Source organism: Quercus suber, unplaced genomic scaffold (genome assembly GCF_002906115.3).
Source record: "Quercus suber isolate HL8 unplaced genomic scaffold, Cork oak 2.0 scaffold_167A, whole genome shotgun sequence".
NCBI classification, from domain to species: domain Eukaryota; kingdom Viridiplantae; phylum Streptophyta; class Magnoliopsida; order Fagales; family Fagaceae; genus Quercus; species Quercus suber.
In genome coordinates, this window is record NW_027071807.1 from 148853 (window position 1) to 220941 (window position 72089).

At 34.0% G+C, this 72089-nt stretch overlaps 3 protein-coding genes across 3 annotated transcripts; 1 reads left to right on the forward strand and 2 right to left on the reverse strand.

The window, feature by feature from the left end:
* The first annotated feature begins 15482 nt into the window (after positions 1–15482).
* LOC112032744 (late embryogenesis abundant protein Lea5) lies at positions 15483–17247 on the forward strand. The gene is made up of 2 exons (XM_065770220.1): positions 15483–15556; positions 16992–17247. Exons 1-2 carry the CDS (start codon positions 15483–15485, stop codon positions 17245–17247), a joined length of 330 nt encoding a protein of 109 aa, XP_065626292.1.
* A 9609-nt stretch (positions 17248–26856) lies between these two features.
* LOC112032724 (uncharacterized) lies at positions 26857–28782 on the reverse strand. The gene is made up of 2 exons (XM_024065485.2): positions 27412–28782; positions 26857–27324 (listed from the first exon to the last, which is right to left on the reverse strand). The coding sequence occupies exons 1-2, from the start codon at positions 28436–28438 to the stop codon at positions 27122–27124; spliced, it is 1230 nt and encodes a 409-aa protein (XP_023921253.2). The 5' UTR covers positions 28439–28782; the 3' UTR covers positions 26857–27121.
* A 10106-nt stretch (positions 28783–38888) lies between these two features.
* On the reverse strand, positions 38889–51159 carry LOC136066240 (bidirectional sugar transporter SWEET17-like; the record flags this gene model as incomplete). Its single annotated transcript, XM_065770221.1, has 4 exons — positions 38889–39862; positions 48521–48640; positions 50690–50851; positions 50932–51159. Coding segments are annotated over 4 exons (669 nt in total), but the record flags the coding sequence as incomplete, so codon positions are not given.
* Between the last annotated feature and the right edge of the window lie 20930 nt (positions 51160–72089).

Here is a 72089-nt window from a genome sequence, read left to right on the forward strand (position 1 = left end):
AAAACTTTTCAAACCATTACCTTGAAGCCTGCTTGAGACCATAAAGACTTTTGTTCAACTTACATACCAAATTCGGCTCCCCCTTGCTGTGAAAACCAGGTGGCAAACTCATATAAACATCCTCAATCAAGTCACCATGCAAGAATGCATTGTTGACATCCATTTGATGCAGGGACCACCCTTTCGCATCAGCCAAAGAGAGAACAATTCTGACAGAGACAGACTTTGCTACAGGAGAAAAAGTCTCTGAATAGTCTAAGCCAAGTTTTTGTGTAAATCCCTTGGCAACTAAACGAGCCTTATATCTCTCAATGGTACCATCAGGAAGATATTTGATCCTATAGACCCATTTGCAACCTATAGGAGTCTTACCTGGTGGTAAATATGTTAAAGTCCAAGTGTCATTGACTTCCAAAGCTTCAATTTCTTTGTCCATGGTAGCCCTCCATTCAGGAAATTGAACTGCCTGATGAAAAGAGACAGGTTCTGGAGGAGTTGCAATCACTGCCATGACAAAAGAATGAAATTTGGGCCAAGATGAGAGTAATCCAAGCAATCTGAGATATCATATGACAGCCCTGAACTAGGTTTAGTGCAGACAGATTTGCAAGAATAGTCAGAAAGATAGGAAGGAGGATTATGTGNTAATATAATTTAAGTGAATATGTGTAAAACTCTTTTCTGAAAACTTGAACCCCAGCTCTTGTCCCCCACACCCCACAATTCTTATACTTATGCATAAGAATTGACAATTCTTACGCAAATTAAAATTTTAATACTTCATACTTTTTTTTTTTTTTGAGTGAGTGAATAAATGTGATTAATTGAAGGTAGGTGGAAACTTGGTTAATGCCTTCATTTGGCTATGCCCTTAGAGAAGTTCAAGGGAAAATATAAGATCCACCTTTAGGCGGTGAGAATGGCTTTTGGTTGTTGGATGTTTGAGAGAGTGACAATCTTTAGTGACAGGTTTCATGCTGGTTGAGATAATTTAGTTTGATGTCGATTTGGAAAAGTTAATTAACCAAAATTCCCTTGGTTTTCTTTTCTAACTAGTCCCTTCCAAAACAGCTAAATTTAAGATATTTAGTTAGCTGCAAATAAATTATGGCGGCCAACATCTAATCTAATACTATATATAATAGCAAAAACTTTAAGCAAGTGCTGCCACGTTAGGAAAAAAGGCCCCTTAAAATTCTGCCACGTATAAGTTAATTCTTCAAAAAAGACCGTACGGTGCGTTTGAAAGACTAACTTTTAGACACCAACCCACTTATCCAAAAAAAAGAAAAGAAAAAGAAAAATGCAAACCCTTAATAAAAACACCAAGCCGCTTATCCACAAAACAAAAAAACAAAAAAACAAAAAAACAAAAAAAAAACGCAAACCCTAAAACCCAAATCGTATTTCCCAATCAAAATTCAGGCTCAAACTTGTGATTCTTCGCTGCACCTCCATATACACACAGATCGGACTAGCATGTTCCAACCCATAAACAAAAAAAAAAAAAAAAAAAAAAACCCTCTGCAATAGTGAAAACCTCTTTCGTGCTCTGCAACAATAGGCAATTCAGAAGCAATTCAGAATGTAGGCATATTTTTCCCCTCTTTGTGTTTTCTATTCAATTATCATTTCTAGAGTCTTGAAAATTACTGTGGAGTGTAGATTTACTGATGATTTCTCTGAAACTGAAATCGATTTGGTGCTGAAGAACATAGATTTATGTGTTGCCAAAAAAATAAAGTTCTGTCATTTCATTTATGTTGTTTTTAATTTTTTGTTGAAATATTTTCCCCTTTTTATATTTTTGTTTCCCATGTCTCCTCTCTACCATTGTTATTAAGGTTTTTGCAGTACATATTTAAAGTTTTTCGTTTGTATTTGCTCTGTTTTTCATTTGTAGGGATTTTTTCCCCCTTTTTTGGTTTTCTATTCAATTACCGTTTATAGGGTTTTGAAAAGGCTACCTTTTCCCTTAATTTCCAATTTATTTTTACAATTCCTTAAGTTCTGTTTATTCGATTGTTGTATTTCGTTTGGCAGTTTTGTTATGTTTGTGCTTTTTTTGGTTCACCCCTAAAATTTGATTTAATTTATGCTTTGTGCAGATCTATGTTTTGTTGAATTGTTCTTAAGAGAAAAACGAAATTGAAAAAAACACTATTCAAGCCATTTACTCCCTCATCAGATCGCCGAAACTACCACCAGTTATTTTTTTCCCTCTTTCTTGTATTTGGGTATTTAATATGACTTAGTTTTTGGGTATTTTGGTTGGATAGGTATAGATTTAGATATTTTCTTTGATGTTTGGGATTTTCTATTACGGTTTGTAGATTTTAGATTTTGATGTTTGTTTGGTTCTTTCCTTCTTGCCCTAACTCACTTTTTCTCTCTAGCTTTCCATCTCTATTTCTTTCCCAAGAAAGTTATGATTATATATGCTTTGTTATTTGTTATTTTTCTTTAAAGAGGATAACTCAAGGGATTATTTAGTTTGCGTAATTAGAAACAATGAGGTTTTTTATTGGTTGTTGAGAAAATGGAGGATTAAGTGAGGGAATGATGAGGGAAATTGGAATTTGTTTGTGGTTCAATTGGGGACTGATTGAATGAGCAAAGTTTGAGTTTTTGGTTTTGTTAGAAACTAAACAGTAAAAAATGTGTAAAGGTTGTTAATTTAATACTTCATTTGTTGCTGGAATTGTACTGGAAAAGAAATAAATGTGTACAATATTAGGGCCTTTGCTATTGTTCTTATTTTAAATTTTATGCTTGGTATTTGATGCGACCTTTTTTTTTTTTAATTCAAATACTTATCTTAGGAATGTTCTCATCAAAAAAAAAAAAAAAAAAAGGAATGCTAATCTTAGCAATGAAAGGAAGTTTACATTTTTTTCACACATATAAAAATTATAATTTTCTCTGTTGCCTATGACATTCACATCAAATGGTATTTCCTCACCCATCTATCATCCGCTTCTCTCATCTATATCTCCAGTCACGCTTCACTGCTCCTTTATTTTCTCTTTCTTTCTTTTTTCTTTTTATTTTTTGCATAATATTTGCTGCCTCTTATTGCTTGAGCTATAGCTTAAATACAAATATGACAAATTCATTTAAAATTTAATACAATTTCAATTTGTATTTTTGGGTGCAGCACATCATGCTTAGAAATCCTAATTTACTTAGGTTTAGAAACCCTATTCAGTACTGCTAGAAATAATTCTTGCTACTGGCTGGGTCATGTAATTAATTGGACGTGGACATAAAAGAAATCCATTTATGAATGAGGAGTAGGAGGAATACATGTTGCATACACACCTTTTTTTGGGTTTTAATTCATTCAACTGACTGCCTACTATTGTAGTTTACTTTTAATTCTTTTTTCTTCAATCCTTATATGATGGTTGTTGTTGAAAGGTAGAGATAGTTATTTTTTGTTTTGTTTTTTTTTTTTTTTGGTTATTTGTTGGTTTATAAATTCTATTCAGTTCTTTTATGTGTTTCTATATAGTTTTGTAGACTCTATTCAATATTGTTAGCAAAAGCAATTGGACTTGCTCAGTGATTTTGCTAAAGGAGCTTATAGGTATTGATATAAATTATTATTATTTAAAAATTTTCATCAATTATTAATATACAATGAATCAATGGATGCTATTAAAAGAGAATTAGATGTCAAATTATAGAATAAATTTCATGGGTTTGGTTGTGTTGAGGATGTAGGGTTAATTTGAGAGGTATTTTTTGTTTTTGTTTTTTTTTACCCAGCAGATACACATTGCATTAACAGTAAACACAAGGAAAGGTAGGTAACCCATAAACACCACTCCATGGTAAATTATTGCTTAACATACGTGGTGAAGATCTTTTTGGAAAAAAATTATTGCTTTATGCAGATTGGAATTTTAAGCCATGTTTGCTTAACGTCACAAACCTCCTTGGCCAACGCAATCAATCATGAAACCTACATTAGTATCTGTAGGAGCGTTTCTAGGTTGTTTGTTCCAATCATGATTCTAGGCAGTACTTGTACATCCCACTCTTGTAATTTAATATTAATTTAGACCAATTATTAATTTATTATGCGCTTCATAGGTTAAAAGAGAAGAGACAGAAAAGATGATTCAGGGTAGTTTTTGGGATGAATCGGAGGATTGTGACTTTTCACGTCCCTTTGATGTCCATAGATTTACAAGCCATGTATAGTAAGTTTATAATTTATTATTAATGTTATTGAAAGTGTCAAAGTTTATAATTTTTAGTCCAAATTTTCTAGTTTGTTATTGTGATTTTTATGTTATTTTGGTCATTATTTTAATTTATGAAAGGATCTAAGAATATATTATGCTCTCAATAATAGTTTTTTACCCCTATTGTTTTAGGGACTCTATATACTTGAGACTCTTTGATGTTTGAAGCTTTCAAGCAGGGTATGCTTTCAGTTTTTTATATTAATTTTTGGAGTGCATGCTTTCATTTGGATTTTTTACATTGATAATGTTTGCAACCTCTTTAACAAAGAAAAGTTATTCTTAGGGGAAAATGTCAACAAAAACTTAATAGTTGAATAAATTTATTTTTAAAAATTACTGATTTTATCAAAATTTGTTGTAACTTCAGTTATATATATTTTTCCTCGGAGGATTTTAAAAAATAAGCAGATATGGGGCTTCATCGTTTCAGATTAGCTTTTTACTTATCTTAAATTCTTAATCGTGCATAAGGCAATAATCAATGAAGTAGGAGCCTATGTTGCCAAAAATATCTGTAACATGTATCTTTCTATTTTGAAAGAACGACATTCTCTTTATTTAGCCTTCACGACTACCATTTTAGTTTGAGTAAACTTAACCATTTAAAATATGATCATTAGGTTCATATTCTTTTGTATATTAACCTTAACAAATTATATTTACTCTATTTTCAAAAACATGTAATGTAATTGAAAAATGACCCCTTAAAATTCTGCCACTTATGAGTTAAAAAGCAATAAATTATGTTGTTTGGCAATGCTACACACCGTTTAAAATATATTTTCCCCATATTTGCCCACTTTTGCATACCAAGAAGGATGCAAATGAAGCTGACTATTCTGAATGCCTAATGTATTAAAGGGGGAAACCACTATGATTTGGAGCTCAGATTGAGCACAAGATTCTTTCTTCAATATTTGTGCTTAATTTTGGTAGAATCTTACTTTAGTCACTTATAGTAAAGAATTAAGAAATCATTTTTGTAACTGAACATGCATTTGAATAGAAACTGAAGTGTTCATATATAATATCTCAACAAAATCTCAAAATTAGCATTTTCTTTGTCCTTTAACATACAGCTAATAATTTGGTTTATAAACAATATGTTTTGTGTAGTTTTTTGGTTGGTATGTATGTCATGTGTTAAAAAAGAATGCATATATGTTTAGACTTCAATAGGATTTTTCTTTTTTCTTTTTTAGTTAGTATGGTTAAGTAGGAGTTGTGAAATTGAATTAACCATCTATTGAATGGATAGAGTATGGAGAATATGTGTCTTAAATTAATGAGGTTGAGAAAATTTGTGTCCTAAGGTAGCTTTAACAAAATATAGTTTCTTATCAAACTTTGTGGTCTATATGCATTTATGATTTTTTTTTTTTTTTTTTTTAGTTTCTTATCAAGCTTTTGAGATACATTTACTTTGTGTTGTATATAAATGTTGGGGTTGAACGAAATCTACAAAGGTCTATATTCATTCCTCATGAAAGGGACATGATAGGCAAAAAATAAGAAGGGGGTAAAAATTTGGCAGATTGGAAGGTAGCAGGAACAAATCTCACATCATTCAAAATCTTCATTACTCTGTCGACTCTCACTTTGTCTCAAAAGGGGGATATTTATTCATCTACCTTAAAAGAACAACTGAGATATGAAATGAGTACATAGCTACACAAAAAGCAATGTAGAGACACATTGGAATTCAAAAGAAAAAAAAAAATTAGCTGATGTTGAATCAACATCTTCAAGTGCACTTGGTCAGATTTTTTTAGATTTAGATATTTGAATTAGATTTGGTTTTAATTATGGTATTGGGTTTAAAATAAATTCTATATTGGGTATTTGTATTAGATTTGGTTTTGTTTTAAATAATTGGGTTAAATTAGTTTTTGGTATTTGCCTACAGTGTTTGTAATTAAAAAAATTCCCACATAAATGCGGGTTAAAAGCTAGTTTAACTAATTGTCGAAGGCAATTCGACTGAAAATTATGGTAATACAACATGTTTTTATAAGCCCACTTTTGAATTTCCTCTTCGGCCCATAGGTGACTTAGTGGTAAGCAAAACCGAAAACAAATCTCTTTGGTTCTGTCTAAAGTCCAAACCATTAGTTTTTATTTTGTATAACAGTGATCTCTAACGTCACTCTCACATGATGGATTCCACATGTGAATGACTTACTCTTACGTAAGTGAGGTATTACGCATATATCGCGTTATACATAATAACGCCTCCCAAACCACACTCTTCTAGACTTTCCAATGATTTTCCTTGGTGGACCATGTGCCACAGATGTAGACAAAAAAAAATCCAAATATCACATGAAATTGCTAATACCATTTGGGTTGCCCAATATTGGGTTAGAAAAAATGGGCCTGGCAAGTTTTTTTTAGAACTCCAGGCTCCATCACAGCACAGGAAACCGACTGATCCATGAGCCCATGATAGCATGGAGAAAATGAAGCACACCCACCCACCATATATGTGGTATATAATTGGATTTGGATCCTCCATCGTATGTAAATCATATAGATCTCACAAACAATCTATATTCTTTAAAAAAAAAAATGTGTAACTCATATGAAGTTTAATTACGAATTAAAGTATTTTTCATTAAAAAAATGAATCAAAGTATAACTTAAACCCACCTCTAAATAAATATATAAATTATTATAAAACATAACAAGATATATATGACAATCCTAAAACCACATATTAAAGATATTAAAAAACCACACCCCCATACTCCATTTCCATTGTACCCCATGGTATATATCAAACAAAACATTGTTCAACTATATTGTTATGATGCTCTTATAATAATAGTTGCTTGTGCTCTCTCATATTCAAATTTATAAATTTTTTCCCATGATTGTTAACGAGGTGTATTGTGATTTGTATATAATAAAAGTAATGTCATTATTATGTCTAAACAAATTATGCTACACTAATTATAATTTGCCACCTCAGTAAGTTATTATTATTTTTATTTTATTTTTTGTTTATCTATTATTTCTTTTATATTTATTATTATTATTATTATTATTATAGTTGAAAATTCTTCACTAACTTTGCCGATTAACCTACTTGTATTCTCCTTCTATACATACATGAATTGATAATACATTTTGATTTCCGTCAACCATTGTAAGGATATACACACATGCATAAATACATTTACATCTTTATTATTTAGTATTGTATCTCAACATTGATAAATAAATATATAAAATATAACATAAATATGGTAATCCTTTAATTTCTTCTTCTTCTTCTTCTTCTTTTAAGAATGTGATAATCGTAAAACCACCTATTAGGGGTTACAAAACCACATCCTAGTAGACCATGGTTTTAGACAAAACCACTGGTAATCCTTATTTGTAATAGTTGCCCGTGCTTTCTCATATTGTATAAATTGGTCCCAATGCCTAGCATTTTAGCAAGTCAATTGTAAGAGCCCATCAAAAAAAGAAAAAAAAATAAATAAATAAATAAATCAATTGTAAGAGACTAATAGTAAAATAACCGTGGCAATGAAATTAACACTCTTTGTTTCCCTTATGGTTGCTGCTCTAGCAATTCCAATATCTGGAGTCCAAGCCTTGGGCTATGATATTCTCATCTACGGCACTGTGTATTGCCCAAGCAGCAGCAGTATAAGTGCCAATGGTATCAACAAACGGCCCGTTTTCCCATGTAAGTTTGTTCAAGTTAATTATTTTACTTGCATGGTTCTATTTTTATATTCCAAAATTACCTAAGAAATTTTCTTTACCCCACGACTATATATACATTATTATTATTATTATTATTTTTTTTTTTTTTTTTTTTAACAGATGCTAAAATACATGTCATTTTTTTTTTTTTTTTTTTTTTTTTTTTTTTTTTTTTTTTTTTTTTTTAAGAATGTGATAATCGTAAAACCACCTATTAGGGGTTACAAAACCACATCCTAGTAGACCATGGTTTTAGACAAAACCACTGGTAATCCTTATTTGTAATAGTTGCCCGTGCTTCCTCATATTGTATAAATTGGTCCCAATGCCTAGCATTTTAGCAAGTCAATTGTAAGAGCCCATCAAAAAAAAAAAAAAAAAGGTCAATTGTAAGAGACTAATAGTAAAATAACCATGGCAATGAAATTAACTCTCTTTGTTTCCCTTATGGTTGCTGCTCTAGCAATTCCAATATCTGGAGTCCAAGCCTTGGGCTATGATATTCTCATCTACGGCACTGTGTATTGCCCAAGCAGCAGCAGTATAAGTGCCAATGGTATCAACAAACGGCCTGTTTTCCCATGTAAGTTTGTTCAAGTTAATTATTTTACTTGCATGGTTCTATTTTTATATTCCAAAATTACCTAAGAAATTTTCTTTACCCCACGACTATATATACACTATTTTTTTTTTTTTTTTATACAGATGCTAAAATACATGTCATGTGTGGAGGACAAATGGCTTCTTTTGCCGCTACCAATGGCAACGGAAAATTTTTGGCTTCCATGGATCATCAACGTTATACGGTCCCTATAATATTGAAGATTTGCAATTTAGTGGTTATCTCACCCCACTCCCGGTGCCCCAAACCTACTTTAACTACAAAAAAAAGGTTTTATAGTCATGTTTTTAAAACACAGCTATAGGTCAGAAAAACGTGGCTATAGGATGATTTGGCCTATAGTTACATTTTTTTAGGCCGCGTTTTCAAATGTGACCTAAACCCCGTGACTATAGGCCTGAGGGGTCTATGGCCGCACTTTTTCAAACGCAACCTAAGGTGAAAGCTATAGCCGCGTTTAAAACGTGGCTATAAGTGACACATTTAAAACGTGACTACAATGCGTGTGGTGCTAATTAGGCGTGCGTATGGTGCTGCAAGGTGTGCCTAGGCTGCATGGGGTGATGAGGCGTGCATATGGCATAATGCAAGTTATTTGAGATTGAAAATGTACCCATCCCTTCCATGTATAATGTATTTTATGTATTTCCCATGCAGTCATAGTGTTGGCTGCGGGAAGCCAAAAGTGAAGCACAATATAAGATCTCCTTTTATGGGATTCTCAATTTCACAAAGATTAAGAAAAAATGGTTAATGGAGTATTGAATGCAAAAATGTCTTATTTAGTAACCAGATGTGCCATTATTTTGCTCAAAACTCAAAAAGTGTCTTAAAAAGGCCACAGTGATGAGTTCACATAAGTAAAGATATATACCTCTTGCTTCAAGGAACTTTGAATGTTACTGTTAGGTGGTTGTTTCTTCTTGGCTTCAATACAGGCCTTAGGTTGTCCGAATTCCTTTTTTGAAAAAGAAAAACAAAAATGGGTTATAATCATTATGGGAATTATAATAGCAAAACAATTAGACCAAACTTGTAAATGAGCAAGGAATTAATTATGACTTCTGAATGAGTGCTCATGACCTATCTAATATGACTTCTTTCTCTAGTAAATGTCATCAGAAAATTACAACATATATGCAAAAAAAAAAAAACTAGTTTGTACAATGGTTATAAACTCATAATCAAAGCGGACACTGCACCATAATAAGGGTATAATATCTAGGGGGCAGAGTAAAATTAACTTCTGGTTTAGTAGAAGAAGCCCTCACCAAAATGTTCAAGACTTAGGAAAGCAAGTTGCAAAACAGAGAATTTAACCTCTTACCATCTTAACTCGATAAGGAGATTCAAAGATGCTATTTGATTTCCTTGAGTTTTCTATTAATTGGATCACTGTCATTGTAAAGGAACAAAATAAATCACTAGGCAATGCAGCAAAATATGTTATGAAAGGTTAAATGACATTTTGTCTTTGAATGTACTTGCAGGCAAGCAAAAAAGGAAGTACTAGCCTTTTCTGCAGAGTAAAATTAACTTCTGGTTTAGTAGAAGAAGCCCTCACCAAAATGTTCAAGACTTAGGAAAGCAAGTTGCAAAACAGAGAATTTAACCTCTTACCATCTTAACTCGATAAGGAGATTCAAAGATGCTATTTGATTTCCTTGAGTTTTCTATTAATTGGATCACTGTCATTGTAAAGGAACAAAATAAATCACTAGGCAATGCAGCAAAATATGTTATGAAAGGTTAAATGACATTTTGTCTTTGAATGTACTTGCAGGCAAGCAAAAAAGGAAGTACTAGCCTTTTCTTATGAAAGTGATAAGGAGGAGGAGTTAATATTTCTCACCTTGACTGAAACATAAGAATTTCTTTCCTAAGGTTTATTTACATAAGTGCAAATAAAATCAGTTGAATTCTTAAGAGAACCAAAAAGGCAAAGTATCCAACAACTAATGGGGTTTGCTAGTGAAAAATATGTCAAAACTTTTTGAGAGCTATGGTGGCACACTTTCTTAGTTACACTAAGACAAAAGTAGTTGAGCCTGCATTGGTACATAGAATATGAAAATGGACAAGCTAAACAAAAATGATGATAAAGAAATACATGAAGCTACCTCATAGAACGCTTGTGTCTTGAAACTTTCCTGAATGCCTGAGACCCCAAAAATTCAAAACTCTCAATTTATGAGCAAATCCATAAAAACCCACAAATTATATAACTCATTCAATTCTAGTCAAACCAACCCACACAATCAAATTCTATTACCAATCCACACCCTATAGATTTATACCTACACCGTAATCAAAACCCAAAAAAGAAATCTTTTTTTTCAAAAATTTAGTTTAATTAACAAAAAAAGAAAAAGAGAGAGTATCAAATCACCTGAATATGAGTAGTAAAAATTTTCTCAAACACTGATTGAGTTTTTGATGTGTGCAAGTGAAAGATGAAAGCTTTATAAACAAAATGGAATTGAACAGCACCAAAAAAGAGTTTTTTTTTTTTTTTTTTTAAATAAAAAACAATAACTAAAATTTAACTACCAAACAGACCCACTGAGGAGAGAGACCCGGAGGGACCGTGCCGATCGACAAGACTGCAATTCGGATCACTGAGGAGGTCTCGATGCTCGTGTCTGGCTCCATTGGTTTGGGGGGGAAGGGGGGTTGGATGATGGTGGTGAAGAAGGGTGCAACGTTTTGTAACAGGAATGGGTGTATCAGATTGGGGCCATTTTGGAATCCACAGTAGTGTCAGTTCTGAAGCGAGAGACAGGTGAGGAGAATTGATTAGAGGTGGATGATTAGAAGGTAGAGATTGGGCTTGAGAGATGGAGGCTTGGAGGGTGAGGGTTGAGATCGGGCTTGAGAGATGGAGGCTGTTATGCAATGGGAAAGGCTAGGGTTGAAAATGTTTTTAGTTTTCTATTTATACAAAGCCAAAAGTAGCGTTTTTAACCTGCAGCTATAGGCAAAATTTTTAGGTCGCGTTTAAGAAATGCGACCCCATCCCAAACTAAAGCCGCGTTTTAAACACGTGGCTTCAGACCAAATTTAAAGCTGCGTCTATAAAACGCGGCTTTAGGCAAGCTAAAGCTGCATTTTATAAACGTGGCCATAGTTAAAAATTTAAAAAAAAAAAAAAAATTTGAAATAGGAAGGTCCTATAGCCACGTTTTTTAAACGCAACAATAGCTCCACCCCCAAAAATGTGGCCATAACCACTAAAAACGCGGCTATAGACATATTCTATAGCTGCATGTTTAAAACGCGGCTTCTTTTGCCCACTTTAAGCCGCGTTTTTTAAAAACGCAACTTTATCCTGTTTGTAGCCGCGTTTTTACAAATGCAGCCTAAGACTCGCGTGTTTTTTAGTGTTTGGGGCACTTGGAATCATCCTTGAATTACATAGGGGATACTATTTCTGGGGATCTTAAAATTTCAAGCATTATTCCAGTGGGATTTCATATAGTTCCTTAAGCTTGAGCAATAAAAGCATTAGATGCATAATGATAGTTTTCATGAACAAGATCAAAATAATCAATCACTACTATGGTAGCATTTTTCTTTCCAAGTACTCTTAATGATAGTATCTCTTTAATTTATGAATATGAACTTATTTGCAGTACTTTAGGGTTTATCTCTAATAATAATAATAAAGATTTTATCTAAACTTGTTTAAAAAGTATGAATTCATTTTAGGAAAAGGATAAAGTTTGGCATTCTTACTGTAAAAATTAACATGGCTACATATTTTAAAATTTTAATCGTTGGATTGTTTGTTTTTTGTGTTTTTAATACACATGTTAAATTTCATGCCAAATAGATGTTAATTATTATTCCATCCGTACATTTATTTTGTATACATAATTTCAGATTACAAAAACTTGAAATTTAAACATTTTATTGATGACATAGCTGTTAATCTTTGATCTTCTAGAAATTTTACCAACATAAATGATATTAAAAGAAAAAAAAAATGCAATCCAATGGTGAATTTAATCATGTCTAATAAAAAGATATTAAATGTAGTTGTAGCCAAATTTTGCCCTTGAGGAAATAACAAATGTTCACAACAATTTGAAATATTCTTCAATTAGTCTATCTTCTTACACATGCAATTAAAAAAAATTAAATTTCAAATTATAATAGATCTATGTGAGGTTGATATATGTGCAAAGTTATATATTAATTTGAAAATGTCGCAAACTTTTATTATGTCACATAAAATGGTTATTTTATCACCTCCCATTTCAAGGTACTTTAAATACTTTATTTTTATCATGGGTATTTCAAGTCAAACTTTGCACATATATTAATGTGCATTAAATGTTTTATTAAATAATTTTTTTATAATTTGTTTAAAAAAAGAGATTAAATTCTATAAGGATGGGGTAAAACCTATGTTTTACACCATCCAATAAGTGATTGTCACATTAGCATTTTATTTAAAATTTATTAAAATTCAATACATCCTATCATACCTAATAACATCTCAATAGATTCCCAATTTGGTTGAATTTATATATGGGTATTAGAATTGATTGAGTATGATTGTGTTTATTCTTAAATATGTAATAAGATGATGTGGCATGTTAGGATTGGAGGGGTAAAACATGAGTTTTACACCACATCCTTATAGAATTTAATCTCTCAAAAAAAAAAGTCAAACTGTACATTTATATCTATGAAAGCGCACATATCCACCATGAATTTTGGAAAATAACAAGTGCTCTAAGCCCACTTTGTGAACTTCCTCTTGGAGCCCATGGGTGAGCTTAGTGGTAAAAAAGAAAGAATGTAAAAAATTCGCTTTCACCCTCCAAAGTCTACACCATGAATTTCCAATGATTTTCCTTGTTAGACATGTGCCAGATAGATGTAAAAACAAATAAAAACAAACAAACAAAAAAAACTAACAAAAAAAAAAAAAAAACAAAACAAAAAAGAAGTACAAGGTTAACGGATCCAATAACACCTGAAATTGCTAATTCCATTTGGGTTGCCCAATATTGGGTTAAGAGAAAATGGGCCTTGATTTAATTTTTCAACAAAACTTCGAAGCTGCGAAGTTTGCTAGTATTGCGTTTGGTACAAGCAAGTTTGTCTTTAGCTCGAAGGCTCCATCACAGCACAGGGAAGCCAACTGAGCCATGATTGCATGAAGAAAACGAAGCACACCCACCCACCACCATATGCTAGGCGGCAAGGTCGGTGCCAGTGTTCCCAATGTTGTCTCTAGCCCCTATGCTTAATTTTGATCACGTCCACACTGCGTTACTCGATGCCTCCAATCTAATCTAATCACGTCGTTGTGTCCCAAAATTATACAATTTATTATTATTCTGCTGAGTTGTTGAATGACATCCACAATGAAAACTTTCGTGCAAGGTTTATGATTGATGGTGTCTATATTATATATGAGAGCAATTAACAATTAGCAATTTACATATATACACAAGTTTTGACAGCAAATATTAACACAATATGGGCTATGAAGGTATGAATTGCTTCTTCTTCTTTTTTTAATTGCATTTAAATGTAAGGATTATGAAAAGTTGAAGGGTTAGAATTGTGTCCAATATAGTACTAATGCACTAGACACAAACCATGTCTAAAGTTGAAAACCATCATAATCTTGTAGATGCTTTTGGGCCATCACGTTCTTGTTCTCCAATTTATATAATTGCAAATCTACAAATAATTTACTTTGAAGATTTTCTTAACAACTCTTCAAAATTTTCAAATTATGATGCTTTATTCTTTTACTTTGTGTGCATGATTCAAATAGTTGTAAAATGACCCTACAATTTTCCAAGTCAATTAAACTCAATACTCATAGTCAACATTAACACCAAAATTTTTTAAAAAGTAGTGTACAAACAAATAAAGCTTCAAAATTGATTGTCATAAGCTTTTTAAAAAATAATTATAATGCTAAGTATAGTTGTCGATACTAATGACCTATTTGGTTATAGTGTTTAAATAATAAAAACAGTTGTTTAAGCGCCCTAATACGTATTTTTATACAATTTTTTCACTTATATATATTTTTATAAAATTTAAATAATGTTACTATAAATATCTTAATAAAATACCCTAATTTGAGCTTAACTTTCGAGTGAAATTTAACTTGGCACGTTGTTCACATTGATGAACCATCAATAAATCATTTGAAAAGCCATGTTTATATAGCTAACAAACAACTTTGATTTCCAGCAAAAAAAAATAAAAAAAATAAACAAATAAACAAACAAACAACTTTGATTGAGCTTGATTGACTGGTGACAAAGCAAAAATTCAGAGGCCATAATAAAATCAAACCCCGATACTTGTGAATCACATAAAGTTAATTATTGTTCAATTAAGAAGATAAGATTGTAGCCTTGGGGAAGAAAAAATAATAATAATAATAATGAAGAAGATAAGATTATCTTGGTACAGACACGTATAATGGGTATCACCTTTTTGTGACCTTGTACACAGGAAATTTGGGTTAACTTTAGCAGGTTTGTGACTTGTCCAACATGCAAAAACCACGTGTCTGAGCCATAGAAAAACATTTGATAAGACCTTGACACGCTCTTATTTTTCTTTACAAAGTCATTGAATTTGAAAGCACTTTCACTTCTTTCTAGAAAAGCCAACTAATCACCTCGAGCAGTGCCACCCTACTTTTCCTTCTATATAACTAAACACAAAAACCCTAGTTTTTCTTTACGCCACCACACACAGAACAAAGAGAGCGAGCTTCAGAACAAGCTGCTGTGGAAGTCTCTTTTCTCTTCTTGGGAAAGTTTTTCCAAGAAGAAACAGCTTCTACAGCAGCAACACCAACAAAATAAGTTGTTAGTAGCTGTTGGATCAAATAATATTATCAGATGGCTCGCTCTCTCACTCAGGCTAAGCTTCTTGCTGAGTCCATTGCAGATGGTTTTTCTCTCTTTATCAATCGGTAAGTTATACAATGTTCAAAACCCACTTTTTGTTTTCGTTCAAAAAATGAATATACGGTGTATTTTTTTTTTCTTCTTCTTGTTATTTTTGTGTTTGATAATATCGTAGTACTAGGCCATTGATTGGACTTGGAGTGGGATTTTTTGTTTTTACTTTGATTTGTTGTCATTAAAATAAAAGAAAAAAAAGGTACAGTGGATGATAGGATTCTAGCTATTTTGTGTATGATCATATCAGATTGGGCCTTGATTTGAATTTTTTGAAGAAAACAAATCTAATCTAAATAACCTGCATTGAATGAGACTCAGGGTCTCGAGGAATAGCTCCATGATTTGAGGGGACACGAGTGCAGCGTCCCAACATTTGATTTTGACATTTTTCGAATCAAAATATGACTTTCTGTTTTGCCCAAACAAAACAACAAATTTAACTGAATAATAAGTCCACTACTAACTGGAGATGAATAATACCGAGTTTTTTTCTTTTGTCACAGTCTGATAATCTTTTTTTTTTTTTTTTTTTTTTTTCTTGTCACATGGTCTGATAATCGAATCAAATGCCTTCTCTTTTAAGTTGGAATGGGGTAAGTTTAGGAATTTAATTTATATAATTGTTTCCTGCATAAATTTCTCGACTTAGAATGGATTTGGGTAAACATTATTTTATTAGCTTTTTTTTATTAAAAAAATCAGTCTTTATTTAACAAAAAAATAAAAAGATTTTAGAAAACTATAGTCTATAAATAAACCTATAGTTTTATAATTCTTTATTAAGACTTAATTATTCGAGCTAAGTTGAAAAGCTACCATATGTACTCGAATAAAATTGTCATGATTAGTCCCATTTTTGTCACGCTTTTTGAAGGGCAAAGTCCATACTATGGCTAAGTTAGGTGCTGGAGTTCAGAGATTTTACCAAAATAGGTGTGTTAGAGAAATATTAGCCCAATTTGATAAACCCAAGTTGAATCATACTATGTGGCGAATTAATACATCCAAATGTAGTGAGAAAACTATAAACTACAATAGGAGTCCCATTGCCAATTTACTAACAGATTTAGCCTATAATTCTTGTCTTAGAGACACAGATCATTCGCAGGTTAATTGACTCTACATGTTTTCAATGAAAACATCCAAATTCAAATCCCCATCTCTAATGTAACTATTACCGGAGTTGCTCCCTTTATGCATACGCAATATTATAGTTTAATACTAATCAACCTTTTAGTATTGTTCACTTAGTCCAAGAGACAAAAAACAAAAAACAATATGGCCAATCCATCATCTTCAGAATTAGAGTACTCTTTACTTAAAGCATTATCATATTATATTTCATTATTAATAAGTAAATTTTCATCAACGCAATTATTAATGGATAGAATAAATAATTGTTTAGCTTGTAATGATGGTTTATGTCTTGATTGGTGTGGACAGGCGGGGTTATGCGGCTGCATCACATGCCTCAGTGTCGGCAAGCTTAGCTAATGGAGGAGGGTCTAGTAGTGGTAGGAGTAGAATCCTGATGAGTAAAATAGAAGAGAGGGCTTCGATGAAAGAAGATTCTGGGGCCTCTTCAGCATGGGCCCCAGACCCAGTTACTGGGTACTACAGGCCCATTAATCATGCAGCGGAAATTGATGCAGTCGAGCTTCGAAATCTGCTGTTGAACCACAAGGTGAGAGCACGCTAAAAGCCATGGAGGTCACTGATCACATGTGGTTTTATCAGAGGATTCTGTGCTGCCTTTTGGACTTATTGTGGAACCATTTCTGACTGTGTTTGTGGTATTGCACCTTTGTTGAATTATCTATGGCAATGAGTGACTATCTAGTACGTACTGTGGTTTCAGTTATTTACATGGACTATGGAGAAGTAAGCCAGTTACTTTTTTATGTAATAATAATGATGATGTTCCTCGTCTCTTATTTTATTTTTTTAATGCTTTGTGAGTATATCAACAAATATGCAATTCTTAGTTACATACCCCTTTATCTCAACCATATGAACATCTTGAATTTTATAATCAAACGTGATAAAATCCCAAAAATAGTTAAGAGTTTATGTTAACACTATTAGTTTATCTAAGAGATCAAATCATGTCACTAGTTTCAACATTTTCTTGATCCATACTTTTTTTTTTCAGTCTAAAAAGCATGGATATAACGAAATTTCAGTGTTCATGTCCACACAGTAAATTTTTCCATGTTTGTGTCCAATACGACTGTATCACACTTCTAACTTAAAATATGCTCGTGTTTGTGATATCTCGAAAAGATTTTATTTTGGACACGATCAAAACACTTCAGTGACTCGATCATATATAACATCGTTGTGATACAATCTTCTATATATGATGACTAATATAATTGAAAAGGAAAGGGAAAGATCTTGCACAATCGAAAATGTTGACTAAGTTACTTCGATTAAATCATTCAGCAAAAGAAAAGTTACTTGGATTAAGTCAGTCATTGTTTTCAGCCTCAAATCAACGTTCATCTATCTCTCTCTTTGGATCAATAATCAATCAATCATCTGATCACTTTGACCACAATAATGATACATACACTCAAAGTCTCTCTCTCTCTCTCTCTCTCTCTCTCTCTCTCTCTCTCTCTCAGATTTACACCTAACAAAAATTCGTCTTGGATTTTTTTTAAAACTTATGGATTTATGTATTATATAACTTTTTTTTTTTTAATTTGAGTATTTTTTATTTGTATTAAAAAAAATAATGAACTGGAAACTACTAGTACTTTCAAAGTAAAAGTTTGCCACTCTAAGAGCATCTCTATCAGTGTAGCCATTCAGGTATATTTGCTAAAATTTGGAGAATCTGTGCATTGTTTATGCTCCAGCAGACTCGGTAAACATAGATTTTTTTTTTTTGCTCATGAACAGTAGCTCATCAAGTCTGATGGGCTACTGTTCATTAGCAATAGAATTTCTTAGATTAAAAAATTGTCCCAGCTACTTTTATATCAATTATTTCTCTATCTCCGGATTTCTTTTTTTTTTTTTCCTCTCATTATCTCCGTTTCTCACATAAATCCAAACACAAAACAAAATCCAATTCTTAAAATAAAGTTGAATCAGAACAAGCAAATATGAAATTCTCTCTCTCTCTCTCTCTCTCTCTCTCTCTCTCTCTCTCTCTCTCTCTCTCTCTCTCTCTCTCTCTCTCATGTGAAGCAAATGTGAAAGGCTGGAAGGTTCTGGAGGTGAAAAAGAAAATAAAAAGAAGGGGACACTTGTGTGGAGGAGGAAAATAAGAAAAAGAAAAAATGAAAAAATGAAATGAAACATGGACGGTGGATGAAAATGAAACGAAGAAAAATAATATAAAAAATAAAAATTCTAATTGAAAAATACTATCATAATATTTTTACAATATTTTTACAATAAATTTTAAGTAACAGATTGTTATTAGTTAATATTGGTGAGTAAAAAAATAATTTCAGTGGTGGATTCAAATTAGAACTAGTAATAACTTTTCACATAAATTTTGTTGTGAAAGTATTGCGAAAAATGTTGTAAATATAACACTTTTCATTAAAAAATATAATTATTGGGAATAAATATAGGAAGAATAAATGATGATAAATAATGAATGAAAAAATAATATTTAAATGAGATAGAGAATGGGATAGAGAATCTGTTAGAAGTGTATTTAAAAAAGTGGGTAGGGAAAAACTAAATGTCACCGTTCGTTAGCCAAATAGTACAAAAATTTGACTATTCTGCTAGAGATGCTCTAATTTAGTTGTTCATCAAACAAAAAATAAGTAACTTGACGACGTGGTGGAGGGCTTTCAAATCATAGTTAACTTGTACAAGACAACTCATTCTAAAACTTTGGTCTCTAGGTCAGTAGTTGAGCCAATAGGTCTCCACTCACCAGTTGAACCATAGAGTCAGTAAATAAATAAATAAATAAAAGTGTTATTGATCATAAAAATAAATAGGTAAATTGAAAAAATAGACATGTCTAAATTACTAATTAGTGGTGGAGCATTTTAATAAATGAATGATTAATGAGTTGGCAAATTTTAATGAAAAGATGTCGGAGTTTTATACAGTAGATAAGGAGTTAGTGTGTTAATCAAATTTGAAATCCTACATTGATAAAGATATAGAGTAATTATTAATTTATGGGTCATGTTAATAGAATATTCTTAACGTAAATATTAATAAATCATAATAGATAAGTTTTAACACCACTTTGAAAATATAAAAAACTATCAATAAAATTTATTATTTTATTATTTTCTTAATAAAATAATTTTTAAACCAATACGCTTAGGCATACGCACAGGGTAAAAAAGGTATTCTCCTCTTGTACAATCAAAATAGCTAAGCAAAAAATAAAAAGCGGAGAGCATCTCCAGGGGCTTGGGCATCCGGCTCTAGTAGCCAAAATTTGAAGAATGTGCTGCACTGTAGATGCTCCAACATGCTCCAACAGCTTCGGCAAATGTGAATTTTTTTTTTGGCTAATGAACAGTAGCCCATCAAGTCTGATGGGCTACTATTCATTCTTCAAATATATATTTTCTATTATAATAATGATGTGATGTATAAAAAAATGTTGGAAGATGTGTAGTTGTTAAAAAAATAAAAAATAATGAATGAAAAAATAATATTTAAATGAGATAGAGAATAGGATAGAGAATCTGTTGGAAGTGTATTTGAAAAAGTGAGTAGGCAAAAGCTAAATGTCACTGTTCATTAGCCAAACAGTACAAAAATTTGGCTAATCTGCTGGAGATGCTCATGGATTCCAATATCCTCATGGATGAGACATGGATAATATGAGAGGCACCTCCACTTGGGGGCCACTTTTGACCCACTCAACGAGGGTACTATAACTAGTGGCCCAAGCCGGCTTGCATATATATAAACTTCCTTGGCTTTGCTTCACAGTTCACAATGAAGGTTGCCTATATTTTGTTTCACCAAAATGCTGATTCTGGGGCCTCGCATTGTGCTTGTTTGGCCTGAGTAGTAGCTTTAAATTAACAAGAATTATTAAATTATAAAGGGGCTATGTTTTATTGGGATTGTATTATGGTGGGACTAGGTTTTCAGGGTCAATATTTAAGGACTCACTTCTTAACCACGACCTCACATGAACCCATGTCAGCACAAGCGATAGGGCAGTAGGGTTATGTGATACTTGTGAGTTGTGACATTGACTACATACATGTTCTTTTAGACCTTTACCTATAAATAAGACATCTGATATATTGTTCAGGTAAATCAAAGCTAAATAACGCAAACCAAGACAGAAAATTTATGGCAACTAAAAATTACATTAATGTACAAGTTTCACGTGAGTCTCTTACTTATTTTATTTAATTTTTACCTATTAGTATTTTAAACAAAATGTTTTCAACAAAAAACTAGATAAGATGTTTTTAAACAGACATGTCAATCTTTCTTTTTTCTTTTTTTGAAGGGGGATAATTATGTCATTTTCTATAAGACGCCCCATCATGCTAGTAATGTATTAACCTCTCTAATTTCACTTTCTCACAATAGTTCGCCCCAATTAGTACTTGAATTAATTGATCTACTTGTAAAGATTTTGTGTCATAACATAGTTAGGGTAGTGATGGTTGTGTTCCTATGTTCATACAATCAAATATCGGAGGAATTATTAAGAGCATCGCAGTCGATACGAGATGAGACTTATACCTAAGAAATTTGCATACAAGGGAGAGTGATCCATTTGATGGGCTCCCCATAGCAATGTTGGCTCTGTGTATTTATTATTAGTCATATGTGAAGTGTGAACACCAACAACCACTAGTATAGTGTTGTCAAGTTTATCGTAAGTATTTTCTAGTGAATACTAAATAGAAAGTGACAACTTATAGTCGATGTTCATCATATGTCTTCATGTTCTTGTTACTTGTTTTTCGTACCTCTACACCTTTTTTCACACCTTAGACATGTTCTTGACAACTGGCCTTGAGAAATATAGAGAGTAGACATGTTCTTGACCTTTGTCGTCACTTTAGATAAATATAGCTTAATATACTAAAACTGCATGGATCCGTGTGATCCCTAGTTGATTAAATTTAGCCAAGCATGAGTAGGAAATGAGAAATTATACATAACAGGAGAGAGGACAAAGGAACTCAAAAACTCAGAAAAGCTATAGATCCCTTCAAAATAGAGGGACACACGCTTGGGAACATGTATACAGGTGTTAAAATAAAAAGGAAATAAATAAATAAATGAGAGAGAGAGAGAGAGTTATTAATGTGATTTGCCTTATGGTCACTGTACACAATAGAAAACCTAAACAATTACATCTTAAACATACTGATTTGTACTTTTGTAGTTACAAGAAACTGAATAAAAATGTATGTATAAAAAAACACATTCGGTTTAGCTTGTTAACCCTAAATCACCATAATCTATGGTATTACGAAATCACGATAACTAAAAAAATTAGTACAAAACTATGTTATGCACATTCAAAATTATATACTTATATGCTTTAAGGATATTGGGCTACACAATTATGAATTATGGTAATAACTCAATATGTTCTAATAATATAGTTTTTGTTGATTATTTGAAGTCATGCAACCAATATGCCCCTCATTTGGTTGCGCTATGTGTTGGATTGACTGAACCCTTTTTGATATACAAGAACATCATTAAATAAAATAAAAATACAAGAAATGAAATTGCAAGTTTACAAAATGAGTTTTTTTTTTTTTTTTTTTTTCACTTGAGGCTTTGTTTGGTTGGGTGAATGGAAAAGTGAGTGTGTGAACACCAACAACCACTAGTATAGTGTTGTCAAGTTTATCGTAAGTATTTTCTAGTGAATACTAAATAGAAAGTGACAACTTATAGTCGATGTTCATCATATGTCTTCATGTTCTTGTTACTTGTTTTTCGTACCTCTACACCTTTTTTCACACCTTAGACATGTTCTTGACAACTGGCCTTGAGAAATATAGAGAGTAGACATGTTCTTGACCTTTGTCGTCACTTTAGATAAATATAGCTTAATATACTAAAACTGCATGGATCCGTGTGATCCCTAGTTGATTAAATTTAGCCAAGCATGAGTAGGAAATGAGAAATTATACATAACAGGAGAGAGGACAAAGGAACTCAAAAACTCAGAAAAGCTATAGATCCCTTCAAAATAGAGGGACACACGCTTGGGAACATGTATACAGGTGTTAAAATAAAAAGGAAATAAATAAATAAATGAGAGAGAGAGAGAGAGTTATTAATGTGATTTGCCTTATGGTCACTGTACACAATAGAAAACCTAAACAATTACATCTTAAACATACTGATTTGTACTTTTGTAGTTACAAGAAACTGAATAAAAATGTATGTATAAAAAAACACATTCGGTTTAGCTTGTTAACCCTAAATCACCATAATCTATGGTATTACGAAATCACGATAACTAAAAAAATTAGTACAAAACTATGTTATGCACATTCAAAATTATATACTTATATGCTTTAAGGATATTGGGCTACACAATTATGAATTATGGTAATAACTCAATATGTTCTAATAATATAGTTTTTGTTGATTATTTGAAGTCATGCAACCAATATGCCCCTCATTTGGTTGCGCTATGTGTTGGATTGACTGAACCCTTTTTGATATACAAGAACATCATTAAATAAAATAAAAATACAAGAAATGAAATTGCAAGTTTACAAAATGAGTTTTTTTTTTTTTTTTTTTTTCACTTGAGGCTTTGTTTGGTTGGGTGAATGGAAAAGTGAGAAGATATAAAATATTTGTGTTTTCTACCATATGTATTTGGTAGAGATGATAAAAAGTGAAAAGATAGAAACTAAATTATTATTATGTCCTTATTATTAAAAGTAGAAAGATAAAAAATTAGGGATGATTTTGTACTTTCATTTTCATTACCATTTTTTCTCCCATTTTATCCCCAATTTGGGAGGGAGGAAAATAGTGGGCTTGGCTGCCTGGGTGGAAAACTACATCCAACACTTTTTTTTTCCTCTACCTTTTCACTTTTTCCTCCCCCTTTTCACTCCAACCAGACCATGAAAAATTACATTTTGTATTTCCTAGGTTTTACTCTCCTCATTTTTCATCCTCTTCCTTTTCACCCCAACCAAACATAGCGTAAGGGACAAGATTTTGTTCCAAACAATCAAAAGGAATAATCATCCTCCCTTTGCGCTTAACATGGCCTTAATGGAAGGAAAGAATGAAGAAGGCAAAACATCGACTGACTTGGTTCAACTTCAAAGAGACCATATGATCAAAATGTGAGTTGTTACATACTTGCATTTCCTTCTTTGTTGATCCCAACATAGGAGCAACACTTAGAGGTACAGACTAATAGATTTGATATTTTCTAACAGATAGATTATATCCCAATCAGGGCCGGGTTGTCTTTTGAGTCCCCATCACAGATCAAGTTGGCTATTATCATTTCTTTAGCAACATGTGCACCCCAACAATCACTCTGTGTTTTTTTTTTTTTTTTTTTTTTTTTTTTTTTTTTTTTCACTTGAGGCTTTGTTTGGTTGGGTGAATGGAAAAGTGAGAAGATATAAAATATTTGTGTTTTCTACCATATGTATTTGGTAGAGATGATAAAAAGTGAAAAGATAAAAACTAAATTATTATTATGTCCTTATTATTAAAAGTAGAAATATAGAAAATTAGGGATGATTTTGTACTTTCATTTTCATTACCATTTTTTCTCCCATTTTATCCCCAATTTGGGAGGGAGGAAAATAGTGGGCTTGGCTGCCTGGGTGGAAAACTACATCCAACACTTTTTTTTTTCCTCTACCTTTTCACTTTTTCCTCTCCCTTTTCACTCCAACCAGACCATGAAAAATTACATTTTGTATTTCCTAGGTCTTACTCTCCTCATTTTTCATCCTCTTCCTTTTCACCCCAACCAAACATAGCATAAGGGACAAGATTTTGTTCCAAACAATCAAAAGGTATAATCATCCTCCATTTGCGTTTAACATGGCCTTAATGGAAGGAAAGAATGAAGAAGGCAAAACATCGACTGACTTGGTTCAACTTCAAAGAGGCCATATGATCAAAATGTGAGTTGTTACATACTTGCATTTCCTTCTCTGTTGATCCCAACATAGGAGCAACACTTGGAGGTACAGACTAATAGATTTGATATTCTAACAGATAGATTATATCCCAATCAGGGCCGGGTTGTCTTTTGAGTCCCCATCACAGATCAAGTTGGCTATTATCATTTCTTTAGCAACATGTGCACCCCAACAATCACTCTGTGTTGTTGCCATCAGACTTCAGTGGACTACAAGAGGGAAATTTCCCTTGACCATCCTCGAAGAACCTTGCAAAAAATTGCAATAAATTGTAAAATATATACTCTGCGTTACGGTTATAAATGGTAGCTTTCAGCCATGGATTTCCATTTCCCCATGTAAATTACACAAAGAGAGAGCTCAAATTATATATTGAACAGTTTAATCTGACATGAATTTCATCATTTGAATGTTTTGCACCTCTCAAAGATTCTAAGTTCTAACCGAGTTCATTCACTTTTACAAAATTCCTGTGGGCATAGGAAAATCTAAGTAAGTCCGGTGGTCCACAGAACATATATAAAACATATAAGTCCGGTTGTCCACAGAACATATATAAAACATAATAATGTTCTAAGCCAATAACAGTATTCGGCCGAGCAACTTTCTTCTGTCTTTTAGTAACTGTGTACCTCATCGAAGAGTTTGTGTCACAATAATGACTCCTTATGACTTTTCCTAATTACGATCCAAAAGAGAAGGATTTCCTACTTTAAAAGTGTTCAGGTTTTCCTTTCAACTTTTTATTTTTTTGGATTTTACGAAACTAAATATACCCAACTCTTTTAATTCACAGGACTACCCAAATTTCCAGAATTAAATGAAGTCTTAATCAATAATTTCCTTCTCTTAAACAAATACGATACATAGCTTAATTATAACATATTTGTAAATTAAGGAAAATATTTCAATAATATCATTAAAATTGGATAACAAAAAAATTAAAAGAATACATAAGTTACATATGCCAAGATACATAATATAAAAAAAAAGTTTCTGTTGGGCAATCATTCACTTGGATAAAGCAACAAAGTTCATGTACTTTCGGGAATATAGCACACGTTATAAATATGAATTCAGGAAAGGAGAATAGAAAATACATCAAATTTTGTGTTGTGTAGAAAAGATATATTTGATTCTTTCTTTTAAAAGACACCTTACTTGGACGTAATCATAACAGTTCTAGTTCTGATTTTAGAAGGTCAAAAGCAAATAATACTTGAGCTGAACTAGCATCATGCTCATGCCGTTTACCAATAGGTTCAAAACTCAAACCCAAGACCTATCTCAAACATTCATCAAAAATAGAACACCTATTTCAAACCAAGACCCAGTACCCTATCCCAAAGGTTTTACCAGTAATATCCTTTTATCATTGGTATTCTTAAGGATTTGTTAAATTACCTGAAAGGATATATTGATAATTTCAAATATATTTGTTTCTTTACAAAGTACCTAGATTTTTTACTTAGTTTTTTACCACAATTTATTAAAGGAGTCCAAATACCTAGTGATTATAAAGTGGGGGCAACTAATCTCCCTGAAATGGAAGATACAGGGGACTAGAGATCCCCAACGACTCGTCAATGTCATAACATAAAGACCAACTTCTTGTCCTACAAGTAGCTGGAGAATAACTATCGTACAGTTCTAAACCTGTTCAAGCTGCAGGGACATAGATGATAGAAATGTTAGCTGTCTACCGTAGACTACATTGGGTCTTCATTGTTCGATTTATTGAATGACCTCTGGAACATCTTTACCCTACTGGACAAATTTAGTGTTTTTTTTTTTTCATCAAAATAAGAAGTAAGAACATAAAGAAATGTACTTTTAATCGCACACTGCTGGTCCAAAATCAAATAGCATAGGGGCCTCTCTTTTTTGGTCAAATAGCATAGGGGGTCACTAACATTGCCAGCAGCAATTGAAAAGAATTAGATCTTCCGGTGTGTGTTCAATACCAATAAACATGCGTGCACATGTGAAGATTGAAACATAAAAGTCAATTCATTGTCTCTCATCAAATTAAAAATATACATATCTCTACCATAACATGAAGGTATCCCTTATCCCAAAAAAAAAATATACACACATCTCAGCCGTAACATTTGCAGATTACAAATTCAGGAAAATATATATATATATATATATCGGCAAAGAAAAACATTTACAGATTACAAAATTAATTAACAAGATAAAGAGAACAGGTTCCAACTCAAAATTCCAACAAATGACATAGTGAACAGGTAGCATTTCTTCTCCTTTTCTAGGCAATCCATTGCAAACGAAAATAATTTGAAAATGGAACCAAAAGAAGATTAGAAACAAAAAGTGTTACATTACTAATGGAATTGACACCAACAAAGATAAACATGGAGATAGAGAAATAGACAAAGTAATTAACATGTACGTAATGTTGTATTAATCAATAAAGGCACAAACTAATTTTCTCTAGCCTCTCACAGCCAATAAGGAAGGAATTGCAGCCAAGTTTGGGTTGGTGTTCTTATCTGAAGCTTGTCTGATAATATCCCTTTTCCCATCTTTAGAGTTAGGCTTGCTGAAAGCTCTCATTGGACTAGCAAATGCCCAACCCCAGCTCTTACTTCGACCATGAACAAGACTACTAGCACCAGTGCTCCCTCCTGCACCCACTGCTGACTTCCCATTATTATTATTCATATGATCCCAATAAGAAGAGGAAGATGAGGATGAAGATGAAGAAGTTATCATAAACCCACCAAATAGTCCGCCACACTTGACTCTCTCTTTCATGTGCACAGCTGAAGAGGTTGACTTGGGCTTGCCTTCTCGCTGAGACTCCACTCTTCTTAGAGTGCAGTCTCCAAACCCAGTTGAGATTCTCTCAAAGAAGTCACCAGAGAAGCTCCTACTTCCACACCCAACAGATCTGGATCTTGAAACTTTACGCTCAAAGGAAGAGGCTGAAGCAGTGGCTTGGCTATTAGGACTTTCATCATCTTCCACAATGTCACTTTTCTTTCCCAAAGAAGAAGACCCAAGATGACACTTTTCTTTCTGCTTATTGTTAGAACCATTGGTTGTTGGCCCTGTTGTCAAAGTCGGTATCTTTGAGTTGCTGTTGCTATTGCTGTTGCTATTGTCGTCTCTGAAGCTTCTGTCCGTTGTCCTGGAACCACTAGGCTTTGATGAAGAAGAAGTAGAAAAGTAGAGAAATGACCAAAAGCCACCTCTTTTTCTTGGGCTAAAGTCTTCATCACCATCCTCAGCATTCAAGAACTGGTTTCTTCTCCTAGGAGTTGCAGTGGACTTGCTTCGCTTGAAAACAATATCTGCCGGTGCTGCACCACCACGATCTGATGTAACTTTCTTCTTCTTCTTAGCCAAAAGAAAAGGGATCCTGGCCCGCCTAATATTGTAATACTCATGATGATGAAAATGACTATCTTTGTTGCCACCATCATTGACACCTCTTGTTGATGATGAGGGTCGGATTGAGAGTGAAGAAGAAGAACCAGCACCAACACAAACACCAGCATTACCAATATCAGATCTAAAAGAAGGAGATGAAGAAGAAGAGGAAGAACCACGAATAGGTAAAGGAAAAGATGAAGATACAAGCTTGCCAAGCTTTTCTTGAAGACAAAAGGCACAGATCCCACCTGGGTTGTTTCTGTATGGATGGTCACTGCATTGCATTCCATCTCCCATGTCTTCTTCACCCACACCAACTCTTCCTCCACCACCACCACCAGGTACTACTATTCCTTTGATTCCTTCCATCATAGTCTTCTTTTGGCTCCTGGGGAAATGTTGTTGGATTCCAATGATCTAGTTATCTTTCTTCTTCTTTCTTGTTGCTGTTACTCTTTTTTCATACCTTGAATGCCTTTTTGCAATTTTGCTTTTCAGAGAGGATAGAGATACAAACAAAGAAAAGGGGCATAGATAGTCAGAGAGTGTAATTGAGTGAACAAAAATATAAATATATAATTATATATTTGCTTATTGCTGCATTGAAGTAAGGGTGTGGAGAGGGAAGAGAGAGGACTATGTGGGAGAGAGTCCCCAGGAGCACGTGGAAGACTGACTTACCAAGATATTAAAAAGTGTGAAAAAGACAAGCAAGACTCTATAAACTATTTTCAGAACTCTATCTCTCTCTTGCACTAGCCCAGACACAAGAATCTACAAAAGACTGTCCCTCAAATACACTTCCAAGACTCTCTACGTTTGAACAGTTTCTTTTTTTCTTTTTTCCTTCTTAAAAAAAAGTTATAGAATGGATAATATTTTGCTATCAGATTGGATTTGTTTTACATTGGTCACAAAATTAGAAAAAAAAAAGTTTTAGAATAATAGTAAATTTCAATTGGATTTGTATTACATTGATAACAAAAAATAGTTTTTTCATTGATCTGTATTTTCTGTCAAATAAATATAAAAAAATTAAAGTTTAAAGGTAATTATCACCTCTCATGATATTGATGAAAAGATATTTTATACCAAAACTTCATATATCATATTATATATATATATATATAAAGACAAAATCTAGTTATAAAATTGATTGAAGTCTAAAATTATAATCTTACTTAATATCTTTTTATTGAATGTTGATGAAAAGATATTTTATACCAAAACTTCATATATCATATTATATATATATATATATATATAAAGACAAAATCTAGTTATAAAATTGATTGAAGTCTAAAATTATAATCTTACTTAATATCTTTTTATTGAATGTGAATTTTAACAAATTTACTATTAAATTACATCTTCTTCTTATATATTTCATGCTTGCAAAATTTTTAGAAAATTAAAAATTAATAGCTATGTTACTAATAAATTGTTTAAATTGCAAGTTTTTGTAGTTTAAAATTATGTATAAAATATAAACTTATAGATCATATAATAAATAATCCGATTAACATAAAATTTAACATGAGTATTAAGAACGTAGAGAACACGCAATTCAATTGTTAAATTTTCAAAATATATAGTGTGGGGCCTGTTATTTAAAAAGATATAGGAATCCTCAGAAGTGGGCTCAGGGCCCAACGGCCCAATCCGAGGACGCTTAGTTATCCGAAGATAGTGTAAAAAAATTATTATTATTAAAGGGACAATATAGGAAAAATGGGTGGATATTGTATACAGCGGCATAACGCACGTCCAAGGACACCAAAGTCCGAGGTGAATGTAACTTTCATTTTATTCAGGAGATTCCACAAAGTTGTATCTAAACTGGAAATTGAATATAAACCTAAGGAGGAGTTGGGGAAGGTAGCAAATATCTTCCAATGCTATCACCTCCCTATTAAATGATTTCCAGCTAACCCTCTAGCCGCATTAATGTGGAAGTGATACCTGAACAGTAACTAAGCAGCTTTATGGCCACTGAGCAAAGGTTCCGGTAGGTGCTAGATGGAACAGAAAGGAGTTCCCAAAATAAGAACTACACGTGTACGATGGAAATGAAGGAAGGAACGTAGTATATAACATAGAAACGGATGACATAAAGGGAGGGGGGAAAAAAGTAAGGAAAAGGAAGAACAGATATTCCATGCATAAGAGAGGCTCACTGAAACTTAGCCAAGGAGAATTTTTCTCATACAATCAACCTAACATATCCCTTGTTACTCAGTGAATATAACATTTCCTGTCGAACAGTACTAGTTCTTGTACCCATACTCTAAAAATGTATTGTTTGGGCTTAGTGGGCTGAAAACTCATTCATACTCTGGGTCCAATCCAAGTTGAGTCCCCACATATAGTAATATTTATTTATTTTAGACTACAATTAGTTTTATAACTAAATTTGTTACCTAAATAAATCTTTATATACCCCCTCTTAAGCTAAAGGAGTTATGAAAAAAAGGAAAAAAAAAAATTAAAAATTGGCCCTAGCAAAAATAATTTTCAAGCTAAGTGTATTTTTTTTTTATAAGGTGTTTTTGCTAAAAATTCATTACCAAAAAATAAATTTTATAAAAATTCATGTGTATTTGAAGCTTTCTTGTCGGTACTTTTGAAAACTCATCAAATACATTTTATACGCGATCTTTTCTTTTTCTTTTTGTTTTTTTCCCTTTCTACGAAATAAGTAATAATAAACACAAAAAAAGATAGCTAATTCTAAAACGAAAGCTCTAGAGCTACATCACCGTCTTCCTCAGGCTCAGGCTCAGACTCAGTCGCTCAGAGAGTAGCACAGTGGAGATGGATAAGGATCCAAAACTTTCCTTTCTGGTTCTAGGTAGAGACGACTAAAATCTTTTTTTTTTTTCTTTTTTCCTTTTAAGTAGACCAAATCATTAAAATATTGCCAACATATATCGAACATATATATAGTTATGTACCATTTCTACTTTTTTTTTTAAAGAAGTAATACATTAATAAACAAATTGGGCATGGTATGGAAACATATTAAAAGCTGGAAAGCGAATCAAATATTTGATAGAGCTTCCCAAAATTTGTTGACCTGATTAACATTTTGATCAAAATGATAAATGCCGGGATGTATCACCATAATAGCGCCACGTACAACACCCATCGGCTACTTAATGAGAGTCCCAGTCTCACTTTTTCTTTTTCTTTTTCTTTTTTTAAAGTAAATAAAGAAAATAGGTGGATGCATCAAACATCAAACACATATCCATCCATATTACATGGTTAAGAAAATTAGTGATAAAGAACGGACAATAAAAATGATTTTTGGACAAAGAGATCGTTAGAAATTGACATGTACTAAGTAGGAAAGTACTGGTCAAAATTATCAAAAATAATGACTAAATTGTGTGAAAATTTGCATTAATCAAAAAAATAATGTTACAGTTACAAAATATTTTACTATATTTTTACAAACTGCTGATGTAGCCAACCTTTTATTGATATTCATCTAAATCTACCATTAATTTCACTTTTTTATTTACTAATAATCACTCATTACATCGGTAATTTGTAAAAAATTTTATAATATAATTTGTATCTCTAGCATTATTTTAATCTAAATGCCACCTTTGACCACAACCTAGGCCCCTTTTGGGGGCAAATTTTTTCATGATTAACCGTTATTTGCTATTTATAGTAATTTTTCATCCAATTATAACTTTTAAATTAAAAATCAGAATAATGTCTTTTCTATTCTAACTTTTAAATTAGAAACAATATACTAGATTTGATTTTGTAATTTTCTGAATTTTGCATTTGTTTGCTAATTTTTTTTTTCTATTTTATAGCCTAATTTCATTCCTAACATAAATTAAGGTTTTTAGATGTTTTCTAATCGCATTAAGGATGTGGTTAGTAGTCATAGAGTTCTTTAACCTATTTAAGAGCATTGTAGCCTCCAAATCAATTTTTTAAAATTTTTAATTAATAAAAAAAATTAGAATTTTGATTTCCTCTATATGTTTTTGGTGGATTCCAGACTCTTCTTGTAGATTCAAATCCTACAAATCTCAATTATAAACACGAAAATGCCATTTGGTCATCAAACGAACTAACATGTTTTTAGTCCTTCAAACCCCACACGTTTGAGTCAAAGTATGTAATTACCAAAATCTTAAATCACAAAAGTAGTGGCTCTTAGACTAGTTCAATACAAGGTGAGGTGAGGTCCCATGCCAGCAAAGGGACAAACGAGATGAAATTGACATTGACAATGCAAAAATTGATGTCCACAAGGAAGTACAGAAAATATAATTATGGAAGACGTCTGAATATCTCATTGCCCAAGTAATGAAGACTCTTAAAGAGCCTTATCTCTAATAATTCCTTTTCTTGACTTGCAGTAGGCTTACGTACCTGATATATTGCTGAAAAAGTTTTGCATTTGTATTGGTTTAATTTATCAACTTTTTTATAAATAAATAAATTTTAATATTTTGTAATCTATAATATAAAAATTTCCAAAATTATATATTTTAATTAATACTATGATCCTGTTAATGGGTACCGTTGGATTAAAATGCACATGGGGGGTGTGTCACTGTATTTGTCCTATGCAAAGCAAATGTATGAGACCCCATGAAGACAAAGTTCATTATGGTAAACGGGACTTATTCGTTGTTAATTTAATACAAGAACTAGGTCTAGCCGCTACGTGCTGTTTCTTTGTTCTTGTTCTTTTTCAGGACCCAGATCATATACAAGGTACAGGGTACATCCATGCATGCAAGAGTTTAATTTAGTGGCCCCCTTAACTCATCGTCTCTTTGCTCCTATATTATATATATGGTACTGTTTAGTCATTGATCATTTATTAAAGTTTAAAACTAGGCCTTATTGAATGGTCATCCATCATTCATCTTTGTGATGTGAACAAATCAACGGGTCACCTGTGCCAAAGTATTAATTGTGAAGTGCTAGCTTAGATCCCACACTACCGTATAGAATTATAGATGACATCTGATCAAGGAGAAATGAAAAATCTTAACCATGAGAGCTACTTCCAAATTAATTCTCGATGCACGTTAAGGTCTATACCTAGCATTCACCATTACTTGATAATAATAACAATAATAATAATAATGGTAATAATAATAACAAACAAACAAACAAACGAAAAGAAACAAACTACTGCCTGTATAAAATATAATTTCATTTCACTGTATTGACGACTATTGGAATAGAGTAATATGAAAGGGTGAATAAGACTTGATCCGGCTCAATCTATCGTCCAAAGTTCAAACTGATTACACTGCTATCTTGGGATGTTAAATGGAACCGGTGGTAGGAGAGAGGCCATTTGGTTGAAGATTTTTAGTATCGCTGTTTAAAATGATGTAAAAATTATAGTTTAAAAAATGTTTTGGAAATGCATGTTTATAGTATTTATAAACCAAAAAATGTGTTTAATACTATATTTCAAATAATATGTTTCAGTGTACGAAAAAACATAATTATGTGTTTGGTATATGTGTGTGTTTTATTTTTAAAAAGCCGACCAGTATAGTACAATTTATTTATTTTTTATTTGAGGAAAGAGAAGTCAGTTTATGTTTTGTCTAATCCCCATAGTTTTCAACATATTTACAAAAGTGATATTAAATAACATTATTTGAAAACTGAAAACTAGTAAGAAGAGTTGTTGTGGCCGTGAAACTAGACTCCCGCGATAATATTTTAAAATTATTGACACCAATTTTATTGTGTACTAACCACAACAAATAATTGTGAAAAAATGTTGTGTGCCTAAACTTAGTGATGAGATTATAATAACGAGATAATATATTGTTATTGAGGAATATTGCATTTTTGAGATTTTTTATATATTTTTTTACTTAGGAATTTTAAAAATGTTGTAAATGAATTAATTAATTAATATTAGTCTCATTTGCTAACAGCTATTTAAAGGACTCAGTTTGTTTGGAATATAGTTCCTCCAACTTATTAGGTGAAGATTCAAATGAACATTCATGCATAATTTTTTAGATAATTTAATAAGTCATGTGATTAAAATACGCTTTATAGGCTTATGAAGTATGAACAGTTATTTAATGAGTTGGAAGAGTCTCTTCCAATTATGTTTAAATAAAATCGTTTTTCCTGTTTGCATAAGAAGCTTAACTATAATGTTTTTTGGCATCATGACCAACAAAGAGCTCTAATCTAAACCAATAGTTTACCAACGTTAATACACAAACTTGTTTACAAAATTTTAAAAGACCAAGGGTACTCTTGTAATTCGATTGATAATTTTTGGTATCTCAATTGAAGACATTTAGAGTTTAAATTTCTTCATTCCCAACTATCGAATTGTAAAAATAAAATAAAATAAACAAAAGGGTATATTAATATCAATGAAAACTGTAATCAAAATATTATATCCTATAAAAACTCAGTTTCATCTCCTAATTTATTAATAATCTTGCGCCGCATGTATAAGTTGATTTCAAATATGGATTCTTTGTGCAATCCAATTCAGATACACATGCATGCATTTCATAGTTCATGAACAGTCCTGACTAAAATCTTAAATTTTTCTTTCTTTTGACCAACTAAAAAATCTTGAATTTTTAGTTGTACCATGCTTGGATCTATCTTAATTATCAGAACATTATGGTTGTACTCATTCTTAATTTGCTTAGGATTAAAACTAATGTTTTAGGTAATCATGATACTTAGTTTAGTATATGAAGACAAAAAGTTTGGTGTTACCTCGAGACTTTATGGGAGGGGACCATTCATATTTTTGGAGACAATAACACTACCATACTATAAATGCTATTTAATTATTGGTAGTATTATTTTAAAATGGTTTATATTTTATTATTTGCATGAACAGTTGAGAATAAGCATTACAAAGTACAAACCAGCTCTCAACTAGCTAGATCTGCTTCTTTGAATAATGAAAATATATATTTGCATCAATGGTAATTCAAAGTTAGTGTTTTATTTATTTATTTATTTTTTCCTTCCTTGGGGGTGTAGGGTTTTGTGAGTTGGTTGCTGTATGCAGAGGCAAGAAACCAATCGATTTGGTCTTGGACCCTGTGTTAAATGTGATACTGAGATTGATGGTGAGAGTTTGACCCAAAAAGGAGAGATCGAGTGTAGGAGAAGAAAGGAAACAAAGAAATGATGGTGTGGAAAAGCCTCGAGAATCAATGGTGTTGAAGGAGAAGGTGAGATCACATGTGCATGTTAGGACTTAGGATTAGCTTTTGGTTTTTAGCTCTTTAGTTTATTGATTTATGTTTAGCTTTTCTAAATCTTCACTTTCTAAGTGGATTTATAGTAAACTAAACGCACGTTAAGGAAGAAAACAATTCGGTCTTATCCCTCTACAATTATTGTTACAGATTTTTAATGTTGGCTAATTTGATGACTAAGTTTGTTTGTAATTGTTGAACTATTCTCAATTGTATTTGTGACTCTGTGTGGTATAATTGAGGTTATTTGAAGACTGAAAAAATGTGCAGTAATGAAGTTTTCAGTTTGAGCAAAAACGTTAGCTCAATCGACCATGAAATTTGGATAGAATGGCGAGCTAAGTTCTAAGATATTCGGTCGTTTGACAAATTTGAAAATTTAAATTGGACAAAAAGGTTTGCCAATCATTTGTGAGACTACAATCAAGCGAACCCTTTAAGGAAAGCACAGACCTGGGCATTCATAACATCTTTATTTTTTTGGTAGCCAACCATGCCTCAAACCTTACACTTAAATACATACGAAAATTCAACCCTAATTTACGAAGAAGGAAGACAACTACACAAAACCAAGAAAAACCTTTACCAAGCCTTCCAGTTCATACCTCTCAAATTTCCTATACTTAATTTGACCGTGTGGTGTACGAGAAGTCACATGAGTAACGTATGAATTGCAACAATATTCAATAGAGGACTTATTGATTTTGCTTTGCTCCAAGATGTTTTTAGCCATTGGGTTTTCACTCCGTGGACAAATACTTGTCTTTGTGTGTGAGAGTTGTTCAATGTTGTTTATCTTATGCTTGTTTATCCATGATGAATGTTGCGCTTAAATTGATTAAGCAACTTCCATGACTTAAATTTGAATGATCGACTAAAATTGGTAGTAAGCCGTATTAGGGTCTAATTGCATTTTTATCTAATCTAGCAGCATGAGTTCCTTGGACAAATGTAAATAACTATTGCACTTTTTTTTTAATTAACATTTATATGTGATTGGTTTAATTGGTTAAGTAATATGTGTTGAATCCCAGGTGCTTATTAGGCTGATCTGAGCCATATAAACAATTACAACGAGTTCCAATGGTAATTTATCTGATCCAATGGTATGAGATTCTAGAAAAGAAAGCGTAGGCTAGGAATTCTTTATTGGAGTTGGGTCATAACTGGTCACATATCCTTCCATTAACAGGTATCGAATATGCTTTACTCCAAAAGAGCAGGACTTGTAAGTTGTGACAACTGTCAAGATTTATAGAAGAAAAAGTACCTCCATTGAAGTTCTTACCACAAAGGGTAAAGATAACTATTATTGATATGGTTTATGAAAGACAACGAATTTATGTAATTCAAATTAGTCCACAGGTTTCTAACTTAATTTCTTTGGGTTCATTTTCATTTTCTTTTTATTTAAAAAAAAAAAAAAACTAAAGTCTCTCTATTTGAATGAAAATGTATGTGTACATAAAGATAAAGAAAAATTTTATTTGATAAGGAAAATTTTTATATTTTTTTTTATAAAGAAAATTTTATTTGACCAGTAGCATTGTCGTTTAGTAGTATTACTTCTATTAGAGAAATTCGGACTCAAATCTTGATCCACCTATTTTAATCCAACAAATATATATTTGTATAACAAATTATTAAATTTCCCTAACAAACTTATGTCAACCAAAAATTTTCAAGTTATATAAACAAATTTTATTTATTTAAAGAAAAACAACTTATTTGTTAAACTCACTTTTTAGTAAATAAATTCGACAAACACACACACGTGGGAAGATTGCATAAGGTTCCATAAAGTATAATTAAAAGCCCAACTCAGGTTGGGTAAGACTATTGGAGTTTTCATTTTAGGCCGAGCACCTTTCTCAAGATTTCATTCCAAGACCCACTAATTTTAGAGTTGGGCTTAGGTCAGCCCAACTGCAACTGGACCAGTGTTTGATTGGAAAATGTTTGTGGAGAAATTTCTCGTGGTGAGTGATGAGTGAGGTCACACGTTAGCCTTACCTTGTTCTCTTCGTTGAATTGTTATGTTGGTATGAGGAGAAACTCAATGCAATACTATTTCATAATTCTAAGCCAATTTCACTCTTTTATTCCAAGAATAAATATTGAGATAGGAACATTTATTATTTAACCAAATTTTACTCAAATCAAGTGATAATTGTTATGATTACCTCAGAATAAACTCAGCTTGGATCTATGAAATACAAGTTATCAAAAGTGGATTTGCAAAACAAACTGATTCTATGAAAGGCAATCCAGTTCACTTTGATAAGCAGATTCTTCTAATGATCTAATCTTTTTTTTCTTCATCTTCAAAGTTTTTGTATGAAAAAATATGGCGAAACTACACTATTAACCCTTAAAATTTACCTTATAAGTACAATTGGTCCCTTAAATTTAAAAAATGAACACTATTAATCTTTTTGTTAACTCTATTAGGATTATTATCTACATGGATGTAATGACAAAATCTAATGAGTATGTAATGACATGTCAGCTATTTAATTTTGCTACACAACCTTTCATTAATATTTATATATTATAAAAAAAAATTAAAAAAAAAATGGAAAATGTTTGTGGAGAAATTTCTCGTGGTGAGTGATGAGTGAGGTCACACGTTAGCCTTACCTTGTTCTCTTCGTTGAATTGTTATGTTGGTATGAGGAGAAACTCAATGCAATACTATTTCATAATTCTAAGCCAATTTCACTCTTTTATTCCAAGAATAAATATTGAGATAGGAACATTTATTATTTAACCAAATTTTACTCAAATCAAGTGATAATTGTTATGATTACCTCAGAATAAACTCAGCTTGGATCTATGAAATACAAGTTATCAAAAGTGGATTTGCAAAACAAACTGATTCTATGAAAGGCAATCCAGTTCACTTTGATAAGCAGATTCTTCTAATGATCTAATCTTTTTTTTCTTCATCTTCAAAGTTTTTGTATGAAAAAATATGGCGAAACTACACTATTAACCCTTAAAATTTACCTTATAAGTACAATTGGTCCCTTAAATTTAAAAAATGAACACTATTAATCTTTTTGTTAACTCTATTAGGATTATTATCTACATGGATGTAATGACAAAATCTAATGAGTATGTAATGACATGTCAGCTATTTAATTTTGCTACACAACCTTTCATTAATATTTATATATTATAAAAAAAAATTAAAAAAAAAAGAAGAAGAAGAAGAAGAAGAAGATTGGCTTCAGCCCCTCCCTCCCTCCTCTTTCTCTGCTCCGCCGTCTTCCAAAGGACCAATCTAGTCACCAAATCACATCAAAGGAAACACAAATCTGCTGGCAAAGTAAGTAGATCCATCTTTGACCATACAAAGTCTTATAAAACTCTCTCTCTCTCTTTCTCTCTCTCTCATATCAAGATTCATTGGACACATATTTATTGATGGGGTGCAAGAAACCCACCAAAAGGATTCAATGAATACATTCTTTCTTTTTAAAAGGCAACCGTTGATCCCCACAAAGATTGGTTGGGCCGGGGAAAAAAAATAATCTTTAACATTTGGCAAAAGAAAACAAATCTGAATATAATTCTTAAACCTCTTTATTTTATTTACAGATCCATTGGAAACAAATCTTAAGAACAAAGATACATAGAGATCCTTCAAGATTAGCCGTGGAGATCCGTGGTGATTGGCGAAGGACATAAAGATGTTTTGTGCTGCTGATGTGGTGGCAATGACAACAGTTTGAATCGCCAATGGCTAATGGTAGTGGGAGTGGCTGAAGTGGCAGCAATAGTAGCTACAGTGACAGCACCACCAGCTGGGAGAGGAGGAAGATAAAAGCGTAAGGGAAGCCACCAGAAAACATGAGGAATTTTTTTAACAAAATTAAAAAACAATAATAATAATCATTCACATGCTAGCCTGGCAAATTCATCAACGTGACTATTGCCGTATAGGCTTTCACTAAAGACCAAAAAAAAAAATGGCACGTCATTTTTTCATTAACCACATAGATAATTAGATAATAATGCTAACTGCATCCCATCAAAAAAAAAAAATAATGCTAACTGCAATTAATTAAAAAAACTAACAGTTTTTATTTTTTAATTTTTTAACTTAGAGGAATCAATAGCCCTCATTTAAAACCTAAAAGACCAATAGCACCTACAAAGTAAACTTTAAGTGCCAAAGTAAGACAAGCCTCTTCACACAATTCTAATTCTAAATTAATAACTCTTGAACTTCTAACATGTAGACTACCACAGAGCTCTAGCAAAGTGCAACCAATTTTATTTGTATAAAGCTGAGAAAGTACACCACAAAACTCTCATATGGGTAGGAGCAGCAGGGCTAGCATTGAATATGTCACAATAACAGTCTCTACTCTGCATTCTTTCAATGTGATTGATCATGACATGAGGACGAGATGAGGCACTCATGTTGCCATTCTTCTTGCAATCTCTCTGAATCATTTTCGGATCGCCTGGGCTTTCTGTAAATCGCATATAGCACTAGTTGCGCCGTTCCAAGCAGAAACCCTGACCCGTTTGGTACCTATACCACAAAATCAAACGCAATTGTGATTAATTGGAGTAACTTTTTTTTTTTTTTTTTCTTTTTTGTTCTCGTTTCAAATGGTAAACAGCAAGAGAGGGAAGAGATGAGATTCGAAACATAGACATATAACACTACAAATAGACAGAGTGCCAATACCATTGAGCTTTCACTCGAAACCCAACAAAATGCGAATGCAATCAATTTTTGTGCGCTAGTATGTACACTAATAATATATATTATACAATGAGATAGAAAATGAGACCCATAACTTTAATTCCATCTTAGAAAAGGAGGCCATAGTTGAAACAATTACATCTTTACTTTTGAACTTGTGTCTAAGGCTTGCTCAAAATAGTTGAGACCCCAATATATATATATATATATATATATATATAGGGGGTTGGATTCAAGTTATATCTGGTATAACTTTAAGCAATGTTACACCCTTCAATATTTTTTAATTGATGCAAATTTTAACAAATCTATCGTTAGATTATATTATCTTCAAATATTTTCCATGTTTGCAAAATTTTAAGGTAATCAAAAATTAATAACCATTCTTCAATCAATTGTTTAAATTCAAGTTTTTGTAATTTAAAATAATATAAAAGATGGGTTTATGGTTCAAATGGTAAATAACATCCAATTAACATGAAAATTGACATTAATTTTAAGAATTATAGAACATATAATTCAAGGGTGAAATTTTCAAAATATGAATCTTATAACAAACTATTTGGGTGGTGTAACATTATTTAGAGTTACATTAAGTGTAACTTAAACCCAACTCATATATATATATATATATATAACTCTCTATATCATAATTTTTTAATCCTTTCTCCCCCTTCTAAGATACAAAATTACTATTACGTCTTTGAACTCAAAGTTTCCTATCATTTATTTTCATTTAATAATATGTCTAATCCACTTTATCTTTTTGTGACATAATCTAAACTAATATTTTATCAATTTTTATATTAAAAAAATTATTTATGCAAAAAAAACTATAACAAGAATTATTAATAAAATTCTATAAACAATACATGCATTTTGAAAAATATTTTATATTTTGAAAAAAAAAACTATATTAAATGCTTAAACGTCATTATTATTTAATTTTTTTTTCTTTTCATTGTATTATTTCATTATCTTTCAACTTTTTTTTTTGATGAATTTCTTATTCATTTGTGAGATTTTCATCTAAATTTCTATTATATGTTTTATATTCCCAGTAAAAAATTTATCTCTCTCTCTCTCTCTCTCTCTCTCTCTCTCTCTCTCTCTCTCATTGCTAATTAGAAATATATTTTTACAAATAAGAAGTACTATCAAATAAATTTTCAACAAAAAAGCATTATATACAATATAAAATTATAATATGACAATAATAAAATAAAATAAATTTTGGAGTGTAAAACAATAGGGTCTAATTTATTTAATGCATTATTCCAACTTCACTTAACAATAAAGTCAAATCAACTAGGGTTATCTAGACCCGATTAGAGCCCGATAACCCAACCAAACCACCCGACGCCAACTCGACTCCAGCTTAAACCGAAGGTCCAGTCAGTCGGCAACGGGTTTCCATTCTCAAAAACCGACACCAGCGGGTTGAGTGGAGGATTTGCATCTCCAAAACTCGAGCAACTCGAACTCGACAGGAGCTATAAAAAAAAATCCAACGAAATCCTACAAAAACAAGCCAGATCCTGCAAGATCTTAACCAGATTTGGCGAGATTTCGACCAGATTTGGCTAGATCTGGTGGGATTTAGTCAGATTCGGCCAAATCCCATCAATTTTTAGTGAAAAAAATGCAGATTCTGGCAATGCTTTTTTTTTTTTTTTTTTTTAAGATTTTGATGCCTTTTTTTATTTCGGGTATTGACCCGGCTCGATTGACACTTACCCTCACCCGAAACCGACTCAACCAATTTTTCCAGCAGTCGGTTTCAGGTTCCTCCACCCGACGCCAACGGGTCGAGTCCAGGTTGGATCCAAAACTGACCTAGCTCGACTCGTGGACAATCCTAAAATAATACATAACTCAGTGAGTTAATACTAATCAAACCAAAATAAATTTCATATAGATAATCAGATATGATGGTTGGAATTCAAAATTTAACAAAAAGATATTAATTTTTAAAAGATGTGACGCTTGGGGAAAAGAAAAGGCTGAAATCTAATTTCAAATTTTGATTTTGGTGGAGAGGGAGAGAGAGATGTTTTGGTATGTAGTTGTATGGGATATCAGTTGACAAATGTTGAGAATCTAGGAGTATATGCTAGACAGACTTACAAAGATTAAATTCATTAGGGAAATTGGTCATCAATGATAATTCGACACACTCACAACTTTTTTGTTTTTTTAGTGAAACAATTATTGGGTTAGATTTTTATTGGACAACATTTTTGGAAACCTCCTTGTGAGTAAGAAGAAAGTACACAACTCATCTAAGGACATAAATGTAAATTGAGAAATTTAGAATTACTCATCAAATTTTACTCCAAAATACAACCTCACACACACCCACATAAAAAACAAATCAATTTCTCATAATAAAATATTGAACAAAAAAGTTTTAAAAAGTAAAAGTAAAATATTTTAATTCCATTAAATTAGGATACATGTTGATACTTAGGGAATGTTTGGTTGGGTGGATTTTAGGGAGGAAAAAAAAAAAAAAAAAAAAGAGTGGAAAATAGGAGAGAAAATGAGTGGGAAGGATGTTTGGTTGAGAGGGGGAGGAGAAGAGAAAAGTAGTGGGGCCCACAAGCTTTCTCTATTCCACTTCAAAATACAATCTCTCCAAATTGGAGAAAAAATTGGAGTGAAAAGTGGGAAAAATATTTGAACAAAACTGCCTCCACCTCTTTTAATGTTTCTGGCTCTTTTTTTTTTTTTTTCTTTTAACTTTTCCTTTCTCTAGTATCACTGGCTTTTTGTTTTGTTTTGTTTTGTTTTTTTTTTAATTTCTTTGATTTTGTCAAGATGTGGTGAGTTCTTCTTCTTTTCCTTCTTTTTATTTATTTATTTATTTATTTTTTTAAGAAAACACTTTTGGATGATTTCTTATGCTTTTTTTTTTTTTTTAAATGTCCACTTCCATCTATACACAATTTTTTAAAAATATATATATAATGAATTACTTTTTGTTTTATTTAAAAGGGACATTATGGTAAATTTATACAAACCTTATTTTCAACCAAACCAAAAAGTTTTTCATCCCTCCACTTTTCCACTCTCTCAACCAAACACAAATGAGGAAAACTAAAAACTTTTTCTATCATCCCACTTTTCCATCTTTCCTCTATATTATATCCTCTCACTTTTTCATCCTCCCAAACCCTTAAACTTTAACTACTTGTGATTACAATGTTAAAATGTAAGTTTTTTAATAAATTGTACAACGTAATGTATTTGTGGGAGAGAAACTGTAGACCAACTATGTTCTAACTATAATAAGACTAGATTACTTGTCTAACAAGTGAAGTGATCAAACGACTTGCTCTACAAGTTTTGCCTTACTGTAGGCTTGAGCCAAGCTTAGGCCTTAATAGGTCTAACAATGATCTTTATAATCCAAAAGGTTAAATATATGGTCCCAAGACTCCCAATTGGTATTTGTCGTGGCTTATTGGGTTGGTTCAATCTAACCAAGGATAAAGAGGATAGCCTTGAAAGGCTGGAATACCACTCAATGCAACCAAGTTACATGCTTGGTTCTTAGAAGGAATTATTCAACTCCAAAACTCGATACACTTGCAAATAATATTTTGAATCAAAACACTCTTCTGTTTTGTATGATTTCTCATTGATATAAATTGGTGATTATAGTGGATTAGAGTAAACAAGCTTACAATAATAACTATAAAATTTCTAACACAAAGACAACTTTTTGGTAGTCTTTACATTACCTAGTAAACAGATAATTACCAATCAAAAAAATAAAAATAAATAAATAAACAGATAATTAGGTTGTAACAACTACAACAAATCTCCATAAGTAACTTTTATTGGATAATAATAAAAAATTAAAGACAATTTGATACACTAAATAGATGACACATGTCACCCACGTGGTTCTATATAAGTTGTCACTATATCCTTGCGTCACGAATTATGTTATATTAATTGCTTATTTTAACTTTCATTTGTATCTCAATCAGCTGGCACTCTTGATATTTTCAATAAAGATATCTAAGGTTCGAATCCCTCTTCCCATTTAACTCTCTCTCTCTCTCTCTCTCTCTCTCTCTCTATATATATATATATATATAACATTTAAAAAAAAAATAAAGTATGGAAATTAAATCTATGCTCAAAGCCCTTTCTTAAAAGATAAATGGTATGTTCACAACAAATTCTAAGTGGTAAGTTTAAATTTGAACAATAACAACTAACCACCTATGATTTGTTGTGAAAATGTTGTGGACATAAAACTTCTCTTATTAAAATAGAAGCTCTTGTTGTTCATGATGTAACTTTTTTTCATTTGAGTTTTAAATTTAATAACGAAGATAATTTCCCAATTATTAGCACAAAAAAAAAAAAAAAAAAGATAACTTCCCAATTTCTTTTTCTTTTTCTTTTTTTTAATTAAAAAAATGTCTGCTGGGCCATCCAAAGATATTTAAAGCGAAGATATAGGTCCACGGTCACAATTAGGGGTGTTCACGGTGCAATATGGTGCAGTTTTAGGTAATTTTTAGTACCGCATTTTTCTGTTTAATTAGCCAAAACTATAACTGCACTGCACCTCATTTTTGCAGTTACATGTGCAGTGCAGTGCAATTTAGAGTTTAGCAAAAATCATAACCGCAACGCACCTCATTTTTGCAATAACATGTGTGGTGCGGTGTACAAGATGCGGCTGACTTTCCTAATCAACAGTTGCTAGGGTTATTATAATATTTTTGTTTTTTTGAAAACTAAAGTTACTAAACTATTAATAATATATTTAATATTAAAAAAATAAATATATTAATATATAGAAAGGGTGCGGTGCAATGCGGTTTGTGTGATTATCTTTTTATAAAACCACAAACTGTACTGCACCATAATGTGCGATGCGGTGCAGTACATTATTACTTGCGATGCGGTGTAATTATGCCATTTTACAGGTGATTTTGGTACGGTTTGTGTGGTTTTTACGATTTGGTGAACACTCCTAGTCACAATCGCCAACGGTCTATTTTATATATATATATATATATAGATGTATATATATGTATGTATGTATGTATAGTTGGCAAATAGGGTTAAGTATAATTTTTAAAGTATAGCCCTGGCCAAAATAATTAAGAACCTCATAGGAAAAATTATTATTGCATTAAAAAAAACTCCACTTCCATCTATACACAATTTTAAAAAAATATATATATAATGAATTACTTTTTGTTTTATTTAAAAGGGACATTATGGTAAATTTATACAAACTTTATTTTCAACCAAACCAAAAAGTTTTTCATCCCTCCACTTTTCCACTCTCTCAACCAAACACAAATGAGGAAAACTAAAAACTTTTTCTATCATCCCACTTTTCCATCTTTCCTCTATTTTATATCCTCTCACTTTTTCATCCTCCCAGACCCTTAAACTTTAACTACTTGTGATTACAATGTTAAAATGTAAGTTTTTTAATAAATTGTACAACGTAATGTATTTGTGGGAGAGAAACTGTAGACCAACTATGTTCTAACTATAATAAGACTAGATTACTTGTCTAACAAGTGAAGTGATCAAACGACTTGCTCTACAAGTTTTGCCTTACTGTAGGCTTGAGCCAAGCTTAGGCCTTAATAGGTCTAACAATGATCTTTATAATCCAAAAGGTTAAATATATGGTCCCAAGACTCCCAATTGGTATTTGTCGTGGCTTATTGGGTTGGTTCAATCTAACCAAGGATAAAGAGGATAGCCTTGAAAGGCTGGAATACCACTCAATGCAACCAAGTTACATGCTTGGTTCTTAGAAGGAATTATTCAACTCCAAAACTCGATACACTGGCAAATAATATTTTGAATCAAAACACTCTTCTGTTTTGTATGATTTCTCATTGATATAAATTGGTGATTATAGTGGATTAGAGTAAACAAGCTTACAATAATAACTATAAAATTTCTAACACAAAGACAACTTTTTGGTAGTCTTTACATTACCTAATAAACAGATAATTACCAATCAAAAAAATAAAAAATAAATAAATAAACAGATAATTTGGTTGTAACAACTACAACAAATCTCCATAAGTAACTTTTATTGGATAATAATAAAAAATTAAAGACAATTTGATACACTAAATAGATGACACATGTCACCCACGTGGTTCTATATAAGTTGTCACTATATCCTTGCATCACGAATTATGTTATATTAATTGCTTATTTTAACTTTCATTTGTATCTTAATCAGTTGGCACTCTTGATATTTTCAATAAAGATATCTAAGGTTCAAATCCCTCTTCCCATTTAACTCTCTCTCTCTCTCTCTCTCTCTATATATATATATATATATATAACATTTAAAAAAAAAATAAAGTATGGAAATTAAATCTATGCTCAAAGCCCTTTCTTAAAAGATAAATGGTATGTTCACAACAAATTCTAAGTGGTAAGTTTAAATTTGAACCAATAACAACTAACCACCTATAATTTGTTGTGAAAATGTTGTGGACATAAAACTTCTCTTATTAAAATAGAAGCTCTTGTTGCTCATGATGTAACTTTTTTTCATTTGAGTTTTAAATTTAATAACGAAGATAATTTCCCAATTATTAGCACACAAAAAAAAAAAAAAAAAAAAAAGATAACTTCCCAATTTCTTTTTCTTTTTCTTTTTTTTTAATTAAAAAAATGTCTACTGGGCCATCCAAAGATATTTAAAGCGAAGATATAGGTCCACGGTCACAATTAGGGGTGTTCGCTGTGCAACATGGTGCAGTTTTAGGTAATTTTTAGTACCGCACTTTGCTGTTTAATTAGCCAAAACTATAACTGCACTGCACCTCATTTTTGCAGTTACATGTGCGGTGCAGTGCAATTTAGAGTTTAGCAAAAATCATAACTGCAACGCACCTCATTTTTGCAATAACATGTGTGGTGCGGTGTACAAGATGCGGCTTGTAGCCGGTATAATTTTCAAATTTTGGGCTTTTCTTGCTTAGCCCAAAACTAATTTTCCCTTTATTTTGGGCCAAGTTTTAAACTATAGAGCTAGTTTTTCTTTATTTTGGGCTGACTTTCCTAATCAACAGTTGCTAGGGTTATTATAATATTTTTGTTTTTTNGGGCAAAGTTTTAAAACTATAGAGCTAGTTTTTCTTTATTTTGGGCTGACTTTCCTAATCAACAGTTTGCTGGGTTATTATAATATTTGTTTTTTGAAACTAAGTTACTAAACTATTAATAATATATTATATTAAAAAAAATTAATATATTTAATATATAGAAAGGGTGCGTGCAATGCGGTTTGTGTGATTATCTTTTTATAAACCACAAACTGTACTGCACATAATGTGCGGTGGTGCAGTACATTATTACTTGTGATGCGGTGTAATTATGCCATTTTACAGGTGATTTTGGTACGGTTTGTGTGGTTTTTTACGATTTGGTGAACACTCCTAGTCACAATCGCCAACAGGTCTATTTATATATATATATAGTTTTTTTTAAGAACTATATATTATATATTATATATGTATATGTATGTATGTATGTATAGTTGGCAAATAGGGTTAAGTATAATTTTTAAAGTATAGCCCTGGCCAAAATAATTAAGAACCTCATAGGAAAAATTATTATTGCATTAAAAAAAACACATTTGGAAATTTTCTTTTATAGTATATATAATTATTAAAAAAATTGAAGATTTAGCCCACAAAAATAAGAATTCCACCCCCTCTTAATATCTAAGTTAGTTCAGTGGTGCTCTTTAATATATATATATATATATATATTGTCAATTAGTCTAATAGTTATAGAGAGAAGATAATTTTTGTTTTCTCAATTTCAAATTTTATTGTCAAATATGTTCTTGTATTTGTTAAAAAGTTTTGGATCATTCATGTTTTCAAAATCTTCAAGGGTTCCATTAAATTTTTTTCATTCACTTCAGTTGAAAATTTTATAATTTATACCAAAGATGAAAATTTTAATAACTTCACGATGATGAAGGTAAAATGTAAAATATGAGTTTTATTTTTCGTAGAAGATCATCATCAAGTATAGCTTTTATATGAGATACCAAGCTCTTTTTGTTGATATTTTTGTAGAGGTCTAATATTAAACTTGACAACCGTTGTATGCTCCTTTCCTAAAAAATTATCAAGTATATCAAAGTTAATAATTTTATATATAATATATAGAGATAATAAATTATGACTTACTCCTAATATAAAAATAGCAAGTATTATATGTATGTGTTTATGTATGTGTGTGGGAGTATGTCTTGACTCTTGAGTAATATATTAATATCACAATTTAACCCCAAACAAGAAATCCTAGGCCCCTAGCTCTAGTACCACTTATCCCCCCAAACGGGTATTTGTATAACAGTACTTAATTAATGATGACTGTGATTTCACCTTATGGTGACAGTGAGTAGTGACTAAGGTATGGTGGTGGACACATATAATAGAGGGAAGAACTTACCAAAAGGAAATAATCACGTACGAGCAAAGCATAAATAGTCCATGTCCCACCGTTCAAGAAAAGGAAAAATGAGAGAAAGAATGGCATGTACTCCACGCTCTTGGTTGTCACTACAGTCCTCTGAACAAATCACAATAACAATACATAATTAATCTCTATTGCATGTCCAACGAAGAATTTGTTCACAATCTATTCAGGTGCGCAAAAGCTTGGGTAGAGCTAGCTGAGGCACGAGTTATTTTAAGACGCCAATTAATTTCATATTCATTTTTACAGTTATCTTATGAGATTGACTATAATTGATTGTTTGTCATTTTTTATATAAATCTATACTTTTTTTTCACCACTCGTAATTAACAACATCAAATAGTTATAAAAATGAGTGTGAAATTGTTTATGGTCATAAAAGATCCTGGGTAGCTAGGTAGCTGTCTAATAGGATACAAATAAAATTAGGGATTCAATCGTGTCTAGTATTTCAGTGCGTATAGTATAATGAACACAAGTACACAACACGCCCGTGCGATCCTGTTAGTGCACATGTCAAGTCTTGCCCATAAAATCGTTCAAGTACTGTATACTCACAGTACTGCCATGTTAGCTGTTTTTGAGGTTAGAGTAGTATTTGGTCACTGTGTTCTTTAGGCGTTTTTGGATACTGAATAGGCAAGTCCAAATTTTATGGAAAAAATAGAAGAATAATAAGAAAGGAAAAGTGAGTAAAAAATGACATAGACAATGATGTCCATCATGCTTGGTGATCATATAAGAGAGAGCTTGCAATATAAAGAAAAGTGGGGTTGACTCACGTGGATAACGAGTTCACTCTGTATAATCTACCTTTTTAAATAAATAAATAAATAATTCAATTGTCCCCAATTTGAATATTGATTTAAAAAAAATAAAAACATATTATAATTATTATTGAGTTACAAAATTCTTGACATTAAAACTCATTTGTAAAAGAGTTTGGCTAATGTATGCTCTCATCAAATTTAAGAAACTCTTTATAAAAATTTGAAAAACCCGTATAAAAAACGTGTGAGTTTCTTTTTTATTTTTCAATAAAAAATTTCTTAAAATAATTTATTAAGAATTAGTGGCGGAGACATGCACAAGGGTGGGGGTCAAGGCCCCCAAAATTTTAAAAAATCATTTTATAGTAAGTATATTATTTACATTTTAAAAAATGTAGCCTGTAAAAATTGAAGTTGGCTCTCCCAATTTTGAGTCATTTTAATCACGCTCTTAAAAGAAGATAATTTATATTTAAAATCATATAATTTAAGAGGTTTAACAAATTAAACTAGATAGAAAATGATAGATTTTTTTTACATGTCTAACTAATATAATATTAAGAAATATACGACTTTTATATACTCATTAAATTTAGAAGATAATAAATTCTCTTAGTAAATTAATTTGTGTATATGTGTGTGAAGGTTTGTCTTATTTTAATATATTAATATCTTAACTTGACCCTCAAACTAAAATTTTTAACTTCACCCTGTGAAGAGCATCCATTACTAAAACTCTTAATAAAAAATATATATTCTAAAAAAACTCGTGTATTTGTGCTAACATTCGTAGACACAATCATGGCCAGAGACCGAGTCGAATGTTAGGTTATGCTCGTCTCCAAGAGCAAACAAATAGTAACATCTCCGTTTAGCTAGATCTTTCGGGCATCAATTTCTCGCAACAGGTAACAAAGCTTCTGTGGTCACATGACTCACATTCACACTCAGACCCAATAATTAATCATGGCGGTTCACCTTTCACGCTCTCTGACAATCCCACCCATGTCCCTTTCGACCAAAGTGTCCTACTTAACATGGACCATTTCACATTAATTGAAATAAAAAAGAGCAAATCAAAAGAAAAAATATTCAAAAACTCAGCAGAAGATGTTCGTTTGTGTTAAATTGTTCAGTCCACTCATCTGATCAACACTAATTAATTAATCATCTCAGTAAAAATAAACAAAAAGATATAGAGTAAACAGAATATATATCATGTTCAGCAGGAAAATTCCGATTAAGCTTAATTAGTTGACCTATATCAGTCATCAAATTAATCCAGTTTTTTGGTCTAAACATTGATTGATGAAATGAAACATTTGCCTATGAAGCCAAAACAGATATAGATGATCAAGCTTTCCATTCTTACCATAGCGGCGAGAGGCGATCCATACATTATAATGTTAAGCCCTGCACACAAGAACCCTATCGCATCAATACGCGTTTCTCCATGCAATGCCAACTGAGTAACTAGAACAGCAGCTGCTAGAAAGCCCACATCCAAGATCCCAACAAGAATGGCAGTTTTAGCCTGAAATTTTGCACATTTTATAACATTGATCACAGCTATGGTCATATATTACTAGTAACGAAAAATATATTATTACGTACCCTTGACCTTGCCGGAGCATATATAAGAAATAAGGTAACAAAGATAGTCTCAACAAGTACGCCAAAACCATTAATAGTGGCAACTAGTAGTGCCCCAGGCTTTATAATTCCATAGTAAGTCCATAGGGCTGAGTTTAACAGTGTGCAAATGTAAGGAAGGCTCTCAAATTCCTCTGTGGAGCCATCCTTTATTATTCGCCAAAATGTTCCACTGAATTCACCATTCAAAGGTTAATACTATGACACGGAGTAGCGATCACATATATATATATTTTTTGGTTATCGATCACATATATTTAAACATCTCATCGTCAAGTAGTTTTTAAATAAAAAAACAAAAAATCCCACTCCTCATGTCGAGGCATTTCTTCGCATCCTTGTCAACTCAGCAACTCTCAACCACTGAATTATTGCTTTTTCAATTATAGAGAATTTGTAAAAGCAAACTTGGTTCCCCTCTCTCTTTTCAACTCTCATCTCTTCCCCTAATAGAAATCCATCCATTCTAAAAGTCTTCTCTTTTTTCATCAAATCAAAAGCTCTTTTGTTTGACATGGAAGTAGTAAGTTTTTCTATTGGTGTCATAGGTGAGGATCCATCTTGTTCCATTTCTGTATAATGTTATTAAGGTCTTTATCTTATTTTACATGCAAGTAAAGATAAAACTCATGTGGGCTACTCCTTAATTGTGCAGGCAACGTCATCTCATTGCTAATGTTTCTTTCTCCTGTGTAAGCTGATAAAACTTCTAAGCCATATTTGTATTCATTCTCTCTCTCTCTCTCTCTCTCTCTCTCTCTTTTACATTAAGCATTAAGAGAGCGTACTGTAATTTAGTATTAACCTTTGAATGGTGAATTCAGNGAGGTAAATGCTCGTTGAGGGGAAAAGAAAAAAAGAAAAAAAGAAAGTTCAGCTATGGTTTTTTATCCCCAACTTCATGTTTCAGCACGTGATTATATTTGAGAGTTACAAATTTGGGCAACAAAAGGAAATATCTCAATATATGACACGAAGTAGCTATCCCATATAATGAATGAATTTTATACAATTACACGTACATAGATGTGGAAGGTTTTGGGGGTTAGTTGGAAAAATGTGTAACTTTTCTTATTTTACAAAAAAAAGAAAAAAGAAAAAAAAAGAGGTAAATGCTCGTTGAGGGGAAAAAAAAAGAAGAAAGAAAGTTCAGCTATGGTTTTTTGTCCCCAACTTCATGTTTCAGCACGTGATTATATTTGAGAGTTACAAATTTGGGCAACAAAAAGAAATATCTCAATATATGACACGGAGTAGCGATCACATATATATATTTTTTTGGTTATCGATCACATATATTTAAACATCTCATCGTCAAGTAGTTTTTAAATAAAAAAACAAAAAATCCCACTCCTCATGTCGAGGCATTTCTTCGCATCCTTGTCAACTCAGCAACTCTCAACCACTGAATTATTGCTTTTTCAATTATAGAGAATTTGTAAAAGCAAACTTGGTTCCCCTCTCTCTTTTCAACTCTCATCTCTTCCCCTAATAGAAATCCATCCATTCTAAAAGTCTTCTCTTTTTTCATCAAATCAAAAGCTCTTTTGTTTGACATGGAAGTAGTAAGTTTTTCTATTGGTGTCATAGGTGAGGATCCATCTTTTTTTTTTTTTTTTTTTTTTTGTAAAATAAGAAAAAGTTACACATTTTGTCCAACTAGCCCCCAAAACCTTCCTCATCTATGTACGTGTAATTGTATAAAATTCATTCATAGTTACAATAACTTAGCCATGTAAATTTATATTAATACTAGTGATTTTGCATTTAGTTTTTATTCTTTTTTTATGTATCTCGAAGATGAAGGAAGAGAGTGGATAGTAGTTGTTGTATATAAAGAAAAAAAAAACAATTAAAAAAAATAAGAAAATTTATATTTTAATGAAATAAAGTTTAGAATAGATATTCTAATGTGGGTATTTTTGAAAAGTAGTTATGTAAAATAAAAAAAGTAAGTTCTTATACTAAAAACATAAATTTTTACATAAATTGACGTGAATGCTCTAACAAAATGAAAAGGAGTTTTAGACTCAAGCATTCCACAAGAAAAAAATTGGACAATAAAGTTTGCAACGTTCTAAGAGCAACCACATCAGTGGTTGCAAAAATGTGTAAAATACAAAAAGTGATCAATTTTACACATTTTAAACAAGAAAACACCCACATCAGTTCTTGTAAAAATGTGCAAATATACACATCTGTTTTGCAAATGAATAGTAACCGTGCATATATGCATGGTTACTGGTCATGTGCAAATAATTTTTGTATTTTTTTCTCTCTCCTTTATCAAACTTCTTCTCTTCCTCTACGTCTACAACAACCAACAGTGGGTGTATTCAGACTCTCAAAAAACACTCACATCAATTCTTGTAAAAATGTGCAAATATACACATCTGCTTTGCACATGAATAGTAATCATGCATATATGCATGGTTACTGTTCATGTGCAAATGATTTTTGTATTTTTTTTTCTCTCTCCTTTATCAAACTACTTTTCTTCCTCTACGTCTACAACAACCAACAGTGGGTAGGTGTATTCAGACTCTCAGAGAAAAAAGAAGTGGGTGTTAGGTGGGGGTAGGTGGGAAATAATAGAAAAATGAAGGAGAAATATTATTTTAATAAAAAAAAATGTATATAATAGATAAACTGATGTGATCTTTTGCAAAAGTGATAGTATAAAATAGAAAAAATAAATATTTTGTGTAAAATAGACAGACATATTGATGCGGTTGCTCTAACAGTACAGATTTAGACCATAACCTTCTTAGATTTGTTCCCTATGTTTATACATGCTCCTCGCACAAATTGACTCACATGAGTAAGAAATGAAAGTTTTTGCATTCATCACATAACGGTTTATTGCGCTTAGCATACATAGGACATAAAAAGCTCACTTTCATCGCATACATGGTTGAGGCGGGAATCACATGCTTTCCCACTTTATAGCACCAACTTGCTTTATGAATTATTAACAAGAGTCCCTACAAGGTAGACCCCAATGACTACGATGCATCATTACGTTAATGACAGATGGTCTCCATGCAATATTTTTTCAGTTTTTTAATGAATTTTTTGTTCATGTGTGTTGTTCATCTAATTTTTTTATAACCTTTTTTGAATTTTTTTTATTTGTTTTTATATTTCACTTTTTTTTAATTACTATATTGTGTATTGCTAGTAATAAATTATTCAAATAACCCTTTTAATACTTGATTAATTTTTCACAAAACATTTTTCTTTTGTTAATAAGGAGTATTATATATATATATATATATATATAAACTATAAAGTTACAAATATTTTTAAAACAATTAATAAAACAAAGAATGATTGGACAGTTGTCCACCTTCACTACTAATTTTTTCTCATTTTTTTTTTATTGTCTTTGATAAACAATTGAGTAATACTACATACACAAAATTTTCTCAACAAATTCTATTTGGTAATTTATTAGTGGTTCTAATTTATGTGCACTACTAACATCATTTTTTTTTTTTTTTACTTAGCATTACTTTAAACAATTTCTTTTGAGTAATGCTAAGTACACAATAATTTCACTAGGATTGTCCACGGGTCGGTTTGGGTTAATTTTGGCCTCAACCTGCTCAGTCGGGTGGAAGGAGAAGGCACCCGCAATCGACCACCGACCACCACGGGTCAAGTCAGATCAGCGTATGGAGAGCATTGGTCGGTTTGGTCAAGTCTGATGAGCAATGATGGTGGGCGTAAGGAGATTTGATCTTTGTCAATTTGAGTCGAGGCTGAGTCGGATCTCACTAAATATCGCTAGATTTGAGTAGATCGAGGCCAAATCAAGCCAAGTATTGCCGATTTGAGTAGATCTAAGCCAGATCCACCCAAATATTGCCGGATTTGAGCAAATTTGAGGAGGAGGAGAGTAGATCTTGGCCGGATTTGAGAGGATCTAAGTAAAGGAAGGCTAAACATGGCCGGATCAGAGTTAGGAGCGCCAAATCGTTGCGGATCGAGGTGATTTCGACCTTATTTTAGCTTTTGTCAGTCGGGTTAGATGGCTCAGGTTTTAAAGGACGAAACCCGCCACTCGACCAACTGGAATTGGTTTTTGAGTGCTGAGACCCATAATCACCGACTCGAAGGTGTAGGATTCGGCCTTGACGGGTTAGTTCCGGGTCGGGTTGGTCAGTTTTTTCAGGTCTTCAGGTTGGTATTTTTCAGGTCTTCGGGTTGCTTGGACAGCCCTAAATTTCACAATATTCTTAAATTAGTATAGCAAAAAATTTAAATTAGTGATTGTGGTGAGCCCATGTGTGAGTTAACATGTTAATTTAGGAATATTGTGAAATTATTGTAACATTTTATTGCGTTCATTGCATTACTAATTTATTTATCTTATCTGTTGGCTACTATTTGGAACCTAATTATCACTCTTATAGGTTTAAAAATACTCTTACTTGTTAAATTTTGGAGTCAATTGATTAATCTTCTAAGGTTAATAAGCTTGTTCTACAAATGTATAGGTCTACAATTGGCTTAGGTCACTTGAGCCATAATATATCTAACGCTCTATCAATTAAATAAATTAGTAAGGGTGACCTTTTCTTGTTCCACACAAATTGGATAGTTTTTATTAAGCTAAATTTATAGAATTACGCTACTTTCATTTGGTTAACTATGCTAGTAGTGATGGATTTTAGTTACCTCATTTAGTAGCATGCTAATCGTGTAACAAGGAGGCTTCATCATAGTTTAATTTGGATATTTGGGAACTTGGAAAGAATTTCTTTTAAATTGAATAGTAATGATAGGACCGCCGAAATTGACACAGCTTCTCAGAGGTCCTAACTCCTAACATTACTCTTTTAAATTTTCTTTCTAGCTGGTGGAGCTATGTCCTATCAAACTTTTATTTCAAAGTTCAAAGTTTAGACCCTCTTCCCCACAAAATAATAATATAGTTTTTTTTTTATTATATAAAAAAAAAAATCTTATGTCAAAGGACGTCAGCAAATTGGCTATGAATATATAAATTGAACATGTGATAAAAATTTTTAGGAAAATCTTGGCCACCATGTGTGTGTATGTATATATTCCCAATTAAGAACTAATAAATGTCCAACCTTTTTGAATTTGTTTTAGATAATTTTTTTTTAGATAAGAATTTAAGAGTTTTAGATAATGTTTGAAATGAAGAGAAATATGAAGAAAGTAGAGGAGAAGTAATTAAAATATATATTAAAATCCAGTACATTTCTACCACGTGTTTCTCATTTCCTCTCCTCTATTCAAACGGAGGGTTAGAAATGGCTATCATAGAAGCAACAGGATAAAAAAAACAAAAGAAATAATGTGTACAGTGTAATTAGTCTATCTAAATAAATTTGAAGAATAGATATTAAGTAAAAATATATATATTCTTTAATTAAATTTAAATATATAAAAGACTTTAATTTAAACATTGTCTTAGGCCCAAGGGATTTTGGGCCGCCATGGGCAACCACACTCCAGCACTATGTACTTTAGGCCTTCTACACCTATTGCAAGCTCACAAGGTGCCAATGGGTGAAGGATACCTGCCCTGCATAGTTGTACCTTGCCATTCGACTTTGTTGAAAGGGATTGATCCATGCTATTCGAGATGCATGGATTTGAGATTTTTTGGGGAAGGTGAGATCCTACCATTCCTCTTTGATTTGCTCGCTACGAGAAGAAGATGAAGACGAAGAAAAAGTACTATTGAGAAACGGCAATACATTAAAACAAGCTTACTCTTAGGCTTGGTGGGCCTTACATGAAACTGAGGAAGCCTTGCACTTTCTTCCCCTTCTCTAATAGTGGGCCTTCATAGGCATAAACTTTGGGCTTTAGGTCATAACATATGGAGGAGGCAACAGGTTTCCTCTTAGACGGTCATTGTTTGAATTTTAAGTTGCTATTTGGATTTCTATGTTTCCATCACTCATCACTCAATTTTCCTCACTCATCACTCAAAAATGGTGGGTCTCACGAAGCATCAACTTGTTTGGCTTTGTTTTTTGAATTTGTTTCGATCACTCAATTCTCACTAATAATGTAGAAATCATTAGTAAGTTGCGCAGTTCTCACGTGCTCCAAACAAAACTTGCGAAATAGAAACAAAGAAAATCTTACAGAGAGTACCGGTGTTGTACTAGCCAAATACCATTTGAAGGTTAAGTTAGAGAGAATTTCTACAACTCTAGAGTGCTAGAGCAGGAAAAATTACGCGTACCTTAGTTTGTGAGGGATTTAGGGGTTTTATAGTGGTATAGAGCTGAACTCCGTTTCTTAATGGAGAATGTATTTCCTTCTAGAGAAGATCCTTTTCAATGCTTCATATATCGTAGGATTTTTTCCTTGTAGAGATTCTTCTGATTACGATTAAGCGTGAGATGCAAGACATTTCCATATTAGGTTTCTTGGAGAACACTTAGGCCACGTAGGTGCCACGTGGCTTTACTACCCGTCTCCCTTGCGTCCGTCCATCTCATTGGAATCTATCCACTATGAAGAATCCATCTGTCTTACTTGAGTCTATCCACTTCAAAGAGTCCATCTATTTGTCTCTCTTCCTTTCTGTCCAAGACATGATTTCCTCTGCTAGTTCATTGACTGTTAGGCCATCTAGACCGTCTCTTTTGGCAATTCTGTCGCTTATGACTAACTCTGTTGATTGGATTCGTCTACTTGGGATTTATCCCTATCAGCTGCCCCCTCACTCTATGGGTTCATGGCCTGGTATCCTAGAGGGACACGTGGAGTGACGGTATCACCTAATTATAAGGAGTCATGTTTTGATTGACAAGGTAGTTGAGAGTCATAAATGCTGAGAGGACACATGGCACAATTTCAGTAGTTGGTTATTCGGACTGAAGCATCTATTCGTCTTCCGCATCGTTTCCTTTATATATATGCTGCTTCTCCCCTCCATTTCTACTTTTCGCAACATTTTTTAGTGTCAGAGCGCCATCGTCATCTGCAAGAATCTATCATTCCGTTACCTCAGTGAGTCCGTTCACCACACCGTTTCCGTCCCTTTTCTACATTGTACACCTGTAAGTGCTCTCCGTCTTGTACACATATATTTTATTTTCTTATTTCCTTTAAGTATTGTATGTCTGTCGCATATACAGACCTATAGAGTCTTAGGTAGACATGGCAAAACGGGCGGGTCGGGTCGAGTTCGGGTCGGGTCAATCGGGTTGCGGGTCAAACGGGTCACGGGTCACTTTAAGCGAGTCAAAATCGGGTTCGGGTCAATCAAGTTGCGGGTCGGGTCAGGTTGACCCATATTTTTCACATGAATTTTTTTTATTTATTTAATTTTTATATAGAAAACAACATGTATCTATCATTTGAAAAGTTATGCAACAAATTACTTAATGTAAAATGCATTATTTTGAATTCACCACTTATATCAAGAATGAACTCAATTAAACTTATTAATACTTATTCAACAATTTTAAAATTATACAAATCCTAACATTACTATCTAAAACAAAATAACACAAAGATAAGTAAAACAAATACACAAGTTTTATTTCTACACAATATCAACATTCCAAATATAAAACAAAATTACAAATGACTTATTGGATAACTCATTTTCTACACAATATCAACATTCCAAATATAAAACAAAATTACAAATGACTTATTGGATAACTCATTTGATAAAGAATAAAAATATATAAGAAATTTACAATCTTGAAAATTAATTTTATAATCTATTATCAGTTGTGGTTGACACTCTATTTCAATTTGAGATATACTTTAAAATTTGATTGCTTACTTATTTATACATGGTCTCTTTTATGAATATCATATTATTGTTAAGCAACACACACTCTAGGATATATCATAATTTATTTTGAAAAGCCGTTTATTTTGGACATAAAATTATTAAAAAATAGGTCTAAGTATTCATAATTTATACTAATTTGATACTTTAGCTTCACTATTTTCACACTTGTGAATATTTCTTAACTGTCTACAATTTTAAATCTATGTTTTTAACTCTACTGTAACCAGATTATCTTGGCATGTACTTTGTTATTTGACATCTAAAAATATTCACTCATTACAAAATGTTCAACCATTAATCTTTCAATTAATTTGCATATAGTTATGTAAATGTATCAATTGTTTCCTTAAAGTTCACAATAAACAATTAAACCAATATTGTCTTAGTTTTACTTTTTTTTTACCCAAAAAAATTTTTTTTTTTAAAATGGTTCGGGTTCGGGTCGGGTCGGGTTGACCTGCAAAAACACGGGTCGGGTCACGGGTCAATCCGTTTTGCTTCGTGTCAAAATCGGGTTCGGGTCGGGTATTTTTCGGGTCGGGTCGGGTCAGAAAATTCTGACCCGTTTTGCCATGTCTAGTCTTAGGAGTTTATCCATTACTTGTAAGTGAAATAGATGTCTAGTGAAGTATCAAGTGAACAATCGTGTGTCCGCGAAGGAGCGGCCTACGATGAGGTGTATCCGTTAGGTCAAGACAACTCCAACGCCTCTTATCCTAAAAGGGTTCTATCTGCCTACTCACCTTCCGAGAAGGAGGATGAGGATGAGAACGTGGACGGGTCAGAGAGGGACACAGATGGAGACTCAAATGGTGATGAGAACTTTGAATCCCCTATTAGGACTGTTATTGGCCCTGACAGCCTTAGGAATTTCATTCTTCCCCTTATGTGGACGATCAACAATTTTAACTCAACCATAAAAAGAAAACACTTTGACACCTTACTTGAGAAATATCAGATTCTCGTCGACATCCCTATCCGTCTTCCTTTTAAGTTTAAGAAGTGCTACTACCGTGGTGTTGATGATGTCAGGGTGTACGAGCAAATGTTTAAGGTAGGATTTAGACTGCCCTTGAGTGCTCTCCACCGTCACTTACTCCAATACCTAGGACTAGCTGTCACCCAAATTGCTCCAAATGCTTGGAGAATTTTCCTTGGTGTAAAGGATACAGGGTTCTAAGTAAAGGGAGAAGTCAACTAACCATGGAGGAGTTCTTCCATTGTTACCATCCTTCTGAGATTGTTAAGTCTATAGGCATTTACAGCTTCCTGCAAAGGAAACCATCACTTGGGCTAGTGTACGAGACCCCTGACTCCAACCGGAACTAGAAGAATAGGTACTTTTTCATCCAAGGAGACAACTAGATGTGCCACCCTGATGAACGGGAGAACATGCCCCTTGTTGATAGAACTTTAGGAATAATGCATCCATCTGGTAGGCGTCCTTTTACTTAAATTTGCTCGTTTATTTATTTTGTCCATTTTACTTATTAGTCTAACCATCTCTTGTTGCAGCTCAAGACCTTCTAGAGTTTGACCTAGAACAGTGGAGCTTCTTAGAGAAGATCTTCAAAATTTCATTGAAAGAGAGGACGTGAAAAAAGCTCATCACCTTGGACACCCAGCACTGGTACTATGAGGGTCCCAAGCCTACAGATATTGCCCGTCGTTACGACACACAAGCACGCCAACATAAGTCCATCGCTTATTCCTTGTTCCTTTACTTCCTTAGCAGTTTTCTACTTAACTCTTTATTCCCATCCCCTTTGGCGCAAAAATGGAAGACGATAAAAGGAGGGCTTTCATCCGTCAACAAGCCACCGCCCAAGCGAAGAAATGGCAGGAGGAGGGCATGCCCCCTGCCGGAGGGACAGGTCCACTTAAGTCGTTCATCAAAAAGAAAACGAAGGACAAAGTTGATCATCCTACAAAGAAGCCAAAGGTGGTGACTGGTCCAACCATCGGGGAGACGCCTTCGACTGCCAAACTACCTCCTCCGTCCTGTCATGGGACAGGGAAGGTTTAAATGACAGCCAAAGGTCCCGTTGCTAAGCAGCGCCGCCCTCCTCTGTGAGGATTCGCAATCCAACAACTCTCGTTCATCATCAAGGACGATGATTATGAAGACTTGGGCAACCATGCAACTAAGGTCATGGGGGAAACGAGCCTCTTTAGCTTGGCTCAGGTGTGTAACCGTCCTCTTTCTCTCTGTCTCTTTACTAACCTTATTTCTAACCTTGTTTTGATTTTTGCAAGGGGTGCAAATGATGAAGTGCCTGATGGACCGTTACATGGCCCGAGAGAAGTTGATTGACCATCTGAAAGAGAGGGCTAAAGCCGCAGAGACGGGGCCGCATGAGATTGAGGCTTGAAGGGAGGTGCAGATTAAGAAGCTTGACCTAACGAAGAAGGCCTTGGAGGAGTCAGAGGGTCATGCCGAGACACTGAAGAAGGTGCTTACGAACAAGAAGGGGGAGATCTCCTCATTAAGGAAGTAAGTCCTTCGGGCCAAGGAGGACAGGAAAACGAAGTTTCTTAACTCTAATAGCTTCCTTTACAAGCTCGGCAGTTGCTACGCCGATGGTTTCAATGAGTGCCTCCGTCAAGTCAAGGCTTCCTTCCCCGATCTGGACTTGTCTCTGATCTCCATTGACACCGTGGCCTAGACCCTAGCTAGATTCGCCAAGCCTAAAGGTACCGACAAGCTGTTTAAGGCTGACCCCACTCCCAACACTCAAGGTGACGAAGAGGCTGCTGTACAAGATGAATAGGTTAAATCCATCAAGGATGAGAACTGTCCTCTTGAGGTGGCCAAGATGGTTGAACATAAGAAGGTCATCAACGAAGAGGCCCCCGTTAACCAGCCATAGATTTTAAAGCTTATTATTGTCTTGTTTTTCTTTTTCCTCCTTTTTCGTTATCTTTATTGTAAAAATCCTTGGGAGAACAATATTTATGTAATTTTTAACGTTGCCCGCTGTTTTTGGGCTTTGGATGTAAACATTTGCCTTCCATGGGCTTTTATCTATTATCTTTTTTTCATATTCGTTGCTTGCTTGTTTGAACATGCCTTTGCCATTATATTTCAATGGACTTTTCCGTCCATGTTAAGGTCAGGTGGGACCAAATACACCTATCCATTCCCTTTTGGGATCTGACGTGCGTAGTACAAATTTTTACTCGTCAACTTAGGGATGTTGGGTTTGGACCCTTTGTATCTTCTATTCGTCCATCTATGAGCTTAGCAAACTTTGGATGTTGGTTCATATACGTCCACTGGGGGGACTTATAACATGAGTTAAGGTCCGTTCACCCTATGGACTTGGTAATTTTTTGGATACCAGGTTTACCCATCCATATATGGGCTGAAAAGTTTCAAGGCATCCCTTGGGATGCATCCATCTACTTAGGGACTAGAATCCCTTGGGATGCATTCGTCGACTTAAGAATGTAAATAAATTTCAAGGTATCCTTTGAGATGTGTCCGTACACTTAATGACTTAAATAAACTTTAAGGCACCCCTTGGGATGTGTCCACCCGCTTAAGGACTTAAATAAATTTTGAGGCGCCCCTTGGGATGCGTCTGTCTGCTTAAGGACTTCAATAAATTTCATGGCAGCCATTGGGATGCATCTGTTCGCTTAAGGACTTAAATAAATTTTGAGGCACCCCTTAGGATGCGTCTGTTCACTTAAGGACTTAAATAAATTTTAAGGCATCCCTTGGGATGCATCCGTTCGCTTAAGGACTTAAATAAATTTCAAGGCATCCCTTGGGATGCATCCGTCCACTTAAGGACTTAGTCGTAGACGCGGTTTTGTAGAAATGTACATACACGTATGGTATAGTTAAATAACTCCTCTTATTATGATAAATACGTTCACAAGTCAAAAAATTGTTCTTGAAAAAATGAAAAGCTGCCATTTGGGCTAAAAAAGTACTGTGGATAATAAAAATTAGAAAGAAATAAACTAGAAATGAAGAGTGGTGGTCTATATGCCATCATCTACTAGTAGTATTTCTTTAGGTGCTCAGTGTTCCATGAATGATGTAACTTCTGTCCTTCAATTGTCTCCAGGTGATAGGTGTCTTTCCTGTGCTACAAAGCGATATTGTAGGGTCCTTCCCAATTAGGTCCTATCTTTCCTTGGGATGGATCTTTTGCGGCACCCGTCACCTTCCTCAGGACAAGGTCTCCAAATTGAAAATCCCTGTGTTTAACTCTGGAGTTGTAATGCTTGGCCATGACCCATGAGGTCCTGGTATCGTGCTAACCTTTGTTCAACTGTTGCTCTAACTTCGTCCAATAGGTAAAGTAGTAGGCGCATGGTTTCATCATTCCTACTCTCATCATGGTTCTCTACTCTACAACTCGTGAATCCGACCTCAGTAGGGATAATGGCTTCGCTCCCGTATGCTAGTCAAAATGGTGTCTCTCCTATAGGTGTTCTGGCCGTCATCCTGTGCGCCCATAGTACACTTGGTAACTCATCTAACCATATAAACTTTGCCCCCTCAAGTCGAGTCTTGATAATTTTGACTAAGGATCAGTTCGTAACCTCAACTTGTCCATTTGCCTGAAGGTGGGCAGGCGAGGAATAATGGTTCTTAATCCCCCTGTAAGCAAAAATCCTTGAATGACTCGTTGTCAAACTGCTTCCCGTTGTTCAAGACTAAGACTCTAGGGATCCAGTACCTGCAAACAATATTTCTCCAAATGAAGCTTCATATGTTTTTCTCCGTGATGGTTGCCAACGCTTCAGCTTATACCCATTTGGTAAAGTAATCTATACCAACCACTAGGAACTCCAATTGTTTTGCCGCCATTGGAAATGGGCCCATGATGTCTAAACCCCATTGAGGAAAGGGTCACAAAACTGCCATCGAAGTGAGCTCTTCTATTGGCTGTCTAATGATGTTACCAAACCTTTGACACTTGTCGTAAGCTTTGATATAGGCTTGGGCATCCTTCTGCATGGTAAGCTAATAGTACCCTGCCTAAATCAGCTTGTGCACTAGTGATCGGGACCTCGAATGGTTCCTGTAGATCCCTTCATGAACTTTCCTTAACATGTAATCCACTTCCTCGGGGCTTAGGCGTCTAAGGTATAATCGGGAGAAGCCTTTTTTGTACAAGACATCCTTTATTAGGACGAATCATGCCACCTGAACCTTCAGCGTTCTTGCGGCCTCCTTACCGTAAGTAGTGTGCCGTCTTTCAAGTAAGAAATTATCGGTGTGGTCCAGTTACTGTTAAAACCTATTTCCTACATACCGACGCTATCTATTAAAGGCGAAAGCTGAACAAAAGAAAGTACCTTGCTAGGGATGAGCATGTGTTCTAGATGCGGCTTTTGCAAGACAATCAGCTTGCTCGTTCTCTTCCCTTGGAATTTGAAGGTCGCTTACCCGTTCTCTTACTTACTCCAGGTATTTCATCATTTCACCTTTGCATTCGTAGTCACTGTGCACCTAATTTGTGACCACCTGAGAGTCACAATAAATAACCATACCTGTGGCCCCTGCCGCTTTGGCGAGATCCAATCTTGCCACAAGGCCTTGTACTCTGCCTCATCCCCTTCTGGAGAGTGGAGTACTATATCGACTATGCCAGCTTGCCTATTGGATGATCTGTCCATGTGGATACTCTATTAAAGATGCTCTACTGCCCCTTGGCCTTCCATATTGGAGAATTTCGCAATGAAGTCAGCGACCACTTGTCCCTTCATAGCAGTGCACAAGCGGTATTGTACGTCAAATTCGCTCTCAACTCAATTGCCCATAGCACCATTCATCTGGTGGCTTTAAGATTACTTGCTCTCCATAGAGGTTTGTCCGTCAGAACGACCACAGTGTGGACCTGAAAATATGGTTTGAGCCTGCAAGTTGTGGTCACTAAGGTGAAGGCTAACTTCTCCATCGGGGGGTACTTCTCTTCTATGCCTTGGAGTGCTCAGCTAGTATAGTACACGAGCTTCTGCTCCCTATCTTCTTCTTTGACCAAGGTTGCGCTGACTGCAGTTGGGGAAACGACCAGATAAAGAAATAGCTCCTCCCCCAGTTTGGAAGGACTTAGTAGCAGTAGAGAAAAGAGGTATGCTTCTAGGTTGTTAAATGCTTGCTGACACTCGACCATCCACTCGAAAGACCTTTTCAATGTGCAAAAGAAAGGCAGGCATTTGTCTATTACCCTTGACATGAACCTGTTTAGCGCCGCTACCTTGCCGTCAAGGTTTTACACTTCTTTTATGTTCCTAGGTGGTGCCATCTCCATTATGGCCTAGATCTTGTCTGGGTTAACTTCAATGCCCCTCTAAGACACCATGAACCATATGAATTTTTCACTCGTTACCTCAAATGCACATCTGCTTGGATTGAGTTTCATGTTATAAGAGCGGAGGGTATTGAAGGTCTCCTTGAGGTCGTCCAAATGGTCGTCTTCCCATCGACTTTTCACTAGCATGTCGTCCACATAGACTTGGACAGTCCTCCCAATCTGGTGACGAATGAAGTTTTCTCCTGATCAACCTCGTCTAGCTTAATTTGGTTGTAACCAAAAAAAACATCAATGAAGCTCAGCAACTAGTGTCGTGCTGTTGAGTCTACCAGGACATCACTTCGCGGGAGTGAGTAGCTATCCTTGGGGCACACCTTATTTAAGTCTGTGAAGTCTACACATATCCTCCACTTTCTGTTGGCTTTCTTGACCATCACTACATTGGCCAGCCAGTCGGAATAGTATACTTCTCTTATGAATTCAGCCTCTTGCAACTTACGAACTTCTTCCGCTATAGTCTTGTCTCGCTCCTGGACAAACACTCTCTTCTTCTGCCAAATAGGGGGGAACGAGGGTGATACATTCAACTTGTGAACCATGATTGAAGGGTCGATCTCAGGCATGTCTTCGTGGCTCCAAGCAAAGATATCCTGGTTCTCTTAGGAATGTCATTAGTGCTTGACGGACTGACAGACTGGCAAAGGTGCCAATCCTGGTCATTCGTTCAGGTTTGGAGTTATCAAGAAGTATCTCCTCCAACCCTTTAACGGGCTCTGCAACCATCTATTACTCTTCTATGCTCATGATCTGTAAGTGGTCATCCATCTCCAACATTGTTATGTAGCACTCGCGTGCTGCCACTTGGTCTCTACGTACCTCTCCTACTCCGTATTCGATGGGAAACTTGATCATCAGGTAATAAGTCGATGTCATGGCCTTTCATGAATTAAGGGTAGGCCAGCCCACTATGGCATTGTAAGTAGACGAACAGTCGACAACAAGGAATGTAACATCCTTAGTAATTTGTTGAGGGTAATTACCGATCATCACAGGCAATATAACTGCATTGATGGGGTACACTTTCATTCTTCCAAACCTGAGGAGTGGTGCATTGGTCGGTACAAGTCGTTCTCTCTCAATTATCATTTGCTGGAACACCAAGTAATAAATGATATCAGTGGAGCTTCCATTATCAACTAGAACCTGGTGAGTGTTGTAGTCCCTTACCTATATGCTAACAACAAGTGCATCTTTGTAAAGGTGGTGGAGACGTCGAGCATCTTCCTCCGAAAACCTAATTATGGGGTTGTCAACTCGTGCCATCTTTGGAACAAATCCTATTAGCTGGACATTCTAAACCATCCTAAAGTAAGTCTTACATGCCTTCCTAAATGAACCAGACACTGTGGTGCCCCCTACAATCATCTTTATGTCTCCTAAAGGTGGCCTGGGGTGCTCGTCATCCCTTCTGACAACCTGTTCCTGCGGTAGATCTACCCTTTCTTTGCTAACAAATTGTTGTAGTTTCCCTTGTCTGATAAAGGTGTCAATTTGTTGCTTCAAGTCATACTTGTCTCGGACCTCTTACTAGGATCTCCCTTTAACTTGCCATGCCATGTCAAGGTCGTATCGTCCTTAATCCGCATCAATACCTAATCAATCGAGGCAGTCAACGGGGTGAAGTTTGTGAACCTTATAGTGGGGGGTTTGGAGTACCAATCCTCCCATCAATCTCTAGTTCTAGTTGTCTTCCATCCCCTGTCCTGCCGTGTATCTTCTTGCCTTTCCCTCTTTTTAGCTTTCTCCTCTCAAGCCAATAGCGTGTCCTCTAAGTTCATGTACTTAGTGGCTCAATAAAGCACATTTGACATGGTCTTTAGGTCGTTTTTGTATAAGGAGAACAAAAACTTCCACTTCCATAACCGATTGGTGAACGCAGCAACAAGTATCTTTTCATTAGTTTTGTTTATCGAAAGGGCTTCCTTGTTGAAGCGTATTATGTAAGGCCTCAACGTCTCGTTCTCCCGTTGCTTGATGCTCATCATGCATGCAATGGACTTCTTATACATGTGCCTCCCAATAAAATGCGACGTAAACTGCACACTTAACTCCTTGAAGGTACTAATGGAGTTGGGCATCAACTTGCTAAACCATACCCTTGCGGGACCCTTCAGCGTAGTTGGGAAAGCTCAGTATATGATCTCATCTGCAACACCTTGTAAGTACATGAGGATTTTGAATGACTCCAGGTGATCCAAGGGATCCTTAAATCCATCGTAGGCTTCTATTTGCATCATACAGAACTTTGGTGGAAGGGGGAATGAAGTGATTAGCGTAGTAAAAGGCGAGTCCGTCCAGTGTACCAACTTATTGAGGTCGTTTAACACCTGTCCCCTAAGAGCGTTCATTATGAAGTCCATCCTCTCCTTCATCATCTGCATCTCTACAACCATGCACGGTGGTACTGTATCTGCGATGGATGGACAACTGGTGTCTTGTCGCTCTTGTCTGCTCGGGGCGTTGCTGCCTTCTGGTCCTTCTTGGTCCCTCCTTTCGGCGTTGGTGCCCTTTTACTTCTTTCCATGATTGTTGGGTCCTACGTTCCTTTAGCGCAACTGTTCCTCCAGGCCGTGGTTTTGCTTAGTAAGGCGTTCTACACCTGTGGCAAGAGTCTGTACCTACCTTTCGAGGGCAGTAGTGCGCAGTTCATCTCCTTGGTTGTTATTGGTTGCCATCGAACGAGTACCATACAACTCTTTATCTGGGAAGTAGTAGTATGGCTTCTACTACGATAGTCTTTTCCTATAGACGATGCCAACTGATGATGCAAAAATCTTCAGTAAGTTATGAAGTCCTCATGTGCTCTAAACAAAACCTGCAAAACAGAAGTAAAGAAAACCCTACAGAGAGTACCAGTGTGGTACCCGCCAAATACACTCCGAAGGTTAGGTTAGAGAGAATTTCTACAACTCTAAAGTGTCAAAGCTGGAAAAAGTACGCATACCTCAGTTTGTAAGGGATTTGGGGTTTTTATAATGATATAGAGCTGACCTCCGTTTCTTGATGGAGAAGGTATTTCCTTCTAGAGAAGATCCTCTTCAGTGCTTCATATATTGTAGGATTTTTTCCTTGTAGGGATTCCTCTGATTACGATTAAGCATGAGATGCAACACATTTCCATATTAGGTTTCTTGGAGAACACTTGGGCCACGTAGGTGCCACGTGGCTTTAGTACCCGTCTCCCTTGCGTCTATCCATCTCATTGGAATCCATCCACTACAAAGAATCTGTCTATCTTACTTGAGTCCATCCACTTCAAAGAGTCCGTCCGTCTCTCTACCTTTCTATCCGAGAGACAATTCCCTCTACCAATTCATTAACTGTTAGGCCATCTAAACCGTCTCTTTTGGCAATACCGTCCCTTATTACTAACTCTATTGATCAGATCCATTTGCCTTGGGATTTATCCCTATCACTCACTAAAGTGAGTAATTAGTGGCTGAAAATGGAAACAAGTTTTAAGTATTTTCATATAGTTGAGTTATGAGTTACAGGGTAATTTGGTAATTAAATGGAATTTGTGGGACCCAATGCTTTGTATTGTCACATCAAACACCAAAGCTTTTTCATTTCTCTTTCTTTCTTTTTCACATTTGCTCCTCCTTTCTTTCCACCCATTGCAGGTTCAGTGCTTCTTTCTCTTTTTTCTTTCTTCATTTCTTCACATCTATTGCTTCTTCTTTCTTTTTTTCTCTTCTTTTTTCATCTCTTCACACAGATGCTTTTGTGGGTTTTTGTTTGTGGGTTTTTCTATACTTTTTATGGGTTTATTTGTTTTTGTATCAGTGGGTTTTGTTTGGGCTTATGCAAAGGAGGGAGAGACAGTGGTCAAATTTTTAGGTCTCTAATCTCTCTCTCTTGAAGGACTTGTTTTTGATTTTTGGGTCTTTAATCTTTCTCTTGCTTCATTTTCTGAGATCTTAACCCAGGTGAACCATCGTGTGCGATTGTGGATGTTTCAACATCATGCGTTTATGGGTTCTGATGGTGAGATCAGTGGGATGAGGGTTGTGTTTTATGCGGTGGTTAGGTGCTATGAATTGGGTTTTAAGGGTTGGGATCGGTGGGTTTGTGGCTTTTTTTGAGTTGCAGTGGTTGTTGGTGGTGGTAGGAGGCGGAGTGGCATTTCTGGCCAAGGCCATGGTGGTAGGAGGTGGAGTTGGGTTTTACACTTATCTTTTTGGAAGATGATCTTGGCAGTGTGACATAGCTTGGCGTGTTTGTGAGGGAAGGAGGAGGAGGAGCATTAGTGGCTAAGTGAAGGAGGAGGAGAATTGTGACTTGTGAGTACTGTATATTTTTATCATTCTGACTAGTCAAATTTTTGTGGGACCTGCTAATTTAAATTAAAGATGAGTATTTTTAACAGAAAACTAAAGCCAAACATGTCGGGGAGGAAGTTAAGAGAAAAAGAGAGAATAAAATATGATAGCCCACTATGGCATTGTAAGTAGACGAACAGTCGACAACAAGGAATGTAACATCCTTAGTAATTTGTTGAGGGTAATTACCGATCATCACAGGCAATATAACTGCATTGATGGGGTACACTTTCATTCTTCCAAACCTGAGGAGTGGTGCATTGGTCGGTACAAGTCGTTCTCTCTCAATTATCATTTGCTGGAACACCAAGTAATAAATGATATCAGTGGAGCTTCCATTATCAACTAGAACCTGGTGAGTGTTGTAGTCCTTTACCTATATGCTAACAACAAGTGCATCTTTGTAAAGGTGGTGGAGACGTCGAGTATCTTCCTCCGAAAACCTAATTATGGGGTTGTCGACCCGTGCCATCTTTGGAACAAATCCTATTAGCTGGACATTCTAAACCATCCTAAAGTAAGTCTTACATGCCTTCCTAAATGAACCAGACACTATGGTGCCCCCTACAATCATCTTTATGTCTCCTAAAGGTGGCCTAGGGTGCTCGTCATCCCTTCTGACAACCTGTTCCTACGGTAGATCTACCCTTTCTTTGCTAACAAATTGTTGTAGTTTCCCTTGTCTGATAAAGGTGTCAATTTATTGCTTCAAGTCATACTTGTCTCGGACCTCTTACTAGGATCTCCCTTTTAACTTGCCATGCCATGTCAAGGTCGTATTGTCCTTAATCCGCATCAATACCTGATCAATCGAGGCAGTCAATGGGGTGAAGTTTGTGAACCTTCTAGTGGGGGGTTTGGAGTGCCAATCCTCCCATCAATCTCTGGTTCTAGTTGTCTTCCATCCCCTGTCCTGCCGTGTATCTTCTTGCCTTTCCCTCTTTTTAGCTTTCTCCTCTCGAGCCAATAGCGTGTCCTCTAAGTTCATGTACTTAGTGGCTCAATAAAGCACATTTGACATGGTCTTTAGGTCGTTTTTGTATAAGGAGAACAAAAACTTCCACTTCTGTAACCGATTGGTGAACACAGCAACAAGTATCTTTTCATTAGTTTTGTTTATCGAAAGGGCTTCCTTGTTGAAGCGTATTATGTAAGGCCTCAACGTCTTGTTCCCCTGTTGCTTGATGCTCATCATGCATGCAATAGACTTCTTATACCTGTGCCTCCCAATAAAATGCGACGTAAACTACACACTTAACTCCTTGAAGGTACTAATGGAGTTGGGCATCAACTTGCTGAACCATACCCTTGTGGGACCCTTCAGCGTAGTTGGGAAAGCTCAGCATATGATCTCATCTGCAATACCTTATAAGTACATGAGGATTTTGAATGACTCCAGGTGATCCAAGGGATCCTTAAATCCATCGTAGGCTTCTATTTGCATCATACAAAACTTTGGTGGAAGGGGGAATGAAGTGATTAGCGTAGTAAAAGGCGAGTCCGTCCAGTGTACCAACTTATTGAGGTCGTTTAACACTTGTCCCCTGAGAGCGTTCATTATGAAGTCCATCCTCTCCTTCATCATCTGCATCTCTACAACCATGCACGGTGGTACTGTATCTGCGATGGATGGACGACTGGTGTCTTATCGCTCTTGTCTGCTCAGGGCGCTGCTGCCTTCTGGTCCTTCTTGGTCCCTCCTTTCGGCGTTGGTGCCCTTTTACTTCTCTCCATGATTGTTGGGTCCTACGTTCCTTTAGCGCAACTGTTCCTCCAAGCCGTGGTTTTGCTTAGTAAGGCGTTCTACACCTGTGGCAAGAGTCTGTACCTACCTTTCGAGGGCAGTAGTGCGCAGTTCATCTCCTTGGTTGTTATTGGTTGCCATCGAGCAAGTACCATACAACTCTTTATCTGGGAAGTAATAGTATGGCTTCTACTACGATAGTCTTTTCCTATAGACGATGCCAACTGATGATGCAAAAATCTTCAGTAAGTTATGAAGTCCTCATGTGCTCTAAACAAAACCTGCAAAACAGAAGTAAAGAAAACCCTACAGAGAGTACCGGTGTGGTACCAGCCAAATACACTCCGAAGGTTAGGTTAGAGAGAATTTCTACAACTCTAAAGTGTCAAAGCTGGAAAAAGTACGCATACCTCAGTTTGTAAGGGATTTGGGGTTTTTATAATGGTATAGAGCTGACCTCCGTTTCTTGATGGAGAAGGTATTTCCTTCTAGAGAAGATCCTCTTCAGTGCTTCATATATTGTAGGATTTGTTCCTTGTAGGGATTCCTCTGATTACGATTAAGCATGAGATGCAACACATTTCCATATTAGGTTTCTTGGAGAACACTTGGGCCACGTAGGTGCCACGTGGCTTTAGTACCAGTCTCCCTTGCGTCTATCCATCTCATTGGAATCCATCCACTACAAAGAATCTGTCTATCTTACTTGAGTCCATCCACTTCAAAGAGTCCGTCCGTCTCTCTACCTTTCTGTCCGAGAGACAATTCCCTCTACCAATTCATTAACTGTTAGGCCATCTAAACCATCTCTTTTGGCAATACCGTCCCTTATTACTAACTCTATTGATCAGATCCATTTGCCTTGGGATTTATCCCTATCACTCACTAAAGTGAGTAATTAGTGGCTGAAA

Bases quoted from the DNA above. Each gene is read 5' to 3' on its own strand.
- LOC112032724 (XM_024065485.2), bottom strand. From the start codon at position 28,438: ATGATGGAAGGAATCAAAGGAATAGTAGTACCTGGTGGTGGTGGTGGA. The intron at 27,325-27,411 runs GTGGGTTTATGA...GGAAGTCAGCAG, and splicing joins CAAGTGTGGCGGACTATTTG to TGGGTGCAGGAGGGAGCACT.
- LOC112032744 (XM_065770220.1), top strand. From the start codon at position 15,483: ATGGCTCGCTCTCTCACTCAGGCTAAGCTTCTTGCTGAGTCCATTGCA. The intron at 15,557-16,991 runs GTAAGTTATACA...TGGTGTGGACAG, and splicing joins TTTTCTCTCTTTATCAATCG to GCGGGGTTATGCGGCTGCAT.